This window comes from Bombina bombina, chromosome 12, assembly GCF_027579735.1.
Source record: "Bombina bombina isolate aBomBom1 chromosome 12, aBomBom1.pri, whole genome shotgun sequence".
Taxonomy (NCBI): Eukaryota; Metazoa; Chordata; class Amphibia; order Anura; family Bombinatoridae; genus Bombina; species Bombina bombina.
In genome coordinates, this window is record NC_069510.1 from 89618687 (window position 1) to 89690775 (window position 72089).

The following is a 72089-nucleotide window of genomic DNA, read 5'->3' on the forward strand; positions in this document are numbered from 1 at the left end:
TTTCCAACGTTCACCTTCCACCCATGCGACCTCAGAAATGCCAGAACTATCTCTGTATGAGATTTGGCAGTTTGAAAACTTGACGCTTGTATCAGAATGTCATCTAGGTACGGAGTCACCGCTATGCCTCGCGGTCTTAGTACCGCCAGAAGTGAGCCCAGAACCTTTGTAAAGATTCTTGGAGCCGTAGCTAATCCGAAGGGAAGAGCTACAAACTGGTAATGCCTGTCTAGGAAGGCAAATCTTAGGTACCGATAATGATCCTTGTGAATCGGTATGTGAAGGTTGGCATCCTTTAAGTCCACTGTGGTCATGTACTGACCCTCTTGGATCATGGGAAGGATGGTTCGAATAGTTTCCATTTTGAATGATGGAACTCTTAGGAATTTGTTTAGGATTTTTAAGTCCAAGATTGGTCTGAAGGTTCCCTCTTTCTTGGGAACCACAAATAGATTTGAATAGAATCCTTGCCCGTGTTCCGTCCGCGGAACTGGGTGGATCACCCCCATTAGTAAGAGGTCTTGTACACAGCGTAGAAACGCCTCTTTCTTTATTTGGTTTGCTGATAACCTTGAAAGATGAAACCTCCCTTGTGGAGGAGAAGTTTTGAAGTCCAGGAGATATCCCTGAGATATGATCTCCAACGCCCAGGGATCCTGGACATCTCTTGCCCAAGCCTGGGCGAAGAGAGAAAGTCTGCCCCCCACTAGATCCGTTTCCGGATAGGGGGCCCTCTCTTCATGCTGTCTTAGGGGCAGCAGCAGTTTTCTTGGCCTGCTTGCCCTTGTTCCAGGACTGGTTAGCTTTCCAGCCCTGTCTGTAATGAGCAACAGCTCCTTCCTGTTTTGGAGCGGAGGAAGTTGATGCTGCTCCTGCCTTGAAGTTACGAAAGGCACGAATATTAGACTGTTTGGCCTTTGATTTGGCCCTGTCCTGAGGTAGAGCATGGCCCTTACCTCCCGTAATGTCAGCTATAATTTCTTTCAAGCCGGGCCCGAATAAGGTCTGCCCTTTGAAAGGAATATTAAGCAATTTAGATTTAGAAGTGACATCAGCTGACCAGGATTTAAGCCATAGCGCTCTGCGCGCTTTGATGGTGAATCCGGAGTTCTTAGCCGTAAGTTTGGTTAAATGTACGACGGCATCAGAAACAAATGCGTTAGCTAGCTTAAGTGCTTTAAGCTTGTTCATAATTTCATCCAATGGAGCTGTGCGAATGGCCTCTTCCAGAGACTCAAACCAGAATGCCGCCGCAGCAGTGACAGGCGCAATGCATGCAAGGGGCTGTAAGATAAAACCTTGTTGAACAAACATTTTCTTAAGGTAACCTTCTAATTTTTTATCCATTGGATCTGAAAAGGCACAACTATCCTCCACCGGGATAGTGGTACGCTTAGCTAAAGTAGAAACTGCTCCCTCCACCTTAGGGACCGTCTGCCATAAGTCTCGTGTGGTGGCGTCTATAGGAAACATTTTCCTAAATATGGGAGGAGGGGAAAAGGGCACACCAGGTCTATCCCACTCCTTGCTAATAATCTCTGTAAGCCTTTTAGGTATAGGAAATACGTCAGTACACACCGGTACCGCATAGTATCTATCCAACCTACATAATTTTTCTGGAATTGCAACCGTGTTACAATCATTCAGAGCCGCTAATACCTCCCCTAGCAATATGCGGAGGTTCTCAAGCTTAAATTTAAAATTAGAAATCTCTGAATCCAGTCTCCCTGGATCAGATCCGTCACCCACAGAATGAAGCTCTCCGTCTTCATGTTCTGCAAACTGTGACGCAGTATCTGACATGGCTCTCACATCATCCGCGCGCTCTGTCCTTAACCCAGAGCTATCGCGCTTGCCTCTTAATTCTGGCAATTTAGATAATACTTCTGTCATAACAGTAGCCATGTCTTGCAAAGTGATTTGTAAGGGCCTCCCTGATGTACTTGGCGCCACAAAATCACGCACCTCCTGAGCGGGAGGCGAAGGTACTGACACGTGAGGAGAGTTAGTCGGCATAACTTCCCCCTCGTTGTCTGGTGATAATTTCTTTACATGTAAAGATTGACTTTTATTTAAAGTAACATCAATGCAATTAGTACACAAATTTCTATTGGGCTCCACATTGGCCTTTAAACATAGTGAACAAAGAGATTCATCTGAGTCAGACATGTTTAAACAGACTAGCAATGAGACTAGCAAGCTTGGAAATATTTTTCTAAATAAATTTACAAGCAATATAAAAAACGCTACTGTGCCCTTAAGAAGCACAAAAAGCTATCACAGTTGAAATAACAATGAACCAAAATAGTTATAGCAACCAATTTTTCACAGTAAATGTATTAAGTTAGCAAAGGATTGCACCCACCAGCAAATGGATGATTAACCCCTTAATACCCAAAAACGGATAACAATTTAATAATTAACGTTTTTAACACAGTCAAAACACACTGTCACAGGTCTGCTGTGACTGATTACCTCCCTCAAAATGAATTTTGGAGACCCCTGAGCTTTCTAGAGACGTCCTGGATCATGGAGGATGAAGTAGACAGATTGTTGACTGAATTTTTACTGCGCAAAAAAGCGCTAAAATAGGCCCCTCCCACTCATATTACAACAGTGGGGAAGCTCAGTTAACTGTTTCTATGCAGAAAACAAAGATAGCCATGTGGTAAAAATCATGCCCCAATAAGTTTTATCACCAAGTACCTCACAAAAAACGATTAACATGCCAGAAACCGTTTTGAACATACATTTTAAAAGTAATGAAGTGTTATTAATAAGCCTGCTACCAGTCGCTTTTACTGCAGTTAAGGCTCCTACATTACTTCAGTATTAACAGTATTTTCAGAGTCAATTCCATTCCTTAGAAAAATACATTCAGTGTACACACACTCATCAGCCTAATACCAGTCGCTATCACTGCATTTAAGGCTGAACTTACGTTACATTGGTATCAGCAGTATTTTCTCAGTCAATTCCATTCCTCAGAAAAATAATTTACTGCACATACCTCGTTTGCAGGGGGGCCCTGCATGCTATTCCCCTTTTCTGAAGTTACCTCACTCCTCAGATGAGAACAGCCAGTGGATCTTAGTTACGTCTGCTAAGATCATAGAAAACGCAGGCAGATTCTTCTTCTAATGCTGCCTGAGAACAAACAGCACACTCCGGTGCCATTTAAAATAACAAACTTTTGATTGAAGAAATAAACTAAGTTAAAAAACACCACAGACCTCTCACAACGAGCTATCTTTAGTTAGGTTGCAAGAGAATGACTGAATATGACATGTGAGGGGAGGAGCTATATAGCAGCTCTGCTTGGGTGATCCTCTTGCAACTTCCTGTTAGGGAAGAGATATATTCCATAAGTAATGGATGACCCGTGGACTGACTACACTTAACAAGAGAAAGAAGTGCTCTACCAGGAATGAGCAATAGCTCAGTAGTTTGTTCTATGGCGAGTTACCTCCCAGGAGCAGCTTCTTTTAGCACAATTGTGCTTTTCATAGAGAAAAACTTTCCTGAAGCATATCAGTCTGATCCCGTTTACTAAGGTCAGTCCAGCCGCAAAATACCAGGAAATTTTCCTCTTCTCAATGGTAGCAGTATATAAGTGTACAAGTTGTTTATAGTTTTCAATATTCCTTGATCTTCTAACTAAATCAATCTGACTACAATTTTTTCAGTTTCTTTCTAAATCTGCATGGTTTTCAACCTATCTTGCATCTTTGAAAAAACTGTAAAAAGCATATTTCAACAACAAGCGGTGAGATAGCTGCCTTCCGCACATTGTATAGTAACGTATACTAAACACGTATGTATTAGTCATAATAAGGATTGTTCTCATAATTGGCTACACTTATGTGACACTTCTGCCAGGTTGTCTAAAGATATTGTTAGCCTGGAAACATATGTTCTATTGAAAGGAAAAACTTTTATATCCCTTACAGAGCCCAAATGATTATCTTTAATTGCCCATGTTTTGTTCAAAGTTTATAATAAAGCCTTCTCTACTTTTCCGGTTTTAAAGGAGTTCCTTCAGGTGTCCAATCTTGCTAGTCCTAAAAATGTGAAGGACCCCTTGCTATGTGATAATTGTGGACCCATTTCATTAATTAATATAGACATTAATCTCTATGCCAAGATCTTAGCTATTAAACACTGGCCAGTGTGACCTTCTGTAGCTCACTATGACCAAGTGGGGTTTACCCAGTGTGGGCAGGGGCTAGACAATTACAGGAGGTTATTAAATTATTTCTTATTGTTAGCATCTATAAAAAAGGAGTATATAATGTTGGTTATGAAGGTCTTTATTGTACTGGATTAATTTCAGGGTGTCATGGAGGCCATTCTTCATTCACTTCCACTAAAGTGTGAGGTCTTGAGTGAGGCACCCCAGGGTAATTTCCACTTCTATTTATTTTGGTCATTTTTAATGTTGGAGCAAGCTATCCACCAAAGCTCTTTATATTATTTTCTTATTCATGACAATCTACAAAAGCTTGAATTGTTTGTGGGAGATTTAATTTAACAGTCTTTGCTACCGATCCAATAGACCTCTCTCTCAAAGTTATTTGATCTTTTATCACTTCTTGGTTAACTGTTTTATTACAATGTAAATGTATAAAAAACAGAATATTCTAATGGTCTGCAGTTTTTACATCATGATTTACTTTTCAGTAGTCTATTCGGGGGGATAAGAACCTGAGTGCTTTTCTTTCCCACATTCTCAAGGTCATGGTAAACTCAAACTATACCTTTTCAGAATGACACAATGGCTACCCTCTACAAATAGTATTATTCAGAGGTTTTTTGGTTAGGTAGAGTGGCAGCAGTCAATATGAGTATTTTACCATAGCTTACATACATTTTGTTGTTGCTTTTCTATAAAAGACATGACTTCCATTATATAAAGCTTCCAGTCTGCTATAATCACTACATATGGGGAGATAGGTCACCGAGGGGCATATTTATCAAGGTCTGGCGACACTGCGGACCAGGTCCGCCAGACCTTGCTGAATACGGCGAGCAATACGCTCGCCGTATTCAGCATTGCACTAGCAGCTCACAGGAGCTGCTGGTGCAATGCCGCCCCCTGCAAACTCGCGGCCAATCAACCGCCAGCAGGGGGGTGTCAATCAACCCGATCGTACTCGATCGGGTTGTATTGTGGCGATGTGTGTCCACCTGCTCAGAGCAGGCGGACAGGTTATGGAGCAGCGGTCTTTGTGACCGCTGATTCATAACTGCTGTTTCTGGCACTGTCGGATCAGGTCCGCAAGACCGTTGATAAATAGAGGCCTTAGAATTTGCTAGGTGGTAAGAATTGGAAGATATCCATGGATCCTGCCCTATCGAAACAGCTTATCTCACATCTCAAATAAGATGGTAACAGTGTATTCAGCTGCTTAGGTGAAACGGCAACATGGGTGCTTGGTTACACCCCACCTGTCACCTTTTTGTAGTCATTTAGGAGTTTGTCTTTCTGCTTATTAGATTCTATTGTATGTAAATTTAAATATTGGGATAGCAGGTGGTCTGTCTCCCTGGTGTCTCTTCCTTTTTTGAATTTAACCCAGTCTTCCCAGAAAAAATTTTGAGCTATTTTGATGACTTTCTTTAACCAGATTGTGAAATTTTACAAAAAAGAACAAAATCCAGCCATCTGTCTGTCTACATTTTTTGCTTGCAGTATTGTCTGTATCAATGTTATACAACCAAGGAAACAGGTACATTTGATAATAAAGATCAATTGGAAAGTTTTTTTTTCCAAAATTGTATGCTCTATCTAAAAGGGACAGTAAAGTAAACGTTCCTGATTCAGAAAGAGTCTGCAAATTTAAACCCTTAACTGCTGAACCATTTTCACCCCTGTGCTGAGCTGTTTTTGATTTTTAGATGTTGCTAACATTTAAGCCCTACTGTAGGCCATTTTTTCATTGAGAAACCCAGACATATTATATATTTTGGGGGGGTTTTCAGCAGACCCAGCAGATTCAAAATATACCATTATTTTTTGTAAATATCATAATCTTTACAACAAAATGTGCTAAAAACTTATACTTTCATTTAAATTTTAAAACATTGTGTGTGGATTTTTCTTAATACTATAGTCAATAGTTTTAAAGAGGGGCTTATGGGTTTATAACAATAAATCATTGGGGTCTCTAGGCATTTTTGATGGCCTATTATAAATCTAAATGTATTAAATTCTGTGTGTTTTTATTTTTTTATATTGTAGTTTAACTTTATAAGACATAAATGACTTTCAAATGGTGGGTCTTGGGGGTTTCTAGGGTTTAAGGGAGCTGAGATTGTGGGGTTTGAATCCTTATCCTCCATCCAGCTCCCTCAAGAGCCTTATTGCAAACCAGCACTTCCTGGGCTCTGGGGCTGTTGACGTCAGTAGCATCCTTGGATTCCCCCATCAGTGGCGGGACACTTGGCAACCTCGTATGTGGCGGTGAGTGCAGCGGGGCATAAGTGGGTCCAAAAGCATCTACCACTTGGATGACATCACATGGTCGCCATGCACACCTGACATTGTGTGGACAATTTCCACGTGTCGCCATTCGCAATGCCACTTTACTTCTATTATCAAATTTGATTTTTTTCTTGGTATCCTTTGTTGAAAAGTAAACTTAGGAAGGCTCATAGGAGCTCAAGATCGTGCACGTTTCTGAGCTCCTATGAGACTATGTAGGATTACTCTTCAACAAAGAATAGCAAAAGAACACAGCACATTTGATAACATAAGTAAATTGAAAAAAAGTGATTTAAAATTGTATGCTCTGTCTGTATTTCATTATTATTGAAAGAACATTTAATTTTGACTTTGCTGTCCCTTTAATCGTGAAAGTAGACTTTATTCCCCACCCCCACCAAAAAATGGGATTCATACCAGCTAAAAAATAGAATAATCAATTTACAAGAGCCATTATTAAAGATGCATCTCTGATATTTTATTTAAACAAATGACAGCTGCTGAAAGCTAGGCTAGGCCTTACATAGAAATACAGATTGAAGCTTAAGACAAGCATTGGGAAGGACTATGTACAATATAGAACATTTTATTGAGTGTACGTTCATTTCAAGCATTACCAGTTAGTAATATAGTAGGAAATCAAGGACTTAGTGCCACTCAAGGTGCCAAGCAAGGGTTGTTCATTTTGTGTATTATGCAGAGCAACTATCAAAAGCAAAAATGGACAGGATAAAAAAAAATGCCTGCCCTTATTTGCGATTAATATTAACCCTTTAAACATATAAGTTTGCTGGAGTATACATCTGTACCTCCTCCAGATATAAGAGACTTCTTTTTAAGTGCAGCATTTATTGGGCACATCATTACTTTTATTCTTAAAAAATAATTTTTCAAAATTTTAATGTAGTTTTATTTTTATGTAATACACGTGTAATATGTTATATATAATAACCATATTATAGTTTTTTGTAATATGAATTCCATACTACAATGGCATTGAAAACAGTTTATATAAAATACATATGTGTGTGTGTATATATATATATATATATATATATATATTGTTTTTTTATTTGTTTGTCAATACCACTGCTACTTAACACTGAATCATTGTGTAACATTTTAAATAAGGTAAATTAAAACCTATGTATTAGTGCTTGTATACTTTTGGAATTTTTTAATCTCCTCTGTGTGTGTGTGTGTGTGTATGTATGTATATATATATATATATTTGTGTGTCTATATATATATTATATATATATATATATATGTGTGTGTGTGTTTTATATACTGTGTGTATATGTATATATATATATATATATATATATATATGTGTGTCTATATATATATTATATATATATATACATATGTGTGTGTGTTTTATATACTGTGTGTGTATGTATATATATATATATATATATATATATATTTGTGTCTATATATATTTTATATATATATATATATATATATATATATATATACATGTATGTATGTGTGTTTTATTTACTGTGTGTGTGTGTCTTGACTACCCTCTAGAAATTTATTTTTACTTACAGTATATAGCCACACAATTTTTTAAATTTTTTCATCTATACATAAACATTCTATGGTACAGTAGTCTGTATAGCACAGCTCATATCAATTGATACCTGAAATATATGAATTGTACCAGTTTAGCAAACTACTGGAAATCTTAACTTGTACTAAATTGGTGCTTGTTTTGGATTCCATTTAGCAAATATCACATTCAATAAACCAATAAAGCAATGCCTTACAGTCTAATCATGCTTAATATGTCAAATGCAGGGATTGTAGGCTTAACTAGATAAATTAATACGTGCTCGCTGACAATGCAGTTATTTATCATTCTTCACATTTCCTCTTGTAATCCTTAATACAAAATCAGTTCGGCATAACCCCCTGACATAAGGAATATCCAATCTGTAAAGCTAATGAAACACATAAATATTTGTATAAAACCTTCTGCTGTCTGCAGGATATTTAAATCCGTTTTGTCACTTGCCAAATCGTTTGAGCTCCCTGCCTAGAAAATCTGCTCTCTGGCTGATTATTACTGTATCATAATGTTTATTTATATTAGGCAATTAATACAGATTTCTTGTATTAAGACAGTGCATTGTTTAGAGTAAGAAGACCTGGTCTTAACTTATAAGTTTAATATTGTGAAACACCCTTGACCCTCAAAACAATCCTTTATGTAAAGGTGGATGAATGAATATAATTAACATTTATATGACGGTGGAAGAATGAATATAAATATCCTCTATGTAAAGGTGGAATAATTAATATAAATAACCTCTAGGTATCGGTGGAAAAATGAATATAAATAATCTCTTTGTAAAGGTGGAAGATCAAATATAAATGCCATATAGACAATCTCAGAATAACATCTCTTACACAAATTATCCAAGCACATGACATTGTTTTATATTGAAGAAATATCTTGATTTTCGTGAATATCGTGATTAAATGTAGCACTGCATTTTTATGTTTAAAGTAGCAATTGTCGTAGAATGTACATGGCCAAGATATATATCTAACCTTGCTTGAAAAGTAATAAAATATATGAAAATGTATTTCCCATAATGCTCTTAGTCAGAGGATGAATTTCAAGAATGGCGCATCAAAGTGTCTTAGATGCAATATACAGTCTGTTGCAGGTTGTCACATTTAGTAAAATAAATATGTAGTTGATGTCATCTTGTTACTTTCTGTGCATCGCTGTTAACCTTCCAATGATCCTCAAAACTGACTTCTAGGGTAACATATGGGCACTTAGTAGCTGCCTCTATGAAAGAAAGAAATTTGGTGGCCTCTGATGCTGTCTACTCTACTTAGATGGGCTGAGAAAGTTTTACTTAGATGACAAGAGGCAGAGAGACATTGAGATTAGGATTCTTGGCTGATAGCGTTGTCACCTGGAAGCTTTTGAGGGCACAGATCCATGGCAGCAGGCATGGAAGGGCAGAACCCAAGTGAAGTTGGTGTTATGCTGGAGCAACCTGGCTACTAGAAACTGAAGACACCTGAGTAGACCCAGCCGAGGCAGAAGCATCATCATCATCACCCAATGGATTCTTCCCACAGAAGATAAACTTCATTATGCAGGTACGGAACTAAAGGAAATAATATTTGTTAAAGGGACATTAAACGAACAAATAAAGTTCCCATAAAGGCCTAGATTACAAGTGGAGCGCTATTGATAGCACTGTCAGCTCTCTCAAGATTGCACGATTGCACTAAGATTAGCACATAACCTGTTTTTACACATCCATGGTAAATAGCAGAAAAAAACAGAGCTAAATGTTGGTCAAATTTCAAGTTGTGAGTTATGTGTTGTACTTGAGCGCAACACATAACAGCGCTTAAAAAGTTAGCGCAACTTGAGACTTGAAGTAAAGTGGGCACAATAACAGTATCACAAAACACATGTAAAACATCTTAAAATAAAATAAAGTATTACATATATATATATATATATATATATATATATAGTCAATGGTGGTGCAGCACTCACGGTAACTTATTCAGTAGAAATCTTCTGCCCAGGGTGCACTTAAGGTATAATACAGACATCTAAAAATGAAGGCACTCACCGGGTCTTAAACAACAAGTTTTTCTTTAATAAAGTGACATTTCGGGGTTACCCCTGTCTTCAGACAAACATATGTATGTATATATATATATATATATGTAAAATATAATATATAAATATTTTAAATACATGTTTAAAAAAAGGATATGGTAAATGTCAAGGTATTTAACAGGCTCAAATATATATTATAAATAAATAGATAGAATAAAATGATATTTTTAACTTTATATACACAGATCTATATCTGAGTGAAAAACAAAGCTATTACAAGTATTTCTTAATGCGCCTTTGGCTTTAGCACACTTGGCTTAGAGCACCTTGGCTAGTGTACGAGCGAAACCCAGAACAGGCTTTTGTAGCGCGCCCAATGGAAGTCTACTGTGAGAGGGAATTGCTGCACTTCCAGATGTTAGCGCACCCGAGGCTAAAAAATATTTTCATTTCAACTTAACGCAAAGATAGGAGCGCTATTGATTTAACTTGCACAGTGTTAGCAAACAATGGCGCTAATATTTTTGCATTCCACTGATGATCTAGCCCATAATGTTTAATTGACTGTACAAAAATAAAACTTTATGCATTCAAATTTTGGATGATGTTTTTTTGTATTGCCACCAGAGAGGGTGTAATTTATTATCCAGGATGCAAAGCCGTTACTCTGCAACATACTACAAAGTGGTTGCTTGATCAGTGCACTGGCTTATTAATGTCTGTCTCTAATTGGCCATTGCCAAGGAGATAAGATAGACATACTCGAGAGTCTTTGTAAGGGTTGTCCATTGACTGAAAATTGCTTTCTTGAGTCAAAATACTCTTTCCTATATATGTATAAGTGCCTAACAGGTGGCAAAAATGATGCGCAGAATTAATTTTCATACTCTATGGTAGAAGACATTCAGATTTAAAAATAATTTAAGAAAAAAAGATTGTTGATGTCAAACAAGTGAAGGAAAATCACATTACTCACTCCAGAGGCCATCACGGGTAAGTCTTATTGGAAGAGACATTCAAATGCAGACATAAGATGCTCTAATTTGTAAAAACATAAAGGGTCAGATTACTAGTGGAGCCCTATCTTAATGCACGCTGTAAAGGGGCAAAATTCCAGTTTACGTGCGCACGTTAAATAACCAGCCATAAGTGGCTGGTTAATGCGATATTAACAGTAATGGTAGGTTACAGTAATGGTAGGATTTTTATTTTTTAAAGATAAGGTTAGATTTTTTTTTAATTTCTCAGGTAAGTTTTTATTTTTGTAAAGGTAGGGTTAGTCTATATTTAACTTAGGGGGTGTCTGGTTAGGAGGTTTAGATGTAAGTGGGTTACTTTGCGTTGGGGGGCCTCGCAGTTTAGGGGTTAATAGTTTAGGTTACTTCGTAATGTAGGGGGCTGGTGGTTTAGGGGTTAATAATGTGGGTTACTTCATGATGCCGGGGGCTGGCAGTTTAGGGGTTAATAGTGTAGGTTACTTTGCAATTATAGGGCTGGCGGTTTAGGGGTTAATAGTGTAGGTTACTTTGTGATGTGGGGGGCTGGTAGTTTAGGGGTTAATAGTGTAGGTTACTTTGCGATGTGGGGGGCTGGCTGTTTAGGGGATAATAGTGTAGGTTATTTTGCGATGTGGGGGGCTGGCGGTTTACGGGTTAAAAGTTTAGTTTAGTGCAACTGTTTCCTCTGGACCAACTCTTTACGCAGCCTTTCAGGTCACGTAAAACGTTTTAGCAGTAAATGCGATTTACTTTTACCTTGCAATACAAGTGCACATTAAAAGCTCAATGCTGATCATAGAAAACATGGGGAACGTAAATTATTGCGAGTTCATGCAAACAAATTTGTGGTCATTTTAACAGCGTGACACTTGTAATATGGATTTGAGTACACCTTGATTTTGCAATTGCATTTACGTCCCTCGTGCTAATGCTAGCACTCCACTCCTAAATTAGCGCATAATCTGAAATCATTTTTATATTTGTGTTCTAAAATAAAGTTTTGGTGTGTATCTAGTCTAGAGCATATGGTGTAAGCTGTATCAAAGATGTCCTGCAAAATATGTCAACCAAACTGCTCGTTGCTCACCTGTCTGTTCATTAAGATGTAGATAAATGGGTTGTAGACTGTAGATGCCTTGGAAAATACAGATGGAATAGAAGCCAAACGTAGGTCAAACAGCTCCCCACGATGAGTCACAGCCCATAGGGCAAATGAGGCGTAGGGGAGCCAGCATACAAGAAAACCAGCAACCATCATTATCACCATCCTGGTCACCTCTCTCTCAGCTTTCTGGGTGGTAGCCGACTGCTCCTGCTGCTTAGCAACCTACAAAGGATGCAATAGTGTTTACTGCAAGCATTAAACTCTGACAGTGACTAAATCCATAGCCGGAAACTTTGAAGTGATAGTAAACTTTCACATTGGCCTAAACAGATCCTGAATGTTAGCGACATTTTATTTGGCGTTTAATTAATCAGTTGTAACTTACTTTTTAATGTAGCGCTGAAATTCAACTGACTAAACATTAGTACTTCCCATTGTCATCCTCCTATCTCTTTCTGTGTGTTTCTCACCTGTCCTTTTTATTTTTATTTTCTAGATTTCCCTTCTTCTCTCTCAAACATTCTCTTTCGTCTGTCTTTGTCATTAAAGCCTACTCAGCATACTGTTTGTCTACGGCAGTATTTAACTATGTAAATATGCCGTCTATTAGGATGGATAACTAGCGCTATATAACTGGCAATACTACTCACATTCTCTGTTGTCAGTTTCCAGCCCTCACCTCCCCTAAAAGCAGATGAAATTCCAATCTGTCATCCAATCTCATCCGCTACATAATCCTCACAGCTAATGCCAAATTTCTCTCCTCAACTAAAGATTAGCTCGCTAAAGAAATAGGGAGAGGAACTTGTTATTTAACTCTTTATCCACCGGATAAATCCAGTAAAGATTTTTTTATTAACACTTTGTTTAAAAAAAATACGGGAAAACAAAACGAAGAGACACTGTAAAGCTCATTTGCATATCTTTACCCAGAATCCCCTACCTCAGAAAGCTTTCAGGGAAATCACCTAAATTTTAGCAAAGAATTCCAAGAGAAAGAGCAAAATTTGATAACAGAAGTAAACTGGTAAAATTTTTATTTTTAAAAGGATAGTAAACACCAAAAATGTTATTTTAAAAAGATAGATAATCCCTTTATTTACCATTCCCTAGTTTACACTTTTTACCTCTGTGATTACCTTGTTTCTAAGGGGTCCATTTGTCATTGTGCGGACGGACATGATCCGCTATAGCGAATTATGTCCGCCGCACATCGATAAATGCCGTCAGCATACGCTGTCGGCATTTATCATTGCACCAACAGTTCTTGTGAACTGCTGGTGCAATGCCGCCCCCTGCAGATTTGCGCTAGCAGGGGGTGTCAATCAGCCCGATCGTACATGATCGGGCGGATTGCTATATGCCGCCTCAGAGACTGCTGCTTCTTAACTCCTGTTTCCGGCGAGCCTGAAGGCTTGCGCGGAAACAACGGGAACAGGAGCCATTCGGCCCTTGTTAAATAGACCCCAAATCCATTGCCGACTGCCTCCTTATCTTAAATCTTCTGATAGACTTGCATTTCATGCAATTAGTGCTGACTCTTAAATAACTCCATATGCAAAGGCACAATGTTATCTATATGAAACACATGAACTAACACCCTCTAGCTGTCAAAAACTGTCAAATGCATTCAGATGAGAGGTAGACTTCAAGGGCTTAGAAATTAGCATATGAGCCTATCTAGGTTTAGCTTTCAACTAAGAATACCAAGAAAACAAAGCAAATTTGATGATAAAAGTAAATTAGAAAATTGTTTAAAATTACATACCCTATCCTATCATGAACGTTTCATTTGGACTTTACTATCCCTTTAACTATATGCTTTATCTGAATTGTGAAAGTTTCTGTTTCACTTTCGTTTTCCAATAAAAACAAAAATTATTATGAATTTCTTACAGCGTGGAGGGTGAGGAGCAGGCGTCCATATGAAAACACAATGATGGTCAGAGGGAATCCAAAGCAGAAGCAGAAGAGGAAAAGCACATAGGATTCATTGTTCCATTTGTTGTTTATGGTATACCAGTCTGGTCCGCAGGAGCACTGCAAGCCTTCAGGGATGTACCTGTACAGAGATACAAGAGGCAAGTAAGGAGAGGTCGGCCCAACCATTATCATGGCCTGCGTCCAATCAGGTGTCTGCTCAGGGTGATTGAAAATCCCAGAATTCCTACTGACAGAGACACTGATGTGCGCTGTACAGCGAGTATAGATATAAAAGGAAATCAGCTCCTAGAACGTCTCCCTTTATTAAAGCCTATTTAAAAAAAACCTACTCTAAAAATTGCCCTTGAAAGGGCATTTGGTAGGACATTTCCCTAAAGTTATTTTTGCCCATTAAAAAAACCCTGTTCTAAAAAAATACTATCCTAAAAAAAACTAAGCTAAAAAGAAAAAACCCTATCCAAAAAAAAGGAATTCCCTGAAAAGGCCATTTAGTTGGGCATTGCTCTAAAGTTATTTCAGCTCTTTTGCAAGTCAAAAAAAACAACATATTCTAAAAAAAAATAGTAACGAAAACCCAGCTTCTGACTGTCCAGCTGTTTTAAGTAGCCTACTATGTCCCTGATTTCCCCAACCCCCTTTCAAAAAACATTGCAGATTCTGCCCTGAGCAACCCACTTACCACCATCATTGGGCTGCAGCAACACCCTCATATCCCCTGACCTCTCCATTGTACAACCAAGCCACTCATAGCTATAACGCAAGTGTTTTAGCCTGTGACGCAACAATCCATTCCGCACTCAAAAAATGACTTTTGAGTGCAGGATTTTCATACCGCTGTATTACAGGTTGTGCATTCCGGCTAAAATGCTTGCATTATGGTCTATACCGCCGCAATCCATTCCGCGATCTGAGACCAGTAGTAATGGATTTTGCGACACAAAAATGTTTCACAAAACTCATAACTAAAATGTTACAAAGTAGACTAACACCCCTAAACCGCCACTTATTAACACCTAATCAGCCGCCCGCCCATATCGCCAACACTATACAAAGCTATTAACCCCTAAACCGTCAGCCCAAACAAAAACTTAACACTAACCCCTGGAAATCTACTCACAGTTCCTGAATTCCGGACTTCCATCTTGTTCCAGGCGGCGAGAAGTCTTCAGCCAGGTGGCATCATCTTCCTCCATCGCGGGGGCATCTTCTATCTTCATCCCGGTGGCGCAGAGCTGTGGCGGCGCAGAGCTGTCCAGGACTGGCAGCGACATCCAGCGTGGAACATCGCCGCCTGTCCTGGACTGCTCCTCACTGCCACAGCTCCACGCCACCGGGATGAAGATAGAAGATGCATCCGTGATGGAGGAAGATGTCGCCTCCTGGATAAAGATGGATGTCCGGACTCCAGGAACTGTAAGTAGATTTCCTGGGGTTAGTGTTAGGTTTTTTTTTGGGTGTTTTTTTTTTTTAATTAGGGCTTTTTTCTTTTAATGGGCAGTAAAAGAGCTGAATGCCCTTTTAAGGGCAATGCCCATACAAATGCCCCTTTAGAGGCAATGCGGCATATGTATCAAGCTCTGAATGGAGCTTGATGCCCCGTGTTTCTGGGAGCCTGCAGGCTCGCCAGAAACAGCAGTTATGAAGCAGCGGTCACAAAGACCGCTGCTCCATAACCTGTCCGCCTGCTCTGAGCAGGTGGACAGACATCGCCGGAAATCAACCTGATCAAGTACAATCGGGTTAATTGACACCCCCTGCTGGCGGCCCATTGGCCGCAAGTCTGCAGGGGGCGGCGTTGCACCAACAGCTCTTGTGAGCTGCTGGTGCAATGCTGAATACGGGGAGCGTATTGCTCGCCGTATTCAGCGAGGTCTGGCGGACCTGATCCGCACTGTCGGATCAGGTCCGCCAGACCTTGATAACTAGAGTCCATTGGGTAGCTTAGGATTTTTTAGTGTTAGGTTTTTTTTATTTTGGGGGTTGGTTGGGTGGGGAGTTTTACTTTTAGGGGGGACTTAGTAATGTTTTAAGGTAAAAGTGCTGTTTAACTTAGGGTAATGCCCTACAAAAGGCCTTTTTAATGTCTATTGGTAGTTTATTGATGTTAGGGGGTGTTTTTTTTTTATAGGGCTATTAGATTAGGTGTAATTTTTATTATTTTGGATAATTTTGTTTATTATTTTTGTCATCTTAGTGTGTTTTTTTATTTCCATAATTTTAGCATTTTTATTTTTTGGTAATGTTAGATTTTATTTATATTTTTGTACTGTTTTAAATGTGTAATTTTTATTTTTTATTTTATTTTCTTAAAATAGTTATATTTGGTTAATTTATAGTTTACATTTTTTAGTTATTTCAAGATAGATATATTGTAAATTAAATTTAGGGGGGTGTTAGGTTTAGGGGTTAATAGTTTCATTTAGTGATTTGCGATGTGGGGGCCAGCGGTTTAGGGGTTAATACGTTTAGTTTAGTTTATTAGTAGCGATGTGGGGGGTTGCAGTTTAGGGGTTAATAACTTTAAATAGTGTCAGCGATGTCAGGCGGCGGATTAGGGGTGTCTAGACTAGGGGGTTATGTTAGGGTGTTAGGTTTTAACATAACTTTCTTTTCCCCATAAACATCAATGGGGATTGCGTTACAGCAATCGCATTCCGCAATCGCAGGTGCACGAGCACGTAAAGTCAAGCCTTGGGTTTTGTGCGGTATGGAGCTACAACAAGAGAAAGTTTTTTAGTAACTTGTAATGGCAGTTCTATGAAGAGTGTGCTAACGCTAATTTTTTGCCTTATTTACGCACCCGGTATAGCGCAAAACTTGCAATCTTGGTGCATGTTTATTATCTGGATGGTTACAACAAATAATAGCCCTCAGTGACCACCTGATACAAATATAAGTATTTAACCATTCAACTGAAAGAATAGATTTCTTCATTTTTGGTCACCTACTAGACAGGTTAGTTATTGATATAGCAATCACCTGATGTGATCGTGTAAAGAATGAAAGCAGCAATGAAGAATGTGTAAGTGCCACAAGTTACAGAAATTCATTGCTTTACTTTTGCTGACAACAAAAAGTTTTATTATTACTCTATCAGCTAATATACAAGTTTTGCGTAATGGTGTGGTACGGTTATACCGCTGAAAAATTGACCATTGCGCATGGAATGGCCGGTAACGCATATTACGAGTCACGGCGTTATGGGCTGTAACAGATGCATTTTAGCCTTAACGCAACCCTCCATTCCACACTGAAAAAATGACGTTTGAATGCAGGATTTTCCATAGTGCCATATTACAGGTTGTTGCAATCTGGCTAAAATGCTTGCGTTATAGCCTATACTGACACAAGCCTTTTCGCGATCTGAGACCAGTAGTTATGGATTTTTCTAAACAAAAATGTTTCACAAAACTCATAACTAAAATGTTACAAAGTACACTAGCACCCATAAACTACCTATTAACCCCTAAACTGCCACCCTCCCGCATCGCAAAAACTATATTAAACCTATTAACCCCTAATCTGCCGCCCACCCACATCGCCGACACTAAAATAAACCTATTAACCCCTAAACCGCCGACCCCCCCACATCGCCAACACTAAATAAATCTATTAACCCCTAAACTGCCAGCCCCCCACATCGCAACTAATAAACTAAACCTATTAACCCCTAAACCGACGGCCCCCCACATTGCAAAACACTAAATTAAACTAATAACCCCTAAACCTAACACCCCCCTAACTTTAAATTAAAAGTTACAATATAACTAAAGGGACAGTCAACACCAGAATTTTTGTTGTTTTAAAAGATAGATAATCCCTTAATGACCCATTCCCCAGTTTTGCATAACCAACACAGTTATAATAATACACGTTTTATCTCTGTGATTACTTTGTATCTAATGCCTATGCAGACTGCCCCCTTATTTCAGTTCTTTTGACAGACTTGCATTTTAGCCAATCAGTGCTCACTCCTCTGTAAATTCACGTGCATGAGCTCAATGTTATCTATATGAAACACATGAACTAACGCCCTCTAGTGGTGAAAACTGTCTAAGAAATTAGCATATGAACCTCCTAGGTTTAGCTTTCAACTAAGAGAACAAAGCAAAATTAGTGATAAAAGTAAATTGGAAAGTTGTTTAAAATTACATGCCCTATTTGAACCATGAAAGTTATTTTTGGACTTGACTGTTCCTTTAAAATAAATAAAAACTTACCTGTGAAATAAAAATAAACCTTACATTAAACTATAAATTAACCTAACATAACTATTCTGATAAAATAAAAAAACTACCAATTAAATATCCTAAATTACATAAATAAAAAAACCTAACACTACGAAAAAATAAAAAACCTAAATTGCAAATTTAAATAAACCTAATACTACGAAAAAATAAATATAAAAATCTAACATTATTTTTTGTAATCTTAGAGTTTTTTATTTTTCGTATTTTTAGTGTTTATTATTTTTTGTAATGTTAGATTTTTAATTTTTTTTCGTAGTATTAGGTTTATTTTAATTTGTAATTTTTTTTTTTCGTAGTGTTTCTGTGTGTGTGTGTGAGTTTAGGTCTGTGTGTAAATGAGTGTGTGTGAGTATGAGTCTGTGTGTGCATGAGTGTGTGCATGCATTAGTCTGTATTTGTCTGAACATGTGAATGTCTGTGTGAAATTGTGTGTGTTTATGAGGTTGTGTATCTGTGTGTATATGGATGTGTGAGTGTATGTGTCTATGCATGTATGTGTATGAATGTGTGAGTGTATGTGTCTGTGCATTTATATGTATGAATGTGTGAGTGTATGTGTCTATGCATGTATGTTTATAAATGTGTGAGTTTATGTGTCTATGCATGCATGTATGTGTATGAATGTGTGAGTGTATTTGTCTATGCATGTATGTGTATGAATGTGTGAGTGTATGTGTCTATGCATGTATGTGTATGAATGTGTGAGTGTATGTGTCTATGCATGTATGTGTATGAATGTGTGAGTGTATGTGTCTATGCATGTATGCGTCTATGTATGTATGTGTATGTGTCTATGCATGTATGTGTATGAATGTGTGAGTGTATGTGTCTATGCATGTATGTGTATGAATGTGTGAGTGTATGTGTCTATGCATGTATGTGTATGAATATGTGAGTGTATATGTCTATGCATGTATGTGTATGAATGTGTGAGTGTATGTGTCTATGCATGTATGTGTATGAATGTAAGAGTGTATGTGTCTATGCATGTATGTGTATAAATGTGTGAGTGTATGTGTCTATGCATGTATGTGTATGAATGTGTAAGTGTATGTGTCTATGCATGTATGCGTCTATGTATGTATGTGTATGTGTCTATGCATGTATGTGTATGAATGTGTGAGTGTATGTGTCTATGCATGTATGTGTATGAATGTGTGAGTGTATGTGTCTATGCATGTATGTGTATGAATATGTGAGTGTATGTGTCTATGCATGTATGTGTATGAATGTGTAAGTGTATGTGTCTATGCATGTATGCGTCTATGTATGTATGTGTATGTGTCTATGCATGTATGTGTATGAATGTGTGAGTGTATGTGTCTATGCATGTATGTGTATGAATGTGTAAGTGTATGTGTCTATGCATGTATGCGTCTATGTATGTATGTGTATGTGTCTATGCATGTATGTGTATGAATGTGTGAGTGTATATGTCTATGCATGTATGTGTATGAATGTGTGAGTGTATATGTCTATGCATGTATGTGTATGAATGTGTGAGTGTATGTGTCTATGCATGTATGTGTATGAATGTGTGAGTGTATGTGTCTATGCATGTATGTGTATGAATGTGTGAGTGTATGTGTCTATGCATGTATGTGTATGAATGTGTGAGTGTATGTGTCTATGCATGTATGTGTATGAATGTGTGAGTGTATGTGTCTATGCATGTATGTGTATGAATGTGTGAGTGTATATGTCTATGCATGTATGTGTATGAATGTGTGAGTGTATATGTCTATGCATGTATGTGTATGAATGTGTGAGTGTATGTGTCTATGCATGTATGTGTATGTGTCTATGCATGTATGTGTATGTGTCTATGCATGTATGTGTATGAATGTGTGAGTGTATGTGTATATGTATGTGTCTATGCATGTATGTGTATGAATGTGTGAGTGTATGTGTCTATGCATGTATGTGTATGAATGTGTGAGTGTATGTGTTTATGCATGTATGTGTATGAATGTGTGAGTGTATGTGTCTATGCATGTATGTGTATGAATGTGTGAGTGTATATGTCTATGCATGTATGTGTATGAATGTGTGAGTGTATGTGTCTATGCATGTATGTGTATGAATGTGTGAGTGTATGTCTCTATGCATGTATGTGTATGAATGTGTGAGTGTATGTGTCTATGCATGTATGTGTATGAATGTGTGAGTGTATGTGTCTATGCATGTATGTGTATGTGTCTATGCATGTATGTGTATGAATGTGTAAGTGTATGTGTCTATGCATGTATGTGTATGTGTCTATGCATGTATGTGTATGAATGTGTGAGTCTATGTGTATATGTATGTGTATGTGTCTATGCATGTATGTGTATGAATGTGTGAGTGTATGTGTCTATGCATGTATGTGTATAAATGTGTGAGTGTATGTGTCTATGCATGTATGTGTATGAATGTGTGAGTGTATATGTCTATGCATGTATGTGTATGAATGTGTGAGTGTATATGTCTATGCATGTATGTGTATGAATGTGTGAGTGTATGTGTCTATGCATGTATGTGTATGAATGTGTGAGTGTATGTGTCTATGCATGTATGTGTATGACGGTGTGAGTGTATGTGTCTATGCATGTATGTGTATGAATGTGTGAGTGTATGTGTCTATGCATGTATGTGTATGAATGTGTAAGTGTATGTGTCTATGCATGTATGTGTATGAATGTGTGAGTGTATGTGTCTATGCATGTATGTTTATGAATGTGTGAGTGTATATGTCTATGCATGTATGTGTATGAATGTGTGAGTGTATGTGTCTATGCATGTATGTGTATGAATGTGTGAGTGTATGTGTCTATGCATGTATGCGTCTATGTATGTATGTGTATGTGTCTATGCATGTATGTGTATGAATGTGTGAGTGTATGTGTATGAATGTGTGAGTGTATGTGTCTATGCATGTATGTGTATAAATGTGTGAGTGTATGTGTCTATGCATGTATGTGTATGAATGTGTAAGTGTATGTGTCTATGCATGTATGCGTCTATGTATGTATGTGTATGTGTCTATGCATGTATGTGTATGAATGTGTGAGTGTATGTGTCTATGCATGTATGTGTATGAATGTGTGAGTGTATGTGTCTATGCATGTATGTGTATGAATGTGTGAGTGTATGTGTCTATGCATGTATGTGTATGAATGTGTGAGTGTATGTGTATGAATGTGTGAGTGTATGTGTCTATGCATGTATGTGTATAAATGTGTGAGTGTATGTGTCTATGCATGTATGTGTATGAATGTGTAAGTGTATGTGTCTATGCATGTATGCGTCTATGTATGTATGTGTATGTGTCTATGCATGTATGTGTATGAATGTGTGAGTGTATGTGTCTATGCATGTATGTGTATGAATGTGTGAGTGTATGTGTCTATGCATGTATGTGTATGAATGTGTGAGTGTATGTGTCTATGCATGTATGTGTATGAATGTGTAAGTGTATGTGTCTATGCATGTATGCGTCTATGTATGTATGTGTATGTGTCTATGCATGTATGTGTATGAATGTGTGAGTGTATGTGTCTATGCATGTATGTGTATGAATGTAAGAGTGTATGTGTCTATGCATGTATGTGTATAAATGTGTGAGTGTGTGTGTCTATGCATGTATGTGTATGAATGTGTAAGTGTATGTGTCTATGCATGTATGCGTCTATGTATGTATGTGTATGTGTCTATGCATGTATGTGTATGAATGTGTGAGTGTATGTGTCTATGCATGTATGTGTATGAATGTGTGAGTGTATGTGTCTATGCATGTATGTGTATGAATATGTGAGTGTATGTGTCTATGCATGTATGTGTATGAATGTGTAAGTGTATGTGTCTATGCATGTATGCGTCTATGTATGTATGTGTATGTGTCTATGCATGTATGTGTATGAATGTGTGAGTGTATGTGTCTATGCATGTATGTGTATGAATGTGTAAGTGTATGTGTCTATGCATGTATGCGTCTATGTATGTATGTGTATGTGTCTATGCATGTATGTGTATGAATGTGTGAGTGTATATGTCTATGCATGTATGTGTATGAATGTGTGAGTGTATATGTCTATGCATGTATGTGTATGAATGTGTGAGTGTATGTGTCTATGCATGTATGTGTATGAATGTGTGAGTGTATGTGTCTATGCATGTATGTGTATGAATGTGTGAGTGTATGTGTCTATGCATGTATGTGTATGAATGTGTGAGTGTATGTGTCTATGCATGTATGTGTATGAATGTGTGAGTGTATATGTCTATGCATGTATGTGTATGTGTCTATGCATGTATGTGTATGAATGTGTGAGTGTATATGTCTATGCATGTATGTGTATGAATGTGTGAGTGTATGTGTCTATGCATGTATGTGTATGAATGTGTGAGTGTATATGTCTATGCATGTATGTGTATGAATGTGTGAGTGTATGTGTCTATGCATGTATGTGTATGAATGTGTGAGTGTATATGTCTATGCATGTATGTGTATGAATGTGTGAGTGTATGTGTCTATGCATGTATGTGTATGAATGTGTGAGTGTATGTGTCTATGCATGTATGTGTATGAATGTGTGAGTGTATGTGTCTATGCATGTATGTGTATGAATGTGTGAGTGTATGTGTCTATGCCTGTATGTGTATGAATGTGTGAGTATGTGGGTGTACGTGTACATGTGGCTTGGAGTACGGCGTTATGCCGTAACATGTCAGCCTGTGATTTATTTTTCCTTAACTAACTCAGTTTTACCCCGGGGGTCACTTGACCCTGTTTTAATGTATATCCAATAAATTAATTTTACCTATTAAATGAATGTGTGAGTGTATGTGTCTATGCATGTATGTGTATGAATGTGTGAGTGTATGTGTCTATGCATGTATGTGTATGAATATGTGAGTGTATGTGTCTATGCATGTATGTGTATGAATGTGTGAGTGTATGTGTCTATGCATGTATGTGTATGAATGTGTAAGTGTATGTGTCTATGCATGTATGCGTCTATGTATGTATGTGTATGTGTCTATGCATGTATGTGTATGAATGTGTGAGTGTATGTGTCTATGCATGTATGTGTATGAATGTGTAAGTGTATGTGTCTATGCATGTATGCGTCTATGTATGTATGTGTATGTGTCTATGCATGTATGTGTATGAATGTGTGAGTGTATATGTCTATGCATGTATGTGTATGAATGTGTGAGTGTATATGTCTATGCATGTATGTGTATGAATGTGTGAGTGTATGTGTCTATGCATGTATGTGTATGAATGTGTGAGTGTATGTGTCTATGCATGTATGTGTATGAATGTGTGAGTGTATGTGTCTATGCATGTATGTGTATGAATGTGTGAGTGTATGTGTCTATGCATGTATGTGTATGAATGTGTGAGTGTATATGTCTATGCATGTATGTGTATGTGTCTATGCATGTATGTGTATGAATGTGTGAGTGTATATGTCTATGCATGTATGTGTATGAATGTGTGAGTGTATGTGTCTATGCATGTATGTGTATGAATGTGTGAGTGTATATGTCTATGCATGTATGTGTATGAATGTGTGAGTGTATGTGTCTATGCATGTATGTGTATGAATGTGTGAGTGTATATGTCTATGCATGTATGTGTATGAATGTGTGAGTGTATGTGTCTATGCATGTATGTGTATGAATGTGTGAGTGTATGTGTCTATGCATGTATGTGTATGAATGTGTGAGTGTATGTGTCTATGCATGTATGTGTATGAATGTGTGAGTGTATGTGTCTATGCCTGTATGTGTATGAATGTGTGAGTATGTGGGTGTACGTGTACATGTGGCTTGGAGTACGGCGTTATGCCGTAACATGTCAGCCTGTGATTTATTTTTCCTTAACTAACTCAGTTTTACCCCGGGGGTCACTTGACCCTGTTTTAATGTATATCCAATAAATTAATTTTACCTATTAAATGAATGTGTGAGTGTATGTGTCTATGCATGTATGTGTATGAATGTGTGAGTGTATGTGTCTATGCATGTATGTGTATGAATATGTGAGTGTATGTGTCTATGCATGTATGTGTATGAATGTGTAAGTGTATGTGTCTATGCATGTATGCGTCTATGTATGTATGTGTATGTGTCTATGCATGTATGTGTATGAATGTGTGAGTGTATGTGTCTATGCATGTATGTGTATGAATGTGTGAGTGTATGTGTCTATGCCTGTATGTGTATGAATGTGTGAGTATGTGGGTGTACGTGTACATGTGGCTTGGAGTACGGCGTTATGCCGTAACATGTCAGCCTGTGATTTATTTTTCCTTAACTAACTCAGTTTTACCCCGGGGGTCACTTGACCCTGTTTTAATGTATATCCAATAAATTAATTTTACCTATTGTACACTCGGTGCTCCTATATTTTTTGTTATTTGTACGTGTATATGAGTGAGTGTGTATATGAGTGAGTGTGTATATGAGTGAGTGTGTATATGAGTGAGTGTGTATATGAGTGAGTGTGTATATGAGTAAGTGTGTATATGAGTGAGTGTGTATATGAGTGAGTGTGTATATGAGTAAGTGTGTATATGAGTGAGTGTGTATATGAGTGAGTGTGTATATGAGTAAGTGTGTATATGAGTGAGTGTGTATATGAGTGTGTATATGAGTGAGTGTGTATATGAGTGAGTGTGTATATGAGTGAGTGTGTATATGAGTGAGTGTGTATATGAGTAAGTGTGTATATGAGTGAGTGTGTATATGAGTGAGTGTGTATATGAGTGAGTGTGTATATGAGTGAGTGTGTATTTGAGTGAGTGTGTATATGAGTGAGTGTGTATATGAGTGAGTGTGTATATGAGTGAGTGTGTATATGAGTGAGTGTGTATATGAGTGTGTATATGAGTGAGTGTGTATATGAGTAAGTGTGTATATGAGTGAGTGTGTATATGAGTGAGTGTGTATATGAGTGAGTGTGTATATGAGTGAGTGAGTGTGTGAATTAGTATGTGTAAATTACTCGGTGAATAAAATGATAATGTGCAGAATCTCTGCCTCCATAATAAATATAATATATACCTGCTCCAGCCCAGCAGTGGGGGTGTGGCTGCCACTAGGGCGATCACCCATGTCAAGACACAGCCTGTTACAGCATGGGTCTCCCGGAATGTGAAGGCTCCCATAGGTTTGCAGATCACCAGGAACCTTTCAAAGGCCACTACAGCCAAAGACCACAGGCTGACCATTCCTGCAATGAGCAAATTACACCGTGATTAGAGCTTCTGATGGCAAACTGAGTTTCACTATTATGTAAAAGGGGATTGTTCGGGTTGGGGTCCCTATCAAGGAACTCATGATATCGTTTTTTGGAAATACGTGCGAAGATAATAATTGATAACCTTTGTAGGAACACAATGGGCTTCATGATCAAGCTCTAGACAAACAACTTGTCCAACTGAGGTTTGGGAGAGAGCAGCCTCAGCCCTCGTTTAAAGGGATTTGAAACCCAAAAATTGTCTTTTGTGATTCGGGCAGAGCATACAATTTAAAAAAAGTTTCCCATTTACTTCTTTTATCAAATTTGCAATGTTCCCATGATATTCTGTGTTAAAGAGATACCTAGGTAGGCATCTGGAGCACTACATAGCAGGAAATAGTGCTGACAACTAGTGCTCTTGCAAATGGATGACATTCTTGTAAAACCGCTGCCGTATAGTGCTCCAGAAATGTATCCGCTCCTAAGCTTATGTCCCTGCTTTTCAACAAAAATGACCAAGAGAACGAAGAAAAAAATGAAAATAGAAGTTGGAAATTTCTTTAAAATCGCATGCTCTATCTGAATCGTAAGAGAAAAAATTTGGGTTTCATATCCCTTTAAGATTGCACAAGCAAATCCTGCCCCCCGTTGTCAAGCATCCTGAACCTCTGAGGCAGTGGATAGGTCAGAAAACTGCAGCCGTATGACCGCTGCTTCTTAACGTGCACTGCAAGCGCTGTGGGAGGGACTATCCTGATTCAGATGGAGCATACAGTTTAAATAGACTTTCCAATTTACTTCCATTATCAAATTGTGCACAGTTTTTTTTTATATATGCACACTTTATGAGGCACCAACTCCTACTGAACATGTGCAACAGTTCACAGTGTATACATACAGTATGTGAGTGTGTGATTGGCTGATGGCTGTCACATGCTATAGTGGGCCGGCAAATTGAAGTCAATTTGTTCTGACTAAGCTCTCCTCCCTGGTAAGATGATCTAAGACTTCTTGTCAATAAGGTGCAGTTCCTCAAATTATTTTATAACGTTAGCCTGATAGCTGTTTATCTAGCCATATAGGGCTCGATTTATCAAGCCTTCTCCTGCTCTTCGACTGCAGGTTCTCACAGGAGAACCTGAAGTCCATATTTATGAAGCCGCGGTCATCCATATTTATAAAGCAGCTTCCTATCCTCTTCTCCACCTCTTAGGTGGAGAATTTAAATCTCCCCGGTCTCATCCAACTGGGAAGATTGACAGCTCTTGCCCGCGCGTGATTGGCTGTGTGCGGGCAGGGGGCGGCATTGTACAAGAGCGCAAAATAGCGCTCTTGTGCAATGCTGAATTCTGCCAACGGAATATGTACACCCAAGTCTGCCGACGCTTGATAAATCGAGCCCATAGGGTTCGGGATGTGAAGGAGACACACATATATTGCAATAAAATGCTTAATAGAAGCCCTCAAAGATTTTGCATTATCTCTCCATGCCGGCGTGATTTTGATCATCAGGCCCTAAGTGCTATTGCACTGTATTTTTATTGTGCACTTATTGATTAAGCAGTTCTACTGTATTTATTGGTCCTGAACCTCTCACACATGCTCACCACAGCTGCATTTGGTTTAGTATAATCACTAGTTGCCTTAAGTCTGTTGCTAAGGACTAAGTCTGTGAGTGATTGGTGAGTGCTCCGCCTCCACGGAGCAGATTCCCTAATGTAAAACATTAACTACTGTGCATAAAACAGCTAGAAGCCACATCTCTTTTTAGTTGCTCTTTTACTTGCGAGACTTCTACATTTCTCTTTCTTAAACAGTCTGTTTCATTGTTGTAATTAACAAAATAACTAAGCAGTGGGTTATACTTTTTAGAAATAATTGTTATATGTATTATTCATAATTTTAAAAAGGGTTTTAGCTTTTATTTTTATTTTTCACTTCATTTGTGAAATGTCCATTACTTTCTGTCAAGGGACAAGAAGGATGCGGTCTCTACAGGAAGGCTTATCTACCATGATGTTATAAATCTTGAGTTGGTTTACTTTTCAGATAATGCTAGAGAGACAGCAAATCTGTTTTGAGAAGAGGCAGAATGTAACTTAAAGGGACAGTCAAGTCCAAAAAAAACTTTCATGTTTCAAATAGGGCATGTAATTTTAAACAACTTTCCAATTTACTTTTATCACCAATTTTGTTTTGTTCTCTTGGTATTCTTAGTTGAAAGCTAAACCTAGGAAGGCTCATATGATAATTTCTAAGCCCTTGAAGGCCGCCTCTAATCACATGCTTTTGTATTTGCTTTTCACAACAGGGGAGAGCTAGTTCCTGTAAGCCATATAGATAACACTGTGAGCACGCCTGTGAATTGTGGCAGACACTGCACTAATTGGCTAAAATGAAAGTCAATAGATAATAAATAAAATGTTATGTGATCAGGGGGCTGTCAGAAGATGCTTAGATACAAGGTAATCACAGAGGTAAAAAGTATATTAATATAACCGTGGTGGCTGTGCAAAACTGGGGAATGGGTAATAAAAAGATTATCTATCTTTTAAAGCAACAAAAATTCTGGTGTTGACTGTCCCTTTAATGCCTTAGGGTAGTGGCTACAATGAAAAATTTTGCGATGAAACAAGTAAGTTGTTTGCTGTTTTACACAGTCCTTTTCTTTTTATGTGTACTTTGATTTAACATATTTGTTTTTACTAAAGGAACACTGTTTTATATCCCTTTAAGCAGCATAGCAATATAATGTGTGTTATATTGTTGAACAAAGACAAGTCGGAGCACATGTATGTAATGTATGTAATACAAGCTTCCTTGGAGTTATTTATGAGTCAGCAATGATTGGTTAAAATTCAAGTCTGGCAAAAGAACTGACACAAGGAGACAGTCTGCAGAGGCTTAGATACAAGGTAATCAAAGAGGTAAAAAGTATATTAATATAACAGTATTGGTTATGCAAAACTGGGGAATGGGTAATAAAGGTGTTATCTATCTTTTTAAACAATAAAAATTATGGAGTAGACTGTCCCTTTAAAGTCTGTAAAAATGAGCATTAATGTATTGTTTAGTTTTGAAAAGAAGCATTTTCCAATATACATATATTAGCAAAAAATCTAATAAATGATGTGACTGTTTTAGTGACACATTTTACAGTACACAGAGCAAACGTACCTAATCCCCATGTACTCTTATTTAAATACCACACCTGCTGAGAGAGATAGGGGTGGTATGTATTCATCAACATAAGCTAAGTCACACAATGTATTCTCCCTGGGAGTGTTTAAATGCAGTACATACGCTAGGGAGATGTGCAATTCATGTCAGTTATATAGAGTCAGATTACAAGTGGCACACTAACAGATTTTTAACTGCACTCAAAGTAAACTTTTAACACTGGCAGGATAGCATGCGTATTACAAATTACTTCAGATATCACGACCGCGTCAACTTCTCCCCATAGGGATCAATTTATCAATGTGCGAGCGGACATGTGAACCGTTGTAGCGGATCATGTCCGCCGCACATCGATAAATGCCAATAGCATACGCTTTTGGCATTTATCATTGCACAAGCATTTCTAGTGAAATGCTTGTGCAATGCAGCCCCCCGCACATTCACGGCCAATCGGCCGATAGCAGGGGGTGTCAATCAACCCGATCGTATCCGATCAGGCTGATTGCTGTCTGCCGCCTCAGAAGTGGCGGATGAGTTAAGGAGCAGCGTTCTTAAGACCGCTGCTTCTTAACACCTGTTTCTGGCGAGCCTGAAGGTTCGCGCGGAAACAGGTGAATACGGGGCATGATATATCAGCCCCATAGACTTCAGTATAGCCCACTGTTAAAAAACAAACAAAAAACAACAAGCATTAGACCAACTGCACTAAACCCCAAGGTAGCTATGAATATTTTACATTCCAATTTTCTTTACATAGAAGAACATTTTCTTTTTATTTAATATAAAAAAATTATAATATATATATAGGGTTGCCAGGTGTCCAGTATTCAACCGGACAGTCCATTTTGCAGGCTGTCCAGTAAAATTTTCACAAAGAAATATGGTTCACTTAACTGTCCAGTTTTTTAAAGTCCCTGTGTCGTAGCTAAATGCAAAAGGGCTCCGAGGCCTCAATGCAGTACAAATACGGAGCAGAAAAAAATGTGGGGGCCATCAAGGGGGTCAAATCACTGTTTGCATGTGTTATGCCAGCAGCTAAAGATGTAAAATTATTGATTTGTATGTTACAGGCAGCCAAGGGGTAAAATGACTGCTCAGTTGTGAAAAATATACATGTAGGATCAAGAACGGGGCTAAGGTAGAGTTTTTGGGAGGCATTGTGTGACCCCACCTACCATTGTGCATAGTCCCCAACAGATTGTCTAATATTTTTTGTGGAGGACAGCTGGCAACTCTATATATATAATGATTTTTAAAAATATATATCTATATGAATATATACAGGAATAGATATATAAATATATATATATAGAAATATTTATTGAAAATACAAAGAACATTTTCTTCTAAGTGAATAACATTGAAATCTAAAAAATATTTTTTGTTTAAATGTATTTGAGTGTAAAGGGTTCCAAAGTTTGTATATACGTATTTGTGTGTGTGTGTGTGTGTGTGTATATATATATATATATATATATATATATATACCAGAGCCGAAATACCAGGCAATTCCTCTCAGAACAAGGAACACAGCAACCCTAGACAATCGTTTTGTCCTTCATTGGGCATCGTCAGTGAGGTGTAGCCATATTCCTCTAAGCAGTAGCACACTGAGCAAGGAGTCCACGTCTGGTTGCCCCTTTTTCCCATAGGGAGACTAAATACACACAGAGAGAAGCACACTCACAGGAACGAACAACTGGCTCAATACTATTGTTAGCCTGTTCTATGGTGATTTACCACCTGGGTGCAGCTTCTTTTAGCCCAGTAATGCTTTTCACAGAGAAGAACTTTCCTGTATATCAGTCTGATCCCGCCTATTAAGGTCAGTCCAGCACCGAAATACCAGGCAATTCCTCTCTGAACAAGGAACACAGCAATCCCAGACGATCATTCGGCCTTCATTGGGCAACCAGACGTGGACTACATGCTCAGTGTGCTTAGAGGAATATGGCTACACCTCACTGACGAGGCCCAATGAAGGCCGAAACGATCATCTGGGGTTGCTGTGTTCCTTGTTCAGAGAGGAATTGCCTAGTATTTCGGCGCTGGACTGACCGTAATAGGCGGGATCAGACTGATATACTACAGGAAAGTTCTACTCTGTGAAAAGCATTACTGGGCTAAAAGAAGCTGCACCCAGGTGGTAGATCGCCATAGAACAGGCTAACAATGGTATTGAGCCAGTTGTTCGTTCCTGTGAGTGCACTTCTTTCTGTATATATATATATATATATATATATATATTAATTTATATGTGTATAAGTGGGGGTACTCACCTGTACTGAGTACCACCACCTCTGCCATACATTTTTTTTGAGTACCAGCAAAAAAATTTCATACAAAAAAGCACTGTGTGTGTATATATATATATATATATATATTATAGCCCTTTCCAGTCAAATACCTTGTCATATACCTTTTAACCCTTAAAAATATTTAATATAAATATTAAAACATTTTTTTATAAGGGTTAAAAGGTATATGGTATATGACAAGGTATTTGACTAGAAAGGGCTATATATATATATATATATATATATATATATATATATATATATATATATATATATATTATAGCCCTTTCCAGTCAAATACTTTGTCATATACCTTTTAACCCTTATAAAGAAATGTTTTAATATTTATATTAAATATTTTTATCAGAAAGTATATATATGAGAGTAATAGTTTATTTTAATGTATTTATGTTGTGTTTGGTGCAACTTTTTCTTTAAACCCTACACCTTACGCAAGGTCTTCAGGAATAATTTTGTTAGCACGGTCGCAATATTATTTATTGCGTCCCATGCTAACAATAGCACACCACTTGTAAGTTAGTCTCGTATTCTAATATAAAATCTAACAAAGACTGGACAGTATAATCTGATACTGATTGAAAATGTACCCTACTATGAGAAACTTGTAATCACTCTATATAGCTGGTAACAAAAATCTTTATTATGTTATATTTAGCAAAGGCCAGTTAAAAATGGAGCAATATATGCAATGTGTCTACAATATATACAAGAGCAAAAATCATAATTAAACATAAAAATACATTTGTTTTAAAGGCTATTTACTATTATTTAAACCTACTAGTACATCTCACAAACAATCACCATTAGCAGGTATCAGAAATTAGACTGTTTAATGAATCATATTATTTAAAGAGCCTAGAATGGTATCCATACCAGGGCTGGGTCTAGAGTGTTGGACATGTAAAAGAAGCAATGTATTAACATTTTTGGTTTTTGAAACACAGATTTTTGGTTTTTGAAAAACAGATGTTTCAGTGCTAAACAAAATGGTTTTATATTTGTGGAACATGTTACTGTTCTCTATTTTTATATAAATCACTAACCTCTCATCCCATGGACCAGTTGAGTTCAAACATGTGCTTCCTGTTAGTTGAAATATCAGTTTAACTCACTGGTTTTTAATCCTGTCCTCAGGCCTCCCCAACAGGCCAGGTTTTCAGGATAACCTTGGATGAGAGCAGGTAAAATAACCACGTTTACTAATCAGATGATTATTTCACCTGTGCTTCAGTTTAGGAATCCTAAAAATGTAGCCTATTAGGGAGGCATGAGGACAGGTTTGAAAACCAGTAATTTAACCTGAGAAATGTTAAGGGTAAAAAGTAAACCATGTTAAAATAGTATGATGTTAAAATAGCACAACATATATATTTTTTTGCATTTAATATGTGGGGTGCTGTACCATCCCATAATACCCTCCAGAGCCATCATTGCTCCATACGTTGCTGAGGATAAGGATGCACTGGGGGAAGAGAGTACAAATTAAAAATTCAACATTTTGGTTAAAATAGTCTGGTGAAACTCATAACTTCATCTCCAATATTCTTAGTGTAGCTACTTACCTCCCAGTGTTGCTGTAAAGCCTTCTATTTTGCATGCCAAGGTTCCCAGAGAGAAATACATCTGAGAGAAGCTGTAGAATGCCATGGTAGACCCAAAGCAGACTACTACAAGGTTGGCAACCGCCAAGTTTACCAGAATGTAGTTAAGGTGTGAGCGAAGCTTCTTATACTTGATTGTGCAGATGACGGTCAACATGTTGAGGGGAAAGCCGAAAATAATTGTGAATAACATAAAGGCTGACATACTCATAAAGATGCCCGGAGTGCCCAAATGTGTCTGGGGTACCAGGAATGGGCTCAATGCTGTTATGTTGTTGGTTTCTAGGGGAATAGGGATGTAGAACTCATCTGGCATCTCCATTCTTAAATCTGGGCGGCCTTTGCTCATCTTGGATGTTAGGTAGTTAGTATCAAAAGGAAAAAATGGAAAACTTTAAACCTGTGATGTACAACAGGCCACAAACACTAGGGACATAAAACGATGACAAGTATCTACACTCAATGGCCCTGGTACTGCCAGTGAGCTTATGCCCTTTAGTACAAAGGGGGAGAGTATAAGTGTCTTTTATACCTGAGAAAGGAAGAAAAGGTCTGGCAATGGACCCAATTATTCTTTTCCTTCTAATCTTATTTAAGAACTAAAATCCAAGCTTAATGGTTTATCCGACCGCTGAATCAATAGCATGGTGGAATTGCATGGGAAGGTGGCAAGGGATAATCTTTCTGGCAATCTCCTTTTATTGTCACTTAATCAGCAGCAGAGGGCTTTAATCAGCCCTGATTAAGATACTTTGCAAGCATTCTTGTAGGCCTACATAAACTGTAAGGTAGTTTATATTATCCAAACGAAATTAATAATATTAGTCTTGGGAAGAGTTATAAATATGCACTAAATGTTAAATAGATTCAAGATACTTTTCACTGCAACAGGACTCTGGGAAAAACTAGTAATGTTGGTTATATTCCTGATTTTACAGTAAAAATTGTTTTTATTTTAATATAATAACATTTAAGTTTAAGGAGAAATATATTAAAAAACAGACAAGTTTCAGCACATACTAGAAAAAAATGTCACTCTATTATTATTGTTTATTTTTATTGTGCCTTGTCTTCTTCCTTGGTACTAAATAGATGATACAGAGTTGAGCGCTATTTAACACTCCCGCTTGAGCGTTAACGTAAGCCTTTTGCGCTCGTCGGGTTGCGCTCTTATTATGAGTTGAAAGTAGACTGTTTTCGCTCTCTCACTAACCCAATGGGCGCAAAAAGCAAGTTAGAATATTGCGTGCGCGTTCACGTATTACCCCATAGAAGTAAATGGAGCAAAAAAAGTGGGAAAAAACAGCCTACTTGCGCACAAACCTGATCCCATGTTCTCATGTGAGCTAACTCGACTTGAAAATATGAATATATCACATTCCAATGTTCTTCACATAGAAGAATATGTTCTATTTATTCATAAATAAATCTTTCTACATATATCTGATGGAATTTTGGTAAAATATATATCTCTACCTATATATATATATATATATATATATATATATATATCACACAGAGAAAGTCCAGCACTCACTTACAAGCTCTCAGCTAAGAATAAAAGCACAAATGGAAGGGTTAGTTACCACATTTGGCCAAATGGGACAAGCCCAGGTACCACGTCAAGGTCCCTTCCAAAAACCTGGGACCCTAAAACAGCCACACAATGCAAGCTCTCAATTCAACAAACTGGGAACAAGTGAAGGGTGCACAGGTTTATGTAATCACCCCAGACATATACAAAACACGGAAGGGGACTGCACTCTCAGACCGGACCGGGTACACATCCCATGACCCTGGAACATGCTCAGCCCTGGGTGCTCACTGGCACTCACAGGAAGCTGTGCTGTCCCCAGAGTCACAGGCAGTCAACCCCAGACAGGTCTGGGTGCAAGAACCATAGGGAAAATGACAAAACAAATTAATACAACACACAGAGATAATTGCTCTGTGTATGCTCGGATACGATCGGGTTGATTGACACCCCCTGCTAGCGGAATCTGCAGGGGGCAGCATTGCACCAGCAATTCACCAGAACTACTATCACGCCTTGGATTGAGCAAAGGCAACATCTAACCAATCCCATGCCGATATTCAACCTATCCTACATTCAAGCCAAGCTGATATTCAACCAATCCTACGCTTTGGATTGAGCAAAACCGAAAACGTACCAATCCCACGCCTAGGATTGTTTGACATCGATCACCATCCAATCATGTTCCAACAAACCATGTGACCCGGAACCATCCAGGTTTGATCTGAACCACGCCAAACATATTGGCGAAATTTGCTTTTGTGTTTACCAGCTTTTTTTCTGATCCGGAACCCTCCGGTTTCCTTATCCTAACAAGGTACTGACTGTTTTGTTCACCTCATTTGGAGGTTTTTTCTGGCATTCTGTTTACAAAAACAGAACGAGGTGCAAAATTTGCCTTTATGGTCCTTAATGTTTTATTGGCATTTACCCTTTAAAATGTGTACTTTTGCACTATCTGTGTTTTATATGTAAACCTTGCAAGGTATATATGTTTTTATTAACATTATTTTATTTTATCATTGCATGATTTTTAATCTATATTAAAGTGTTTATACCCCACTATTTCATATTACACGTCATTATTAGGTATTTCTATTATTAACAGATATACATCTAGTGTTTGGTTAATACCTTTTTCACTATTTATCTCAACACGCTATTAATTTAGAGCTCACCTATACTACATTTTTTGTTTTTTTCATTTCCACTTAGGGGTTTACTCACTTTTGTTGCCAACAGTTTAGACATTAATGTCTGTATGTTGAGTTATTATGAGGGGACAGCAAATGTACACTGTTATACAGGCTGTACACTCACTACTTTACATTGTAGCAAAGTGTCATTTCTTCAGTGTTGTCCCATGAAAAGATATAGTAAAATATTTACAAAAATGTGAGGGGTGTACTCACTTTTGTGGGATACTGTAACTTAGAGGGCTGTAGATCTGACCTGAGGTCTGATATAGATATATAACTTACAGCGCTGTAGGTCTGATCTGAGGTCTGATATAGGTATATAACTTACAGCGCTGTAGATCTGACCTGAGGTCTGATATAGGCATATAACTTACAGCGCTGTAGGTCTGATCTGAGGTCTGATATAGGCATATAACTTACAGCGCTGTAGGTCTGATCTGAGGTCTGATATAGGCATATAACTTACAGCGCTGTAGGTCTGATCTGAGGTCTGATATAGGCATATAACTTACAGCGCTGTAGGTCTGATCTGAGGTCTGATATAGACATATAACTTACAGCGCTGTAGGTCAGATCTGAGGTCTGATATAGGCATATAACTTACAGCGCTGTAGGTCTGATCTGAGGTCTGATATAGACATATAACTTACAGCGCTATAGGTCTGATCTGAGGTCTGATATAGGCATATAACTTACAGGGCTGTAGGTCTGATCTGAGACCTGATATAGGCATATATCTTACATTGCTGTAAGTCTGACCTGAGGTCTAATATAGGCATATCACTTACAGGGCTGTAGATCTGATATAGGCATATAACTTACAGGGCTGTAGATCGGATAACCTACAGGGCTGTAGATCTGATCAGAGTTCTGATATAGGCACAGGAACGGATTTATAATAAGGCAGAGTAGGCATGTGCCTACAAGCACCCTCCATAGAGGGGCGCCTGTCTCTGCCAATTATAAATACTGGTAACCTTAACTAAGATGGCTGCCAGCAGTGAAATAACAGCACTGTGCATGCACGGTGGCCATCTTTGTTAAGGTCAGGCACGTGTCAGTAGAGGGGTGACAAGGGGAATAGGGCATGTGCCAGTCAGGGGTGACAGGTGCATAAGTCATATTACCGCTGTGTAATCAGCGGTCTGCTACCGCCCCGCCCAAGCCTTGCAAAGTATATATGTTTTTATTAACATTATTATTTTATCATTGCATGATTTTTTATCTATATTAAAGTGTTTATACCCCACTATTTTATATTACACTTCATTATTAGGTATTTCTATTATTAACAGATATACATCTAGTGTTTGGTTAATACCTTTTTCACTATTTATCTCAACACGCTATTAATTTAGCGTTCACCTATACTGCATTTTTTTCTTACATTTCCACTTAGGGGTTTACTCACTTTTGTTGCCAACGGTTTAGACATTAATGGCTGTGTGTTGAGTTATTATGAGGGGACAGCAAATTTACACTGTTATACAGGCTGTACACTAACTACTTTACATTGTAGCAAAGTGTCATTTCTTCAGTGTTGTCACATGAAAAGATATAATAAAATTAGGGTTGTACCGATACTAGTATCGGTATCGGTACCGATACCAATTATTTGCATGAGTACTGCTAACGGCCGATTAACCGCAAATCTGCAGGGGGCGGCATTGCACAAGCAGTTCGCCAGAACTACTTATGCAATGTTAAATGCCGACAGCGTATGCTGTCGGCATCCAGCAATGTCGAATGGCTACAGCGAATCATGTCTGCCCGCCATTTGGTAAATCAGCCCCCCCCCCCCCCCGGGGCGGTGATGTGTTATATGCAGACATGGCACTGGGTGTAATATACAGATGTGTGTGTGTTATATGCAGAGATGTGTGTAATATACAGAGATGGTAATGGGTGTAATATGCAGAGCTGTGTGTAATATATAGAGATGACACTGGGTGTAATATACAGAGGTTTTGTGTTATATGCAGGGATGGTACTGGGTGTTATCTGTAGAGATTTGTGTAATATACTGATATGGCACGGGATGTATATATGCATATATGCAGAGGTGTGTGTAATATACAGAAATGGCAGTTGGTGTAATATACAGAGGTGGGTGTAATATACAGAAATGGCAGTGGGTGTAATATACAGACATGTGTGTAATATACATTGATGGCAATGGGTGTAATATGAAGAGGTGAATATGTAATATGCAGAACTGGTGTAATATTCAGAGGTGGCACTGGGTGTAATATACCAGCGGCCATTTTAGTTAAGGCACATCAGTGGGGGGGAGGGTGTGCTTCAGATTTTGGTGCCTACAGGCACCTGGGCTGTAAATCCGGCCCTGTATAGGCATATAACTTACAGGGCTGAAGGTCTGACCTGAGGTCTGATATAGGCATATAACTTACAGGGCTGAAGGTCTGACCTGAGGTCTGATATAGGCATACAACTTACAGGGCTGAAGGTCTGATCTGAGGTCTGATATAGGCATATAACTTACAGGGCTGTAGGTCTGATCTGAGGTCTGATATAGGCATATAACTTACAGGGCTGTAGGTCTGATCTGAGGTCTGATATAGGCATATAACTTACAGGGCTGAAGGTCTGACCTGAGGTCTGATATAGGCATACAACTTACAGGGCTGAAGGTCTGATCTGAGGTCTGATATAGGCATATAACTTACAGGGCTGTAGGTCTGATCTGAGGTCTGATATAGGCATTTAACTTACAGGACTGTAGGTATGACCTGAGGTCTGATATAGGCATATAACTTACAGGACTGTAGGTCTGACCTGATGTCTGATATAGGCATATAACTTACAGGACTGTACGTCTGCTCTGATGTCTCATATAGGCATATAACTTACAGGGCTGAAGGTCTGACCTGAGGTCTGATATAGGCATACAACTTACAGGGCTCAAGGTCTGATCTGAGGTCTGATATAGGCATATAACTTACAGGGCTGTAGGTCTGATCTGAGGTCTGATATAGGCATATAACTTACAGGGCTGTAGGTCTGATCTGAGGTCTGATATAGGCATATAACTTACAGGGCTGAAGGTCTGACCTGAGGTCTGATATAGGCATACAACTTACAGGGCTGAAGGTCTGATCTGAGGTCTGATATAGGCATATAACTTACAGGGCTGTAGGTCTGATCTGAGGTCTGATATAGGCATTTAACTTACAGCACTGTAGGTATGATCTGAGGTCTGATATAGGCAAATAACTTACAGGGCTGTAGGACTGACCTGAGGTCTGATATAGGCATAAAACTTACAGGGCTGTAGGTCTGATCTGAGGACTGATCTGGGCGAATAACTTACAGCGCTGTAGGTATGATCTGAGGTCTGATTTAGGCAGATAACTAACAGCACTGTAGGTATGACCTGAGGTATGATATAGGCATATAACTTACAGGACTGTAGGTCTGATCTGAGGTTTGATATAGGCATATAACTTACAGGACTGTAGGTCTGATCTGAGGTCTGATATAGGCATATAACTTACAGGGCTTTAGGTATGATATAGGCATATAACGTACAGCACTTTAGGTATGACCTGAGGTCTGATATAGGCATATAAATTACAGGGCTGTAGGTATGATCTGAGGTATGATATAGGCATATAACTTACAGGACTATAGGTCTGACCTGAGGTCTGATATAGGCATATAACTTACAGGACTGTAGGCATGATATAGGCATATAATTTACAGGGCTGTAGGTATGATATAGGCATATAACTTACAAGGCTGTAGTTATGATATAGGCATATAATTTACAGGGCTGTAGGTATGATATAGGCATATAACTTACAGCACTGTAGCTATGACCTGGGGTCTGATATAGGCATATAACTTACAGGGCTGTAGGTCTGACCTGAGGTCTGATATAGGCATATAACTTACAGGGCTGTAGGTATGATCTGAGGTATGATATAGGCATATAATTTACAGGGCTTTAGGTATGATCTGAGGTCTGATATAGGCATATAACTTACAGGACTGTAGGTCTGACCTGAGGTCTGATATAGGCATGTAACTTACAGGGCTGTAGGTCTGATCTGAGGTCTGATATAGGCATGTAACTTACAGGGCTGTAGGTCTGATCTGAGGTCTGATATAGGCATATATCTTACAGGGCTGTAGGTCTGATCTGAGGTCTGATATTGGCATATAACTTACAGCACTGTAGGTCTGACCTGAGTTCTGATATAGGCATATAACTTGCAGGGCTGTAGGTCTGACCTGAGATCTGATATAGGCATATAAATTACAGGGCTGTAGGTCTGACCTGAGGTCTGATATAGGCATATACCTTACAGGACTGTAGGTCTGACCTGAGGTCTGATATAGGCATATAACTTACAGGGCTGTAGGTCTGACCTGAGATCTGAAATAGGCATATAACTTACAGAGCTGTAGGTCTGACCTGAGATCTGATATAGGCATATAACTTACAGGGCTGTAGGTCTGACCTGAGATCTGATATAGGCATATAACTTACAGGACTGTAGGTCTGACCTGAGGTCTGATATAGGCATATAACTTACAGGATTGTAGGTCTGACCTGAGGTATGATATAGGCATATAACTTACAGGGCTGTAGGTCTGACCTGAGGTCTGATATAGGTATATAACTTACAGGGCTGTAGGTATGATCCGAGGTCTGAACATGACCCTACTTTTTTTCCTGATGGCCCGCTTGTTGTCCATTGTCCATATATAACTTACAGGGCTGTAGGTCTGACCTGAGGTCTGATATAGGCATATACCTTACAGGACTATAGGTCTGACCTGAGGTCTGATATAGCCATATACCTTACAGGATTGTAGGTCTGACCTGAGGTATGATATAGGCATATAACTTACAGGGCTGTAGGTCTGATCTGAGGTCTGATATAGGTATATAACTTACAGGGCTGTAGGTATGATCCGAGGTCTGAACATGACCCTACTTCTTTTCCTGATGGCCCGCTTGTTGTCCATTGTCCATATATAACTTACAGGGCTGTAGGTCTGACCTGAGGTCTGATATAGGCATATACCTTACAGGACTGTAGCTCTGACCTAAAGTCTGATATAGGCATATACCTTACAGGACTGTAGGTCTGATATAGGCATATAACTTACAGGGCTGTAGGTCTGACCTGAGATCTGATATAAGCATATAACTGAGCTGTAGGTCTAACCTGAGATCTGATATAGGCATATAACTTACAGGGCTGTAGGTCTGACCTGATGTCTGATATAGGCATATAACTTACAGCGCTGTAGGTCTGACCTGAGGTCTGATATAGGCATATAACTTACAGGGCTGTAGGTATAATTTGAGCTCTGATATAGGCATATAGGGCTGTAGGTCTGATCTGAGGTCTGATATAGGCATATATCTTACAGGGCTGTAGGTCTGATCTGAGGTCTGATATTGGCATATAACTTACAGCACTGAAGGTCTGACCTGAGTTCTGATATAGGCATATAACTTGCAGGGCTGTAGGTCTGACCTGAGATCTGAAATAGGCATATAACTTACAGAGCTGTAGGTCTGACCTGAGATCTGATATAGGCATATAACTTACAGGGCTGTAGGTCTGACCTGAGATCTGATATAGGCATATAACTTACAGGACTGTAGGTCTGACCTGAGGTCTGATATAGGCATATAACTTACAGGATTGTAGGTCTGACCTGAGGTATGATATAGGCATATAACTTACAGGGCTGTAGGTCTGACCTGAGGTCTGATATAGGTATATAACTTACAGGGCTGTAGGTATGATCCGAGGTCTGAACATGACCCTACTTCTTTTCCTGATGGCCCGCTTGTTGTCCATTGTCCATATATAACTTACAGGGCTGTAGGTCTGACCTGAGGTCTGATATAGGCATATACCTTACAGGACTGTAGGTCTGACCTGAGGTCTGATATAGCCATATACCTTACAGGATTGTAGGTCTGACCTGAGGTATGATATAGGCATATAACTTACAGGGCTGTAGGTCTGATCTGAGGTCTGATATAGGTATATAACTTACAGGGCTGTAGGTATGATCCGAGGTCTGAACATGACCCTACTTCTTTTCCTGATGGGCCGCTTGTTGTCCATTGTCCATATATAACTTACAGGGCTGTAGGTCTGACCTGAGGTCTGATATAGGCATATACCTTACAGGACTGTAGCTCTGACCTAAAGTCTGATATAGGCATATACTTTACAGGACTGTAGGTCTGACCTGAGGTCTGATATAGGCATATAACTTACAGGGCTGTAGGTCTGACCTGAGATCTGATATAGGCATATAACTGAGCTGTAGGTCTAACCTGAGATCTGATATAGGCATATAACTTACAGGGCTGTAGGTCTGACCTGATGTCTGATATAGGCATATAACTTACAGCGCTGTAGGTCTGACCTGAGATCTGATATAGGCATATAACTTACAGGGCTGTAGGTCTGACCTGAGGTCTGATATAGGCATATAACTTACAGGGCTGTAGGTATAATTTGAGCTCTGATAAAGGCATATAGGGCTGTAGGTCTGATCTGAGGTCTGATATAGGCATATATCTTACAGGGCTGTAGGTCTGATCTGAGGTCTGATATTGGCATATAACTTACAGGGCTTTAGGTATGATCTGAGGTCTGATATAGGCATATAACTTACAGGACTGTAGGTCTGATCTGAGGTCTGATATAGGTATATAACTTACAGCGCTGTAGATCTGACCTGAGGTCTGATATAGGCATATAACTTACAGCGCTGTAGGTCTGATCTGAGGTCTGATATAGGCATATAACTTACAGCGCTGTAGGTCTGATCTGAGGTCTGATATAGGCATATAACTTACAGCGCTGTAGGTCTGATCTGAGGTCTGATATAGGCATATAACTTACAGCGCTGTAGGTCTGATCTGAGGTCTGATATAGACATATAACTTACAGCGCTGTAGGTCAGATCTGAGGTCTGATATAGGCATATAACTTACAGCGCTGTAGGTCTGATCTGAGGTCTGATATAGACATATAACTTACAGCGCTATAGGTCTGATCTGAGGTCTGATATAGGCATATAACTTACAGGGCTGTAGGTCTGATCTGAGACCTGATATAGGCATATATCTTACATTGCTGTAAGTCTGACCTGAGGTCTAATATAGGCATATCACTTACAGGGCTGTAGATCTGATATAGGCATATAACTTACAGGGCTGTAGATCGGATAACCTACAGGGCTGTAGATCTGATCAGAGTTCTGATATAGGCACAGGAACGGATTTATAATAAGGCAGAGTAGGCATGTGCCTACAAGCACCCTCCATAGAGGGGCGCCTGTCTCTGCCAATTATAAATACTGGTAACCTTAACTAAGATGGCTGCCAGCAGTGAAATAACAGCACTGTGCATGCACGGTGGCCATCTTTGTTAAGGTCAGGCACGTGTCAGTAGAGGGGTGACAAGGGGAATAGGGCATGTGCCAGTCAGGGGTGACAGGTGCATAAGTCATATTACCGCTGTGTAATCAGCGGTCTGCTACCGCCCCGCCCAAGCCTTGCAAAGTATATATGTTTTTATTAACATTATTATTTTATCATTGCATGATTTTTTATCTATATTAAAGTGTTTATACCCCACTATTTTATATTACACTTCATTATTAGGTATTTCTATTATTAACAGATATACATCTAGTGTTTGGTTAATACCTTTTTCACTATTTATCTCAACACGCTATTAATTTAGCGTTCACCTATACTGCATTTTTTTCTTACATTTCCACTTAGGGGTTTACTCACTTTTGTTGCCAACGGTTTAGACATTAATGGCTGTGTGTTGAGTTATTATGAGGGGACAGCAAATTTACACTGTTATACAGGCTGTACACTAACTACTTTACATTGTAGCAAAGTGTCATTTCTTCAGTGTTGTCACATGAAAAGATATAATAAAATTAGGGTTGTACCGATACTAGTATCGGTATCGGTACCGATACCAATTATTTGCATGAGTACTGCTAACGGCCGATTAACCGCAAATCTGCAGGGGGCGGCATTGCACAAGCAGTTCGCCAGAACTACTTATGCAATGTTAAATGCCGACAGCGTATGCTGTCGGCATCCAGCAATGTCGAATGGCTACAGCGAATCATGTCTGCCCGCCATTTGGTAAATCAGCCCCCCCCCCCGGGGCGGTGATGTGTTATATGCAGACATGGCACTGGGTGTAATATACAGATGTGTGTGTGTTATATGCAGAGATGTGTGTAATATACAGAGATGGTAATGGGTGTAATATGCAGAGCTGTGTGTAATATATAGAGATGACACTGGGTGTAATATACAGAGGTTTTGTGTTATATGCAGGGATGGTACTGGGTGTTATCTGTAGAGATTTGTGTAATATACTGATATGGCACGGGATGTATATATGCATATATGCAGAGGTGTGTGTAATATACAGAAATGGCAGTTGGTGTAATATACAGAGGTGGGTGTAATATACAGAAATGGCAGTGGGTGTAATATACAGACATGTGTGTAATATACATTGATGGCAATGGGTGTAATATGAAGAGGTGAATATGTAATATGCAGAACTGGTGTAATATTCAGAGGTGGCACTGGGTGTAATATACCAGCGGCCATTTTAGTTAAGGCACATCAGTGGGGGGGAGGGTGTGCTTCAGATTTTGGTGCCTACAGGCACCTGGGCTGTAAATCCGGCCCTGTATAGGCATATAACTTACAGGGCTGAAGGTCTGACCTGAGGTCTGATATAGGCATATAACTTACAGGGCTGAAGGTCTGACCTGAGGTCTGATATAGGCATACAACTTACAGGGCTGAAGGTCTGATCTGAGGTCTGATATAGGCATATAACTTACAGGGCTGTAGGTCTGATCTGAGGTCTGATATAGGCATATAACTTACAGGGCTGTAGGTCTGATCTGAGGTCTGATATAGGCATATAACTTACAGGGCTGAAGGTCTGACCTGAGGTCTGATATAGGCATACAACTTACAGGGCTGAAGGTCTGATCTGAGGTCTGATATAGGCATATAACTTACAGGGCTGTAGGTCTGATCTGAGGTCTGATATAGGCATTTAACTTACAGGACTGTAGGTATGACCTGAGGTCTGATATAGGCATATAACTTACAGGACTGTAGGTCTGACCTGATGTCTGATATAGGCATATAACTTACAGGACTGTACGTCTGCTCTGATGTCTCATATAGGCATATAACTTACAGGGCTGAAGGTCTGACCTGAGGTCTGATATAGGCATACAACTTACAGGGCTGAAGGTCTGATCTGAGGTCTGATATAGGCATATAACTTACAGGGCTGTAGGTCTGATCTGAGGTCTGATATAGGCATATAACTTACAGGGCTGTAGGTCTGATCTGAGGTCTGATATAGGCATATAACTTACAGGGCTGTAGGTCTGACCTGAGGTCTGATATAGGCATACAACTTACAGGGCTGAAGGTCTGATCTGAGGTCTGATATAGGCATATAACTTACAGGGCTGTAGGTCTGATCTGAGGTCTGATATAGGCATTTAACTTACAGCACTGTAGGTATGATCTGAGGTCTGATATAGGCAAATAACTTACAGGGCTGTAGGACTGACCTGAGGTCTGATATAGGCATAAAACTTACAGGGCTGTAGGTCTGATCTGAGGACTGATCTGGGCGAATAACTTACAGCGCTGTAGGTATGATCTGAGGTCTGATTTAGGCAGATAACTAACAGCACTGTAGGTATGACCTGAGGTATGATATAGGCATATAACTTACAGGACTGTAGGTCTGATCTGAGGTTTGATATAGGCATATAACTTACAGGACTGTAGGTCTGATCTGAGGTCTGATATAGGCATATAACTTACAGGGCTTTAGGTATGATATAGGCATATAACGTACAGCACTTTAGGTATGACCTGAGGTCTGATATAGGCATATAAATTACAGGGCTGTAGGTATGATCTGAGGTATGATATAGGCATATAACTTACAGGACTATAGGTCTGACCTGAGGTCTGATATAGGCATATAACTTACAGGACTGTAGGCATGATATAGGCATATAATTTACAGGGCTGTAGGTATGATATAGGCATATAACTTACAAGGCTGTAGTTATGATATAGGCATATAATTTACAGGGCTGTAGGTATGATATAGGCATATAACTTACAGCACTGTAGCTATGACCTGGGGTCTGATATAGGCATATAACTTACAGGGCTGTAGGTCTGACCTGAGGTCTGATATAGGCATATAACTTACAGGGCTGTAGGTATGATCTGAGGTATGATATAGGCATATAATTTACAGGGCTTTAGGTATGATCTGAGGTCTGATATAGGCATATAACTTACAGGACTGTAGGTCTGACCTGAGGTCTGATATAGGCATGTAACTTACAGGGCTGTAGGTCTGATCTGAGGTCTGATATAGGCATGTAACTTACAGGGCTGTAGGTCTGATCTGAGGTCTGATATAGGCATATATCTTACAGGGCTGTAGGTCTGATCTGAGGTCTGATATTGGCATATAACTTACAGCACTGTAGGTCTGACCTGAGTTCTGATATAGGCATATAACTTGCAGGGCTGTAGGTCTGACCTGAGATCTGATATAGGCATATAAATTACAGGGCTGTAGGTCTGACCTGAGGTCTGATATAGGCATATACCTTACAGGACTGTAGGTCTGACCTGAGGTCTGATATAGGCATATAACTTACAGGGCTGTAGGTCTGACCTGAGATCTGAAATAGGCATATAACTTACAGAGCTGTAGGTCTGACCTGAGATCTGATATAGGCATATAACTTACAGGGCTGTAGGTCTGACCTGAGATCTGATATAGGCATATAACTTACAGGACTGTAGGTCTGACCTGAGGTCTGATATAGGCATATAACTTACAGGATTGTAGGTCTGACCTGAGGTATGATATAGGCATATAACTTACAGGGCTGTAGGTCTGACCTGAGGTCTGATATAGGTATATAACTTACAGGGCTGTAGGTATGATCCGAGGTCTGAACATGACCCTACTTTTTTTCCTGATGGCCCGCTTGTTGTCCATTGTCCATATATAACTTACAGGGCTGTAGGTCTGACCTGAGGTCTGATATAGGCATATACCTTACAGGACTATAGGTCTGACCTGAGGTCTGATATAGCCATATACCTTACAGGATTGTAGGTCTGACCTGAGGTATGATATAGGCATATAACTTACAGGGCTGTAGGTCTGATCTGAGGTCTGATATAGGTATATAACTTACAGGGCTGTAGGTATGATCCGAGGTCTGAACATGACCCTACTTCTTTTCCTGATGGCCCGCTTGTTGTCCATTGTCCATATATAACTTACAGGGCTGTAGGTCTGACCTGAGGTCTGATATAGGCATATACCTTACAGGACTGTAGCTCTGACCTAAAGTCTGATATAGGCATATACCTTACAGGACTGTAGGTCTGATATAGGCATATAACTTACAGGGCTGTAGGTCTGACCTGAGATCTGATATAGGCATATAACTGAGCTGTAGGTCTAACCTGAGATCTGATATAGGCATATAACTTACAGGGCTGTAGGTCTGACCTGATGTCTGATATAGGCATATAACTTACAGCGCTGTAGGTCTGACCTGAGGTCTGATATAGGCATATAACTTACAGGGCTGTAGGTATAATTTGAGCTCTGATATAGGCATATAGGGCTGTAGGTCTGATCTGAGGTCTGATATAGGCATATATCTTACAGGGCTGTAGGTCTGATCTGAGGTCTGATATTGGCATATAACTTACAGCACTGAAGGTCTGACCTGAGTTCTGATATAGGCATATAACTTGCAGGGCTGTAGGTCTGACCTGAGATCTGAAATAGGCATATAACTTACAGAGCTGTAGGTCTGACCTGAGATCTGATATAGGCATATAACTTACAGGGCTGTAGGTCTGACCTGAGATCTGATATAGGCATATAACTTACAGGACTGTAGGTCTGACCTGAGGTCTGATATAGGCATATAACTTACAGGATTGTAGGTCTGACCTGAGGTATGATATAGGCATATAACTTACAGGGCTGTAGGTCTGACCTGAGGTCTGATATAGGTATATAACTTACAGGGCTGTAGGTATGATCCGAGGTCTGAACATGACCCTACTTCTTTTCCTGATGGCCCGCTTGTTGTCCATTGTCCATATATAACTTACAGGGCTGTAGGTCTGACCTGAGGTCTGATATAGGCATATACCTTACAGGACTGTAGGTCTGACCTGAGGTCTGATATAGCCATATACCTTACAGGATTGTAGGTCTGACCTGAGGTATGATATAGGCATATAACTTACAGGGCTGTAGGTCTGATCTGAGGTCTGATATAGGTATATAACTTACAGGGCTGTAGGTATGATCCGAGGTCTGAACATGACCCTACTTCTTTTCCTGATGGGCCGCTTGTTGTCCATTGTCCATATATAACTTACAGGGCTGTAGGTCTGACCTGAGGTCTGATATAGGCATATACCTTACAGGACTGTAGCTCTGACCTAAAGTCTGATATAGGCATATACTTTACAGGACTGTAGGTCTGACCTGAGGTCTGATATAGGCATATAACTTACAGGGCTGTAGGTCTGACCTGAGATCTGATATAGGCATATAACTGAGCTGTAGGTCTAACCTGAGATCTGATATAGGCATATAACTTACAGGGCTGTAGGTCTGACCTGATGTCTGATATAGGCATATAACTTACAGCGCTGTAGGTCTGACCTGAGATCTGATATAGGCATATAACTTACAGGGCTGTAGGTCTGACCTGAGGTCTGATATAGGCATATAACTTACAGGGCTGTAGGTATAATTTGAGCTCTGATAAAGGCATATAGGGCTGTAGGTCTGATCTGAGGTCTGATATAGGCATATATCTTACAGGGCTGTAGGTCTGATCTGAGGTCTGATATTGGCATATAACTTACAGCACTGAAGGTCTGACCTGAGTTCTGATATAGGCATATAACTTGCAGGGCTGTAGGTCTGACCTGAGATCTGATATAGGCATATACCTTACAGGACTGTAGGTCTGACCTGAGGTCTGATATAGGCATATAACTTACAGGGCTGTAGGTCTGACCTGAGATCTGAAATAGGCATATAACTTACAGAGCTGTAGGTCTGACCTGAGATCTGATATAGGCATATAACTTACAGGGCTGTAGGTCTGACCTGAGATCTGATATAGGCATATAACTTACAGGACTGTAGGTCTGACCTGAGGTCTGATATAGGCATATAACTTACAGGATTGTAGGTCTGACCTGAGGTATGATATAGGCATATAACTTACAGGGCTGTAGGTCTGACCTGAGGTCTGATATAGGCATATAACTTACAGGGCTGTAGGTCTGACCTGAGATCTGATATAGGCATATAACTGAGCTGTAGGTCTAACCTGAGATCTGATATAGGCATATAACTTACAGGGCTGTAGGTCTGACCTGATGTCTGATATAGGCATATAACTTACAGCGCTGTAGGTCTGACCTGAGATCTGATATAGGCATATAACTTACAGGGCTGTAGGTCTGACCTGAGGTCTGATATAGGCATATAACTTACAGGGCTGTAGGTATAATTTGAGCTCTGATAAAGGCATATAGGGCTGTAGGTCTGATCTGAGGTCTGATATAGGCATATATCTTACAGGGCTGTAGGTCTGATCTGAGGTCTGATATTGGCATATAACTTACAGCACTGAAGGTCTGACCTGAGTTCTGATATAGGCATATAACTTGCAGGGCTGTAGGTCTGACCTGAGATCTGATATAGGCATATACCTTACAGGACTGTAGGTCTGACCTGAGGTCTGATATAGGCATATAACTTACAGGGCTGTAGGTCTGACCTGAGATCTAAAATAGGCATATAACTTACAGAGCTGTAGGTCTGACCTGAGATCTGATATAGGCATATAACTTACAGGGCTGTAGGTCTGACCTGAGATCTGATATAGGCATATAACTTACAGGACTGTAGGTCTGACCTGAGGTCTGATATAGGCATATAACTTACAGGATTGTAGGTCTGACCTGAGGTATGATATAGGCATATAACTTACAGGGCTGTAGGTCTGACCTGAGGTCTGATATAGGTATATAACTTACAGGGCTGTAGGTATGATCCGAGGTCTGAACATGACCCTACTTCTTTTCCTGATGGCCCGCTTGTTGTCCATTGTCCATATATAACTTACAGGGCTGTAGGTCTGACCTGAGGTCTGATATAGGCATATACCTTACAGGACTGTAGGTCTGACCTGAGGTCTGATATAGCCATATACCTTACAGGATTGTAGGTCTGACCTGAGGTATGATATAGGCATATAACTTACAGGGCTGTAGGTCTGATCTGAGGTCTGATATAGGTATATAACTTACAGGGCTGTAGGTATGATCCGAGGTCTGAACATGACCCTACTTCTTTTCCTGATGGCCCGCTTGTTGTCCATTGTCCATATATAACTTACAGGGCTGTAGGTCTGACCTGAGGTCTGATATAGGCATATACCTTATAGGACTGTAGCTCTGACCTAAAGTCTGATATAGGCATATACCTTATAGGACTGTAGGTCTGACCTGAGGTCTGATATAGGCATATAACTTACAGGGCTGTAGGTCTGACCTGAGATCTGATATAGGCATATAACTGAGCTGTAGGTCTAACCTGAGATCTGATATAGGCATATAGCTTAAAGGGCTGTAGGTCTGACCTGATGTCTGATATAGGCATATAACTTACAGCGCTGTAGGTCTGACCTGAGATCTGATATAGGCATATAACTTACAGGGCTGTAGGTCTGACCTGAGGTCTGATATAGGCATATAACTTACAGGGCTGTAGGTATAATTTGAGCTCTGATATAGGCATATAGGGCTGTAGGTCTGATCTGAGATCTGATATAGGCCTATAACTTACAGGGCTGTAGGTCTGACCTGAGGTCTGATATAGGCATATAACCTACAGGGCTGTAGGTATAATTTGAGCTCTGATATAGGCATATAGGGCTGTAGGTCTGATCTGAGATCTGATATAGGCCTATAACTTACAGGGCTGTAGGTCTGACCTGAGGTCTGATATAGGCATATACCTTACAGGACTGTAGGTCTGACCTGAGGTCTGATATAGGCATATAATTTACAGGGCTGTAGGTATGATATAGGCATATAACTTACAGGGCTTTAGGTATGATCTGAGGTCTGATATAGGCATATAACTTACAGGGCTGTAGGTCTGACATGAGGTCTGATATAGGTATATAACTTACAGGGCTGTAGGTCTGACATGAGGTCTGATATAGGTATATAACTTACAGGGCTGTAGGTATGATCCGATGCCTGCTTGTTGTCCATTTTTTTTTCTATACACAAAAATGTTGTCTTATCTAAAAATTGTTAGAGAATTTAGTTTTAGCACTAGTGACCTTTACTAACTATAGGCTTCCAACAAATCAAGCATTAAGCTGAATTTTTCCAGAATTAAGCTGAATTTTGTACTAATATCACTAGTGTGAAATCTATAGTGCTACCATATCCCTTGCATTTTTGCGTTGCCATTAGAAGTAATTGGTTAATATTTATTGTAGGCTACAGTAATTGTCAGCAGATAGTGGTGTTGGTGAAAGCCATTTTGTCATGCTGATTTCCCTTAGGTAATGGATTTCTATTATGGCGCTCACTAAAATGATTCTTGTCGGGTAGCATAAATGCCGAAAGGTAACAGAGTATGTGGTTTATTTATATGTGGAGTATGTGGTTTATTTATTTGCTATAGCGTTTTATTTATGTGTGTACGCCTGTATTTATTACATTTAGCATAAAAACATAGATAAACATACACAACATACACATACATACGCATATACAGTACACTAGGTTCACATACACAGGATTAAGACACCTACTTCACACATGCATGCACACACTAGGGTGCCAAATGTCCAGTATTCAACTGGACAGTCCAGTTTTTAGCAGTCCCTTGGTGTTAGCTAAATGTAAAAGACCTCCAGTCAAGGTGGGCCAAAACACTACTGTATATGCAACCAAAGAGGTAATATTATTAATTTGCATGTTACTGCCAGCTGCTTACAGATTGTCTAGTATTTTTTGTGAAGACAGCTGGCAATCCTAGCACACAAATATATATACACATGCACACATCCCACATGCACTCTCACACATAAACACATGCACACTCACACATCACACATGCACACTGTCCTACATACATGCACACAGTCACACACATATATACACATGAACACCTCACACATGAACATTCACCTACAAACATGCACACACATATATACACACTCACACGTCACACATGCACACTCACCTACATACATGCACAGACATATATACACATGCACACTCACACATTACACATGCACACTGTCCTACATACATGCACACAGTCACACACATATATACACACGCACACATCACACATGCACACTCACCTACTTACATGCACACACATATATACACACACACACATCACACATGCACATTCTCCTACATTAATGCACACAGGCACACACATATATATACACGCACACATCACACATGCACATTCTCCTACATTAATGCACACAGGCACACACATATATACACACGCATACATGCACACACTCACCTACATACATGCACACACACACCAAATACACAAACACCCTTATCCCTTTGCTATTTCTGTTACGTTTTCAGGTGTATTAGACCTGTGCACAATTGCATGAGCTAATAGTGAGTACCGTGTTTTCAAAAGTGTGAAAAAGGCAGTATTTTTTATAGTAAGCTTGCCCTACTTAACCGATGACTCTGTGGCCCTCTCTGCTTCGGGAAGTGGTGGTGCCGATCATTGCTGGGTGGGTAAGGAGAGAGGCGGGTGGGCAGCCCATCACTGGAGGGGGGCGGGAGGTGGACGGCACCGTTAGGCTACGAACCCCCCCCCCCACTAAGAGCGGCAGGGAGGGGGAAGGAGGTAGTGGGGAGGAGGGTGAGGAGGAATCTGGTTATCATACTGAGGGATGGGATAAAAGGGTGGGAAGTAGATCTGGAGGGGGAGGGTATTGAGGGGAAAATGGGTAATTATTTTTTTCCAAACAATCTTTATTGAGAGAAAATGTATCACATCTCCGAGACAATATTAACATTGCTTTCAAGTTATGCATTTTACATTTATATTCCTTTGTTCTGTCTTACAGCAAGTAATATCCTTTAAGGCAATATATTCGAGTCAAGTGACCCTTAGTGCTCATTAAGATAGAGAGTCCATAGTACTTTGAGCTTGTTATATCGCTTTTTGTTTCAACAATATTCACATAACTATTTAAAACAATAGCATTTGGTAGCGTTATTATGAACACAGCAGGTTGTGCTTGATAACTAAGAAGTGACCTTGAGCTCATTCTCTCAGAACACAGAATCAAAACTTTACAAGTACCTGATGTGGCAACCCTTTCGGGTAGTGGGGAAGGAACAAGGGAGACAGTGAAGAAGGGGGATGTATGAGGGTGCAGTAAGAAAGAGAGGAGAAAAAAAAGGGGTGGGGAAAGGAAAACCAATTTTTTTACCCCCCCCCCCCATGCAACAGGGAGGGAAGTATGAGATAAGACGAAGGAGAGATAGAATTCCTTCCCCTCCCACGTCAATAGCATAATTTCATGAATGTCAATTTTGCCTATTTTTAAGTAGTGATATCTTTCAAGCCGTAACAGGTCTCCCACCCTGACCCTCCACTCCTGTATACTTGGGGTTTGTTGCTTCTTCCAATACTTAGGGATAAGCCCCTTTGCCCCATTGAGCATTAAAAGGAATAGAAGGTATCTGGCCTCGCCAATCATCTTGGGCAGTTCATGATAGATTAAAAGGTTTGGATTGGGAGGGATGATGGTCTTTAGGATCTTCCCCATCTCAAAAAATGCCTCCTCCCAGAAGGATTGTATGTGCGGACATGTCCACCAGACATGAAGAAGAGTACTCTCCTCTCCACAGCCCCTCCAGCACTCCCCACTTGTGTTTGGATATATTTTCCTAAGCCTTTGAGGGGTCAGGTACCACCTACTCAAAAATTTGAAGTGCATCTCTTGCATTTTGGCTGATACAGATGTTTTCTTAGCTTTTTTTAAAAAAAAATTGAGCCATTCTTTGATGTCTATGTTACTCCCTAAGTCTGCCTGCCATGCCTTTACATAGGATGGTAATGTGGATTCATCTTTGATTAATAGAAGTTTATATAGGAGTGATATTAGGTGTGTAGGGATATGAGGTGCAGTGCAGAGACTTTCAAAGGGTGTTTTTTGCCTATTCATTGTGGGTTTTTCCTTATGTGTATTATGGAAGTGGGCAAGTTGTGTCACTCTATACCAGGATGAGAATAATTGGCTGTCCCACTTGGCAAGTTCTGCCTGTGTTTTAAGCTTACCCAAGTGAAGAATGTTGTATATAGAGGAGTTTGCTAAAGGATATGAGTTTCCCTGAACGTGTGGTCTATATTCTATTCCTATGTCTATATTTTCACGTATCGGTGTCAAGGGTGAATGAGGGGTGGAGATGTTTCTATCTACCCGTTTATCCCAGAGCATGAACACTTCATCTATCAATGGGTATTTTTTTATCATCGTTGGACGGCGCACAGGGGACACCCAAGCTAGGGATTCTAAGTTCTTTCTTTGAAGAATCTCATTATCAATCTATATACAAGCTTTATTTAGGAGCAGTGGCACCATTTCACCAGTCTCTGAAGACCTATGGGTTTATGGTATTCCTCTAGGTGCGGAACCCCAAGGTCTATCTCTGGGGAAATAGAGAAACATGGGTATGTTTATTTTTAAAAAAAAATTAGCCTAATTTAGAACAAACTGGGTACTAGCAGACAACTGCCAGTACCTAAGATCGCAGCAAATGGGTAGAAGGGGGAGGGTTAGAGATCTGTTTGGGGGGATCAGGGAGGTTGGGGGGTAAGGGGGATCCTACACTGTAGAAAATATATTTTAAAAAAGATTTTTATTTTAGTACTGGCAGACTCTCTGCCAGTACTTAAAGTGAATGTCAATTTACAAACTACTCAAGGCTCCTAATACTTATATTACACATGTTTATTCAAACTGTGAACTTTAAAAAAAAATAAAAATAATAATTTATAATATATTTTAATTACTAACTTCGCTCCGTTTTGAGCCACAACTCCTCCCATAAGGCACTTCCTTGTTTTGCAGAGAGTGACGTATAGAGTGGTCCCACCTACTCTATACGTATCTCTGATGCGCGCACCCGTGATGCCCTTACTTTGCGCATGCGTGAAAAACATTTGTACTTAATCTGTGCATGCTTTTAAAAACTAAATACTTAATGTGCGCAAGCGTGAAAGTAGGATAGACAGGCTGCGCATGCATTAACATCCGACCTCCTCAAAGCGCTATCTAGTATTCAATGAATGTATCCGTTAATTGAATACTATTGTGATAGCGAATGCAGCCGAAAAATATGTATTCATCTAATCACAGTACCCTTAGCAGCACTGCACAATACTAATCACAGTAGCCTTCACTGTATACCGCTGATAGAGTCTGAAATTGAAGGTGTTACAGAGCATGCGCGTCTCGTGGACACGCATCACTTCTGAAGCTGCGGATTAGAAGCTAACACATGCGCAGAATAAGCGCATGACGTTGCCAAAAAGGGGTTGAACGCCACGGGGTAAAAAAACAGATTGGCAATCGCTATTGTCAATTATTTCCAAATAGAGGAACCAAATGGCGGGTGGAGGAATCTCGGCTCCAAAAATAAGATAAAAAGGTATATATTTGGGATTAGCAAGTACACACAAAAAATGATGAATTAAGGTCCACCTAAATTGTTGAGAGTGATAATATGGCAATAAGCGACACTGTTGAGTTTACATTCACTTTAAGGTGGGGTGACTATTGTGGGGTGGGGGAGGGAAGAGAGCTGTTTGAGAGGGATTAGGGAGGGATCAGGGGGTGGGATGTGTCAGTTGGGAGGGTAATCTATACACTAAGGGGACAATTTATCAAGCTCCATATGGAGCTTGTTGCCCCTTGTTTCCGGCGAGCCTTCAGGCTTGCCGGAAACATAAGTTATGAAGCAGCAGTCTAAAGGCCGCTGCTCCATAACTCATCCGCCTGCTCTGAGGTGGCGAACAGAAATCAACCAGATTGAATACAATAGAGTTGATTGACACCCCCTGCTAGTGGCCGATTGGCCATGAATCTGCAGGGGGCGGCATTGCATCAGCAGTTCACAAGAACTGCTTGTGCAATGATAAATGCCGACAGCGTATGCTGTCGGCATTTATCGATGTGTGGCGGACATGATACACTACATCGTATCATGTCCGCTCACATGAAATAAATTTACCCCTAAAGCTAAAATTAACCCTACAAGCTACCTAATTAACCTCTTCACTGCTGGGCATAGTACAAGTGTTGTGCGCTGTGGCATTTAGCGGCCTTCTAATTACCAGAAAGCAATGCCAAAGCCATATATGTCTGCTATTTCTGAACAAAGGGGATCCCAGAGAAGCATTTACAACCATTTGTGCCATGATTGCACAAGCTGTTTACAAATAATTTCAGTGAGAAACCTAAAATTGTGAAAACGTTAATGTTTTTTTTATTTGATCGCATTTGGTGGTGAAATGGTGGCATGAAATATACCAAAATGGGCCTAGATCAATACTTTGGGTTGTCTACTAAAAAAAATATATAGTTTTGATAAGTAAAGATAAAAAATGCAATATTTCTATTTAAATGTAGTGATGGCAAAAATGCTAAAAATGCTCTGGTCTTTTGGGGAAGTTTTTGTCTGACCCTTAAGGAAATAAACGCCACAGTCTACCTGAGTATTGTTGCTGACCATGTCCATCCCTTTATGACTACAGTGTACCCATCTTTTGATGGCTACTTCCAGCAGGATAATGCACCATGTCACAAAGCTCAGATCATCTCAAACTGGTTTCTTGAACATGACAATGAGTTTACTGTACTCCAATAGCCTCCACAGTCACCAGATCTCTTTCCAATAGAGCACCTTTGGGATCTGGTGGAATGGGAGATTTGCATCATGGATGTGCAGTCGACAAATCTGCAGCAACTGTGTGATGCTATCATGTCAATATGGAACAAAGTGTCTGAGGAACGTTTCCAACACCTTGTTGAATCTATGCCATGAAGAATTAAAGCAGTTTTGATGGCAAAAGGGGGTCCAACCAGGTACTAGCAAGGTCTACCTAATAAAGTGGCTGGTGAGTGTAGTATATATATATATATATATATACACACAAAAATCCAAGTTGCCATGCCCGGGTGCTACCTCTGAAAGTTTCGTCACATGTCATAATATTGGTTCATTTACTGCCGTATCTTTAAAAACAGTCAAAAACAGTTGTTGATGTCGGCTTACATGCAAGACGTTTTCAAGGCATCTTATTTCAAATTATTCATTTAATATTTTGTGTTTTTCATAGGCCAGACTTTGTATCTCCTTCCAGAGCTGAAATGTTGACTGTTTTTGATTGTTTTTAAAGATATTGCAATAAAGGAAGACATTTTTTAAGCACCTGTGCCCTTAACCTACATTATGACATATACAGTCGTATGCAAAAGTTTAGGCACCCCTGACAATTTCCATGATTTTCATTTATAAATAATTGGGTGTTTGGATCAGCAATCTATCAAATAACTGAAGGATGCAGTAATATTTCAGTAGTGAAATGAGGTTTATTGGATTAACAGAAAATGTGCAATATGCATCAAAACGAAATTAGACAGGTGCATAAATTTAGGCATCCTTGTCATTTTGTTGATTTGAATACCTGTAACTACCTAGCACTGATCAATTGGAACATACAATTGGTTTGGTGAGCCCATTAAGCCTTGAACTTCATAGACAGGTGAATCCAATCATGAGAAAAGGTATTTAAGGTGGCCAAATGCAAGTTGTTGTTCTCTTTGACTCTCCTCTGAAAAATGGCAACATGGGCAACTCAAAACAACTCTCAAATGACGTGAAAACAAAGATTGTTCAACATTATGGTTTAGGGGAAGGCTACAAGAAGCTATCACAGATATTTAAGTTGTCAGTGTCCACTGTGAGGAACATAGTGAGGAAATGGAAGACCACAGGCACAGTTCTTGTTAAGGCCAGAAGTCAAATATCGAAGAGGCAAAGGCAAAGGATGGTGAGAACGGTCAAAAACAGCCCACAGACCACCTCCAAAGACCTACAACATCATTTTGCTGCAGATGGTGTCACCGTGCATCATTCAACAATTCAGCGTATGGGAGAGTGATGCGGAAGAAGCCTTTTCTGCACACACACCACAAACAGAGTCGCTTGAGGTATGCAAACGCACATTTGGACAAGCCAGCTTCATTTTGGAAGAAGGTGCTGTGGACTGATGAAACAAAGATTGAGTTATTTGGTCATAACAAGGGGCGTTATGCATGGCGGCAATAGAACACAGAGTTCCAAGACAAACACTTGCTAGCCATAGTAAAATTTGGTGGATGTTTCATTATGCTGTGGGGCTGTGTGGCCAGTGCCGGTACTGGGAATCTTGTTAAAGTTGAGGGTCGCATGGATTCCACTCAATATCAGCAGATACTTGAGAATAATGTTGAGGAATCATCACAAAGTTGAAGTTACGCCGGAGCTGGATATTTCAACAAGACAACGACCCAAAACACTGCTCAAAATCTACTCTGGCATTTATGCAGAGGAACAAGTACAATGTTCTGGAATGGCCATCCCAGTACCCAGACCTGAGTATCATTGAAAATATGTGGGGTGATTTGAAGCGGTCTGTCCATGCTCGGCAAGCATCAAACCTAACTGAACTGGAGATGTTTTGCAAGGAGGAATGGTCCAAAATACCTTCATCCAGAATCCAGACACTCATTACAGGCTATAGGAAGCGTCTACAGACTGTTATTTCTGCTAAAGGAGGCCCTACTAAATATTGATGCAATATTTCTGTTGGGGTGCCCAAATTTATGCACCTGTCTAATTTCGTTTTGATGCATATTGCACATTTTCTGCTAATCCAATAAACCTCATTTCACTACTGAAATATTACTGTGTCCTTCAGTTAAAATGAAATTGCTGACCAAATACCCAATTATTTATGAATGAAAATCATGGAAATTGTCAGGGGTGCCTAAACTTTAGCATACGACTGTATATATTATTAGACTTGTGCACGGTGGAAAAATTTGTTTCAGTTAGTTTCGGATCGATTCGGATGTTTTTGAATTTCAGATTGATTCGAATTTGGATACATTCGAATGCATTCCTTTCGGATTCGAATAAATTTGGATGTATTCAGATGTATTTGATTCGGATTCGATTCGTAAATTTCGGAAGTTCGGTATGTGTTAGGTGGGATGTGCTGTGTATTAGACTAGTATTATGTACTGTAATATTAGGTGTAACCCATAGCAGAGTGATATAACCTAATATTAGGTGTAACCCATAGCAGAGTGATATAACCTAATATACTGTACAATACTAGTGTAATTGTGATTAGTCCATGGCCATCCGAATGTAACAAATAAATCCGAACTAATTCGGATTTATTCCTTGGTTTCGGTGCTACGGTAATTCGGAAATTCGAATCAATCTGAAGCTTCGAATTTGACAAATTTGTCTGAATTTTGATTCGGAACGAAACAAAACGCACATTTCTAATATATAATAATAATAATAATAAATAACAATATATAATATAATAATAATACCTGTTATCAGTGCCGCGAGTTGATTAAATTCGAGGTTGTGTGCTATACAAGTATCCAATTATTATTATTATAATTATTATATATTTAAAAATAAAAAGAACATTTTCTTCTATGTGAAGAACATAAGAATTTAAAGTATTCCTAACTCACTTCGGGTTTAGCAAATTCGGTCTAATGTGGTGTGGGGTTAGCAAGGGAGCGAAAACAGTGTGCCCCATAGAAGTCTATGGGGAGAAAAACTTTTAGAAGTCCCAAAGTTAGTGCACATCGATCTTTCACTCACACACTAACTTTTTACTTTCCACTTGTAATAAGTAATTTAACGAGTCACTTGTAATAAGTTATTTAGTGAGCCACTAGTAATACGTAATTTAGCGAGCTACTTGTAATAAATAATTTAGCGAGAGACTTGTAATAAGTCATTTAGCAAGACACTTGTAATAAGTCATTTAGCGAGACACTTGTAATAAGTCATTTAGTGAGACACTTGTAATAAGTCATTTAGCGAGCTACTTGTAATAAGTCATTTAGCGAGACACTTGTATTAAGTCATTTAGTGAGACACTTGTAATAAGTCATTTAGCGAGACACTTGTAATAAGTCATTTAGCGAGACACTTGTAATAAGTCATTTAGTGAGACACTTGTAATAAGTCATTTAGGCCTAGATTTGGAGTTCGGCGGTAGCCGTCAAAACCAGCGTTAGAGGCTCCTAACGCTGGTTTTGGCCGCCCGCTGGTATTTGGAGTCAGTGATTAAAGGGTCTAACGCTCACTTTTCAGCCGCGACTTTTCCATACCGCAGATCCCCCTACGCCATTTGCGTATCCTATCTTTTCAATGGGATCTTTCTAACGCCGGTATTTAGAGTCGTTTCTGAAGTGAGCGTTAGAGCTCTAACGACAAAATTCCAGCCGCCTGAAAATAGCAGGAGTTAAGAGCTTTCTGGCTAACGCCGGTTCATAAAGCTCTTAACTACTGTACCCTAAAGTACACTAACACCCATAAACTACCTATGTACCCCTAAACCGAGCTCCCCCCACATCGCCGCCACTCGATTTAAATTTTTAACCCCTAATCTGCCGACCGCCACCTACGTTATACTTATGTACCCCTAATCTGCTGCCCCTAACACCGCTGACCCCTATATTACATTTATTAACCCCTAACCTGCCCCCCACAACGTCGCCGCCAGCTACTTAAAATAATTAACCCCTAATCTTCCGACCGCAAAGCGCCGCCACCTACGTTATCCCTATGTACCCCTAATCTGCTACCCCTAACACCGCCGACCCCTATATTATATTTATTAACCCCTAATCTGCCCCCCTCAACGTCGCCGACACCTGCCTACACTTATTAACCCCTAATCTGCCGAGCGGACCTGAGCGCTACTATAATAAAGTTATTAACCCCTAATCCGCGTCACTAACCCTATCATAAATAGTATTAACCCCTAATCTGCCCTCCCTAACATCGCCGACACCTACCTTCAATTATTAACCCCTAATCTGCCGAGCGGACCTCACCGCTACTATAATAAATGTATTAACCCCTAAAGCTAAGTCTAACCCTAATACTAACACCCCCCTAAGTTAAATATAATTTACATCTAACGAAATAAATTAACTCTTATTAAATAACTTATTCCTATTTAAAGCTAAATACTTACCTGTAAAATAAACCCTAATATAGCTACAATATAAATTATAATTATATTATAGCTATTTTAGGATTAATATTTATTTTACAGGCAACTTTGTAATTATTTTAACCAGGTACAATAGCTATTAAATAGTTAAGAACTATTTAATACTTACCTAGTTAAAATAATAACAAATTTACCTGTAAAATAAATCCTAACCTAAGATATAATTAAACCTAACACTACCCTATCAATAAATTAATTAAATAAACTACCTACAATTACCTACAATTAACCTAACACTACACTATCAATAAATTAATTAAACACAATTGCTACAAATAAATACAATTAAATAAACTAGCTAAAGTACAAAAAATAAAAAAGAACTAAGTTACAAAAAATAATAAAATATTTACAAACATAAGAAAAATATTACAACAATTTTAAACTAATTACACCTACTCTAAGCCCCCTAATAAAATAACAAAGCCCCCCAAAATAAAAAATTCCCTACCCTATTCTAAATTAAAAAAGTTACAAGCTCTTTTACCTTACCAGCCCTGAACAGGGCCCTTTGCGGGGCATGCCCCAAGGATTTCAGCTCTTTTGCCTGTAAAAAAAAACATACAATACCCCCCCCCAACATTACAACCCACCACCCACATACCCCTAATCTAACCCAAACCCCCCTTAAATAAACCTAACACTAAGCCCCTGAAGATCTTCCTACCTTGTCTTCACCATACCAGGTTCACCGATCCGACCTGGCTCCAACATCTTCATCCAACCCAAGCGGGGGTTGGCGATCCATCATCCGGTGCTGAAGAGGTCCAGAAGAGGCTCCAAAGTCTTCCTCCTATCCGGCAAGAAGAGGACATCCGGACCGGCAAACATCTTCTCCAAGCGGCATCTTCAATCTTCTTCCATCCGGTGCGGAGCGGGTCCATCTTGAAGCAGGCGACGCGGATCCATCCTCTTCTTCCGTTGTCTCCCGACGAATGACGGTTCCTTTAAGGGACGTCATCCAAGATGGCGTCCCTCGAATTCCGATTGGCTGATAGGATTCTATCAGCCAATCGGAATTAAGGTAGGAATTTTCTGATTGGCTGATGGAATCAGCCAATCAGAATCAAGTTCAATCCGATTGGCTGATCCAATCAGCCAATCAGATTGAGCTCGCATTCTATTGGCTTTTCCGATCAGCCAATAGAATGCGAGCTCAATCTGATTGGCTGATTGGATCAGCCAATCGGATTGAACTTGATTCTGATTGGCTGATTCCATCAGCCAATCAGAAAATTCCTACCTTAATTCCGATTGGCTGATAGAATCCTATCAGCCAATCGGAATTCGAGGGACGCCATCTTGGATGACGTCCCTTAAAGGAACCGTCATTCGTCGGGAGACAACGGAAGAAGAGGATGGATCCGCGTCGCCTGCTTCAAGATGGACCCGCTCCGCACCGGATGGAAGAAGATTGAAGATGCCGCTTGGAGAAGATGTTTGCCGGTCCGGATGTCCTCTTCTTGCCGGATAGGAGGAAGACTTTGGAGCCTCTTCTGGACCTCTTCAGCACCGGATGATGGATCGCCAACCCCCGCTTGGGTTGGATGAAGATGTTGGAGCCAGGACGGATCGGTGAACCTGGTATGGTGAAGACAAGGTAGGAAGATCTTCAGGGGCTTAGTGTTAGGTTTATTTAAGGGGGATTTGGGTTAGATTAGGGGTATGTGGGTGGTGGGTTGTAATGTTGGGGGGGGGTATTGTATGTTTTTTTTTACAGGCAAAAGAGCTGAAATCCTTGGGGAATGCCCCGCAAAGGGCCCTGTTCAGGGCTGGTAAGGTAAAAGAGCTTGTAACTTTTTTAATTTAGAATAGGGTAGGGAATTTTTTATTTTGGGGGGCTTTGTTATTTTATTAGGGGGCTTAGAGTAGGTGTAATTAGTTTAAAATTGTTGTAATATTTTTCTTATGTTTGTAAATATTTTATTATTTTTTGTAACTTAGTTCTTTTTTATTTTTTGTACTTTAGCTAGTTTATTTAATTGTATTTATTTGTAGCAATTGTGTTTAATTAATTTATTGATAGTGTAGTGTTAGGTTAATTGTAGGTAATTGTAGGTAGTTTATTTAATTAATTTATTGATAGGGTAGTGTTAGGTTTAATTATATCTTAGGTTAGGATTTATTTTACAGGTAAATTTGTTATTATTTTAACTAGGTAAGTATTAAATAGTTCTTAACTATTTAATAGCTATTGTACCTGGTTAAAATAATTACAAAGTTGCCTGTAAAATAAATATTAATCCTAAAATAGCTATAATATAATTATAATTTATATTGTAGCTATATTAGGGTTTATTTTACAGGTAAGTATTTAGCTTTAAATAGGAATAAGTTATTTAATAAGAGTTAATTTATTTCGTTAGATGTAAATTATATTTAACTTAGGGGGGTGTTAGTATTAGGGTTAGACTTAGCTTTAGGGGTTAATACATTTATTATAGTAGCGGTGAGGTCCGCTCGGCAGATTAGGGGTTAATAATTGAAGGTAGGTGTCGGCGATGTTAGGGAGGGCAGATTAGGGGTTAATACTATTTATGATAGGGTTAGTGAGGCGGATTAGGGGTTAATAACTTTATTATAGTAGCGCTCAGGTCCGCTCGGCAGATTAGGGGTTAATAAGTGTAGGCAGGTGTCGGCGACGTTGAGGGGGGCAGATTAGGGGTTAATAAATATAATATAGGGGTCGGCGATGTTAGGGCAGCAGATTAGGGGTACATAGGGATAACGTAGGTTGCGGCGGTTTACGGAGCGGCAGATTAGGGGTTAAAAAAAATATGCAGGTGTCAGCGATAGCGGGGGCGGCAGATTAGGGGTTAATAAGTGTAAGGGTAGGGGTGTTTAGACTCGGGGTACATGTTAGGGTGTTAGGTGCAGACGTAGGAAGTGTTTTCCCATAGGAAACAATGGGGCTGCGTTAGGAGCTGAACGCTGCTTTTTTGCAGGTGTTAGGTTTTTTTTCAGCTCAAACAGCCCCATTGTTTCCTATGGGAGAATCATGCACGAGCACGTTTTTGAGGCCGGCCGCGTCCGTAAGCAACTCTGGTATCGAGAGTTGCATTTGCGGTAAAAATGCTCTACGCTCCTTTTTTGGAGCCTAACGCAGCATTTGTTTAAACTCTCGATACCAGAGTTAAATTTATGGTGCGGCCAGAAAAAAGCCCGCGGAGCGTTAACAGCCCTTTTACCGCCGAACTCCAAATCTAGGCCTTAAGTGAGCTACTTGTAATAAGTCATTTAGCGAGCTCCTTGTAATAAGTCATTTAGCGAGACACTTGTAATAAGTCATTTAGTGAGCTACTTGTAATAAGTCATTTAGCGAGACACTTGTAATAAGTCATTTAGGCCTAGATTTGGAGTTCGGCGGTAAAAGGGCTGTTAACGCTCCGCGGGCTTTTTTCTGGCCGCACCATAAATTTAACTCTGGTATCGAGAGTTAAAACAAATGCTGCGTTAGGCTCCAAAAAAGGAGCGTAGAGCATTTTTACCGCAAATGCAACTCTCGATACCAGAGTTGCTTACGGACGCGGCCGGCCTCAAAAACGTGCTCGTGCACGATTCTCCCATAGGAAACAATGGGGCTGTTTGAGCTGAAAAAAAACCTAACACCTGCAAAAAAGCAGCGTTCAGCTCCTAACGCAGCCCCATTGTTTCCTATGGGGAAACACTTCCTACGTCTGCACCTAACACCCTAACATGTACCCCGAGTCTAAACACCCCTACCCTTACACTTATTAACCCCTAATCTGCCGCCCCCGCTATCGCTGACCCCTGCATTACACTTTTAACCCCTAATCTGCCGCTCCGTAAAACGCCGCCACCTACGTTATCCCTATGTACCCCTAATCTGCTGCCCTAACATCGCCGACCCCTATGTTATATTTATTAACCCCTAATCTGCCCCCCACAACGTCGCCGACACCTACCTACACTTATTAACCCCTAATCTGCCGAGCGGACCTGAGCGCTACTATAATAAAGTTATTAACCCCTAATCCGCCTCACTAACCCTATCATAAATAGTATTAACCCCTAATCTGCCCTCCCTAACATCGCCGACACCTACCTTCAATTATTAACCCCTAAACTTCCGATCGGAGCTCACCGCTATTCTAATAAATGGATTAACCCCTAAAGCTAAGTCTAACCCTAACACTAACACCCCCCTAACTTAAATATAATTTTTATCTAACGAAATAAATTAACTCTTATTAAATAAATTATTCCTATTTAAAGCTAAATACTTACCTGTAAAATAAACCCTAATATAGCTACAATATAAATTATAATTATATTATAGCTATTTTAGGATTAATATTTATTTTACAGGCAACTTTGTAATTATTTTAACCAGGTACAATAGCTATTAAATAGTTAAGAACTATTTAATAGTTACCTATTTAAAATAATAACAAATTTACCTGTAAAATAAATCCTAACCTAAGATATAATTAAACCTAACACTACCCTATCAATAAAATAATTAAATAAACTACCTACAATTACCTACAATTAACCTAACACTACACTATCAATAAATTAATTAAACACAATTGCTAGAAATAAATACAATTAAATAAACTAGCTAAAGTACAAAAAATAAAAAAGAACTAAGTTACAGAAAATAAAAAAATATTTACAAACATAAGAAAAATATTACAACAATTTTAAACTAATTACACCTACTCTAAGCCCCCTAATAAAATAACAAAGACCCCCAAAATAAAAAATTCCCTACCCTATTCTAAATTAAAAAAGTTACAAGCTCTTTTACCTTACCAGCCCTGAACAGGGCCCTTTGCGGGGCATGCCCCAAGAATTTCAGCTCTTTTGCCTGTAAAAAAAAACATACAATACCCCCCCCCCAACATTACAACCCACCACCCACATACCCCTAATCTAACCCAAACCCCCCTTAAATAAACCTAACACTAATCCCCTGAAGATCTTCCTACCTTGTCTTCACCATCCAGGTATCACCGATCCGTCCTGGCTCCAAGATCTTCATCCAACCCAAGCGGGGGTTGGCGATCCATAATCCGGTGCTCCAAAGTCTTCCTCCTATCCGGCAAGAAGAGGACATCCGGACCGGCAAACATCTTCTCCAAGCGGCATCTTCGATCTTCTTCCATCCGGTGCGGAGCGGGTCCATCTTGAAGCAGGCGACGCGGATCCATCCTCTTCTTCCGATGTCTCCCGACTAATGACGGTTCCTTTAAGGGACATCATCCAAGATGGCGTCCCTCGAATTCCGATTGGCTGATAGGATTCTATCAGCCAATCGGAATTAAGGTAGGAATTTTCTGATTGGCTGATGGAATCAGCCAATCAGAATCAAGTTCAATCCGATTGGCTGATCCAATCAGCCAATCAGATTGAGCTCGCATTCTATTGGCTGATCGGAACAGCCAATAGAATGCGAGCTCAATCTGATTGGCTGATTGGATCAGCCAATCGGATTGAACTTGATTCTGATTGGCTGATTCCATCAGCCAATCAGAAAATTCCTACCTTAATTCCGATTGGCTGATAGAATCCTATCAGCCAATCGGAATTCGAGGGACGCCATCTTGGATGACGTCCCTTAAAGGAACCGTCATTAGTCGGGAGACATCGGAAGAAGAGGATGGATCCGCGTCGCCTGCTTCAAGATGGACCCGCTCCGCACCGGATGGAAGAAGATCGAAGATGCCGCTTGGAGAAGATGTTTGCCGGTCCGGATGTCCTCTTCTTGCCGGATAGGAGGAAGACTTTGGAGCACCGGATTATGGATCGCCAACCCCCGCTTGGGTTGGATGAAGATCTTGGAGCCAGGACGGATCGGTGATACCTGGATGGTGAAGACAAGGTAGGAAGATCTTCAGGGGATTAGTGTTAGGTTTATTTAAGGGGGGTTTGGGTTAGATTAGGGGTATGTGGGTGGTGGGTTGTAATGTTGGGGGGGGGGGGTATTGTATGTTTTTTTTTACAGCCAAAAGAGCTGAAATTCTTGGGGCATGCCCCGCAAAGGGCCCTGTTCAGGGCTGGTAAGGTAAAAGAGCTTGTAACTTTTTTAATTTAGAATAGGGTAGGGAATTTTTTATTTTGGGGGTCTTTGTTATTTTATTAGGGGGCTTAGAGTAGGTGTAATTAGTTTAAAATTGTTGTAATATTTTTCTTATGTTTGTAAATATTTTTTTATTTTCTGTAACTTAGTTCTTTTTTATTTTTTGTACTTTAGCTAGTTTATTTAATTGTATTTATTTCTAGCAATTGTGTTTAATTAATTTATTGATAGTGTAGTGTTAGGTTAATTGTAGGTAATTGTAGGTAGTTTATTTAATTAATTTATTGATAGGGTAGTGTTAGGTTTAATTATATCTTAGGTTAGGACTTATTTTACAGGTAAATTTGTTATTATTTTAAATAGGTAACTATTAAATAGTTCTTAACTATTTAATAGCTATTGTACCTGGTTAAAATAATTACAAAGTTGCCTGTAAAATAAATATAAATCCTAAAATAGCTATAATATAATTATAATTTATATTGTAGCTATATTAGGGTTTATTTTACAGGTAAGTATTTAGCTTTAAATAGGAATAATTTATTTAATAAGAGTTAATTTATTTCGTTAGATAAAAATTATATTTAAGTTAGGGGGGTGTTAGTGTTAGGGTTAGACTTAGCTTTAGGGGTTAATCCATTTATTAGAATAGCGGTGAGCTCCGATCGGAAGTTTAGGGGTTAATAATTGAAGGTAGGTGTCGGCGATGTTAGGGAGGGCAGATTAGGGGTTAATACTATTTATGATAGGGTTAGTGAGGCGGATTAGGGGTTAATACATTTATTATAGTAGCGCTCAGGTCCGCTCGGCAGATTAGGGGTTAATAAATGTAGGCAGGTGTCGGCGACGTTGAGGGGGGCAGATTAGGGGTTAATAAATATAATATAGGGGTCGGCGATGTTAGGGGCAGCAGATTAGGGGTACATAGGGATAACGTAGGTGGCGGCGATTTGCGGTCGGAAGATTAGGGGTTAATTATTGTAAGTAGCTGGCGGCGACGTTGTGGGGGGCAGGTTAGGGGTTAATAAATATAATACAGGGGTCGGCGGGGTTAGGGGCAGCAGATTAGGGGTACATAAATATAACGTAGGTGGCGGTCGGCAGATTAGGGGTTAAAAATTTAAATCGAGTGGCGGCGATGTGGGGGGACCTTGGTTTAGGGGTACATAGGTAGTTTATGGGTGTTAGTGTACTTTAGGGTACAGTAGTTAAGAGCTTTATAAACCGGCGTTAGCCAGAAAGCTCTTAACTCCTGCTATTTTCAGGCGGCTGGAATTTTGTCGTTAGAGCTCTAACGCTCACTTCAGAAACGACTCTAAATACCGGCGTTAGAAAGATCCCATTGAAAAGATAGGCTACGCAAATGGCGTAGGGTGATCTGCGGTATGGAAAAGTCGCGGCTGTAAAGTGAGCGTTAGACCCTTTAATCACTGACTCCAAATACCAGCGGGCGGCCAAAACCAGCGTTAGGAGCCTCTAACGCTGGTTTTGACGGCTACCGCCGAACTCCAAATCTAGGCCTAAGTGAGCTACTTGTAATAAGTCATTTAGCGAGACACTTGTAATAAGTCATTTAGTGAGCTACTTGTAATAAGTCATTTAGCGAGACACTTGTAATAAGTCATTTAGCGAGACACTTGTAATAAGTCATTTAGTGAGACACTTGTAATAAGTCATTTAGCGAGCTACTTGTAATAAGTCATTTAGCGAGCTACTTGTAATAAGTCATTTAGTGAGACACTTGTAATAAGTCATTTAGCGAGACACTTGTAATAAGTCATTTAGTGAGACACTTGTAATAAGTCATTTAGCGAGACACTTGTAATAAGTCATTTAGCGAGACACTTGTAATAAGTCATTTAGTGAGACACTTGTAATAAGTCATTTAGCGAGACACTTGTAATAAGTCATTTAGTGAGACACTTGTAATAAGTCATTTAGCGAGACACTTGTAATAAGTCATTTAGCGAGACACTTGTAATAAGTCATTTAGCGAGACACTTGTAATAAGTCATTTAGCGAGCTACTTGTAATAAGTCATTTAGCGAGACACTTGTAATAAGTCATTTAGTGAGACACTTGTCATAAGTCATTTAGCGAGACACTTGTAATAAGTCATTTAGCGAGCTACTTGTAATAAGTCATTTAGCAAGACACTTGTAATAAGTCATTTAGCAAGACACTTGTAATATGTCATTTAGTGAGACACTTGTAATAAGTCATTTAGCGAGACACTTGTAATAAGTCATTTAGCGAGACACTTGTAATAAGTCATTTAGCGAGACACTTGTAATAAGTCATTTGGCAAGACACTTGTAATAAGTCATTTAGCGAGCTACTTGTAATAAGTCATTTAGCGAGACACTTGTAATAAGTCATTTAGCGAGACACTTGTAATAAGTCATTTAGCAAGACACTTGTAATAAGCCATTTAGCGAGCTACTTGTAATAAGTCATTTAGTGAGACACTTGTAATAAGTCATTTAGTGAGACACTTGTAATAAGTCATTTAGCGAGCTACTTGTAATAAGTCATTTAGCGAGACACTTGTAATAAGTCATTTAGTGAGACACTTGTAATAAGTAATTTAGCAAGCTACTTGTAATAAGTCATTTAGTGAGACACTTGTAATAAGTCATTTAGCGAGACACTTGTAATAAGTCATTTAGCGAGCTACTTGTAATAAGTCATTTAGCGAGACACTTGTAATAAGTCATTTAGCGAGCTACTTGTAATAAGTCATTTAGTGAGCTACTTGTAATAAGTCATTTAGCGAGCTAATTGTAATAAGTCATTTAGTGAGCTACTTGTAATAAGTCATTTAGCGAGACACTTGTAATAAGTCATTTAGTGAGACACTTGTAATAAGTCATTTAGCGAGACACTTGTAATAAGTCATTTAGCGAGACACTTGTAATAAGTCATTTAGCGAGCCACTTGTAATAAGTCATTTAGCGAGCTACTTGTAATAAGTCATTTAGTGAGACACTTGTAATAAGTCATTTAGCGAGCTACTTGTAATAAGTAATTTAGCGAGACACTTGTAATAAGTCATTTAGCGAGACACTTGTAATAAGTCATTTAGTGAGACACTTGTAATAAGTCATTTAGTGAGACACTTGTAATAAGTCATTTAGCGAGACACTTGTAATAAGTCATTTAGCGAGCTACTTGTAATAAGTCATTTAGTGAGACACTTGTAATAAGTCATTTAGCGAGACACTTGTAATAAGTCATTTAGTGAGACACTTGTAATAAGTCATTTAGTGAGACACTTGTAATAAGTCATTTAGCGAGCTACTTGTAATAAGTCATTTAGCAAGACACTTGTAATAAGTCATTTAGCGAGACACTTGTAATAAGTCATTTAGTGAGACACTTGTAATAAGTCATTTAGCGAGACACTTGTAATAAGTCATTTAGTGAGACACTTGTAATAAGTCATTTAGCGAGACACTTGTAATAAGTCATTTAGCGAGACACTTGTAATAAGTCATTTAGCGAGCTACTTGTAATAAGTCATTTAGTGAGACACTTGTAATAAGTCATTTAGCGAGACACTTGTAATAAGTCATTTAGCGAGACACTTGTAATAAGTCATTTAGTGAGACACTTGTAATAAGTCATTTAGTGAGACACTTGTAATAAGTCATTTAGCGAGCTACTTGTAATAAGTCATTTAGCAAGACACTTGTAATAAGTCATTTAGCGAGACACTTGTAATAAGTCATTTAGTGAGACACTTGTAATAAGTCATTTAGCGAGACACTTGTAATAAGTCATTTAGTGAGACACTTGTAATAAGTCATTTAGCGAGACACTTGTAATAAGTCATTTAGCGAGACACTTGTAATAAGTCATTTAGCGAGCTACTTGTAATAAGTCATTTAGTGAGACACTTGTAATAAGTCATTTAGCGAGACACTTGTAATAAGTCATTTAGTGAGACACTTGTAATAAGTCATTTAGTGAGACACTTGTAATAAGTCATTTAGCAAGCTACTTGTAATAAGTAATTTAGTGAGACACTTGTAATAAGTCATTTAGCAAGACACTTGTAATAAGTCATTTAGCGAGACACTTGTAATAAGTCATTTAGTGAGACACTTGTAATAAGTCATTTAGCAAGACACTTGTAATAAGTCATTTAGCGAGACACTTGTAATAAGTCATTTAGCAAGCTACTTGTAATAAGTCATTTAGTGAGACACTTGTAATAAGTCATTTAGCGAGACACTTGTAATAAGTCATTTAGCGAGCTACTTGTAATAAGTCATTTAGCGAGACACTTGTAATAAGTCATTTAGCGAGCTACTTGTAATAAGTCATTTAGTGAGCTACTTGTAATAAGTCATTTAGCGAGCTAATTGTAATAAGTCATTTAGTGAGCTACTTGTAATAAGTCATTTAGCGAGACACTTGTAATAAGTCATTTAGTGAGACACTTGTAATAAGTCATTTAGCGAGACACTTGTAATAAGTCATTTAGCGAGACACTTGTAATAAGTCATTTAGCGAGCCACTTGTAATAAGTCATTTAGCGAGCTACTTGTAATAAGTCATTTAGTGAGACACTTGTAATAAGTCATTTAGCGAGCTACTTGTAATAAGTAATTTAGCGAGACACTTGTAATAAGTCATTTAGCGAGACACTTGTAATAAGTCATTTAGTGAGACACTTGTAATAAGTCATTTAGTGAGACACTTGTAATAAGTCATTTAGCGAGACACTTGTAATAAGTCATTTAGCGAGCTACTTGTAATAAGTCATTTAGTGAGACACTTGTAATAAGTCATTTAGCGAGACACTTGTAATAAGTCATTTAGTGAGACACTTGTAATAAGTCATTTAGTGAGACACTTGTAATAAGTCATTTAGCGAGCTACTTGTAATAAGTCATTTAGCAAGACACTTGTAATAAGTCATTTAGCGAGACACTTGTAATAAGTCATTTAGTGAGACACTTGTAATAAGTCATTTAGCGAGACACTTGTAATAAGTCATTTAGTGAGACACTTGTAATAAG

At 39.2% G+C, this 72089-nt stretch overlaps 1 protein-coding gene across 1 annotated transcript; it reads right to left on the reverse strand.

Annotated features, from left to right (window-relative positions):
• Positions 1-9492: 9492 nt before the first annotated feature.
• Positions 9493-33067, reverse strand: LOC128643183 (blue-sensitive opsin-like). The gene is made up of 5 exons (XM_053696156.1): positions 32680-33067; positions 25442-25610; positions 14091-14256; positions 12177-12416; positions 9493-9621 (listed from the first exon to the last, which is right to left on the reverse strand). The coding sequence occupies exons 1-5, from the start codon at positions 33065-33067 to the stop codon at positions 9493-9495; spliced, it is 1092 nt and encodes a 363-aa protein (XP_053552131.1).
• Between the last annotated feature and the right edge of the window lie 39022 nt (positions 33068-72089).

What these genes read in the sequence shown, in the direction of transcription:
- LOC128643183 (XM_053696156.1), bottom strand. Translation starts at nt 33,067, where the DNA reads ATGAGCAAAGGCCGCCCAGATTTAAGAATGGAGATGCCAGATGAGTTC. An exon ending in TGCTCCTCACCCTCCACGCT is followed by an intron (nt 12,417 to 14,090) that starts GTAAGAAATTCA and finishes CATCCTTTGTAG; the next exon opens with GTTGCTAAGCAGCAGGAGCA. An exon ending in ACATCTTAATGAACAGACAG is followed by an intron (nt 9,622 to 12,176) that starts GTGAGCAACGAG and finishes TATTTCCTTTAG; the next exon opens with TTCCGTACCTGCATAATGAA.